Genomic DNA, 72,089 nt, shown 5'->3' on the forward strand with positions numbered 1-72,089 from the left:
GTTAAGTAAATTATATTGAAAAATCTGTGCAAAAAATATGAAAGATTATGTGTGAAATTGTGTGAAAAAAATTCAAAATTGCATGTAAAATGAATAGAAAATGCAGTTTATTTTTAAAAAAATTAATTTTGTAATATAACCAGTAGGATTTTTTTTTATAATTTTCTATATTTTTCCTAGCTATTTATTTTTTTTGGATTTTATTTATTTTTTAATTTAAAATGGTTTGTTTAATTTATTAAAAGTTAATAAAAGCTAGATTTTTCGGCCGTTCATTTTCACGTGCTAGAAAATATCAACAGCGTTTGGCCGTCCAAATTTGTTAAAAAATAAACAATAAAAATTAGATGGACACTTCACCGTGCGGGACCAGCCTAAACCCTCGGTTATTGGAGGTCAAAGATACCCTTTTAAGCCATTATACACACAGTATTCCTTGTTTATTATGAATTTGGAGTTGGTTACAACTCCGTATTGGCATTACATGTTATATAAAATGATGCTACAAACATGAAAATCATATGATAATGCAATTATTGTGTAAATATGTCCACATTTGATATAACGTCAAGAACTTGCTCAAGAAACCTTAAAATATTTGAACAACCTATAAAAATCCTTTCAAGAATTGGCAGCTTCCTCCTCAGAGCAAATGCTGAAATCATCGAGCATACTAAATTCTCCGACCAAGAAACCATTTTTATCAAGTACTTGAACCCCATTAAAATACCCAAATTCAGCTTCTTGATCCACGGCAGATAAAGCGACACCAGTTTCATTCGACAGATCCGAGGTCTCAATTTCAAGAAGCGAAGAAACATAATCTGGGGCCAATGATTTCTCGGAAGCAACTCTTCCAAAACCTTGTTTGGCCCTCAGCTCGTCCTCAAACTCAGCCTCCTTGGCAAGATAAGCCCTGGATGCCTCTTCTTCTGTGGCAAAACTACCAATCCAAACACGTCTTTTGGTGATTGGGTTTGTTATTTCCGCACAAAATTTACCCGAGTGTCTCCTACGAACCCCAGAGATTCTCGTTCTTGCACCTTCATGAAACGAGGGGACAGAATTTTGGATCGTCGACTTATCAGAAGCAACCAGATCAATTCTCCGTTTGGCTCTCAACTGCTCGGCCGCAAACTGAGCTTTCTCGGAAAGATAAGCCCTGGATGCCTGCTCGGTGGTCCCAAAAGTGCCAAGCCAGACACGTCTTTTGGTAATTGGATTTCTTATTTCCTCACAAAAGTTACCCAAGTTTCTCCTCCGAAACCCAGAGATTCTTATTCTTGCCCCTTCCTGAAAAGAGGTCAAGTCCGAGGTATCGTTGTCGACGACCGAAGACACATAATCTTGAAACGTTGACTTATCAGAAGCAATCCGTTCTATTCTCCGTTTGGGTTTCGACTTCTTGGCCGCAAACTGAGCTTTCTTGCCAAGATAAGCCCTGGATGCCTCCTCGGCTGTGGTAAATGAGCCAAGCCAAACTTTTTTCTTCTTGAATGGATCTTTTATTGATGCGCCAAAGCTACCCCTTTTTGTCATCTGAACCCCTACCATTTCCTTCCCTGCACCAGTCGGATTGGGGTCATCACTATTAAGAACGGATGGCACTGAATCTTGGAATGGTGAATTCTCAGAAGCCCACTCAAGTCGCTGTTTGGCTCTCAATTTCACCGCAGCAAACTTAGATTCCTTGGCAAGATAAGCCCTGGATGCGGCTTCAGCGGTGCCAAAAGTGCCAAGCCAAACCAATCTCTTGTTGGATGGGTCTTGTATTTCTGCACCAAATTTACCCGTTTTCATCATCCGAACCCCAATGATTTTATCTCCATCACTGGTAGGGTTTGGTTTCTTGAAACCCCTTTCCTCTTCAAAATTTCCGGAATCTGAACGAGGACTCTGATTCTTTGGGACAAATTCGACCTCGATTTCATGGACTTTTCTCTTGGAATTCTCGTGGGACTTGTCTGATTCTTCATCTGATGATGAATCGGTGGCATCTGGATCGCAGTACGAAACTCTGATCGTTTTTTTCCTGGGAGCGAGGTTTTCCATATCCATGCCACAAAAAAATTTATTAAAAGAGGAATGAATTGGGGAAAGCGGAGCCAACTAGGTTACCGAATGGCTCACCTCCCATTTTCTATTCTAGGAATAAGATGAAAAGTGAGAGCGTAAAAAATATCAATGTAAAGTAAATTACAAATATAAATAACAATGTTGTCCATGTTTTTCTATATTTACTAACACTCTTAAATTATAATTTAATTTTTTTGAGCAGTGATGAGATCAGGTGAATTGGATGTTAGATATGTGAGCAATTTCACCGGATCGAGTTAAATTCTTTCAGGAGAAGGTTTCCCCTGATTCTGGAAATATCTGCACACTTAAAACAACGGAGATCGTTAGTGGGACGTCAGATAATTTTCCGACGTAACCACTTCGATGCTCAAGTAAATATTTTATGAAGAGAGTGAGTATTTCGTTTGCAAGGGAATATATGTATCTAAATGAATTAATATTGTGGAGACCCGAGCTCTAACTCCATTCTTTTCGGGATTAATTGGATCTTTATTCAAAATGTGGGTCAAATTTTCGCTTTTTAACATTAATTTAAATGTAAATATTAAGCATAATATCTTTCTTTATTTAATTACAACACATATAACATACATGTCATGTTCTACTACAAACACATCACTAGTGTTTAATACAAACCATAAACTACAAGTAGTATAAATCTAGTACAACATCACTAGTGGTCTTCTGCACCCGTAGTCACCACGCTATCTTGATCTCACCTCTGACGTGACCCAGATCCTGCCCCACCTGTTGTTATGCACACATACAGACATAACAACAACCGGAAACTTCGGTGAGAACAAATCCCAGTATAAAACATGTATGCATGCTAATGCATAATCATAAATCATGCGTGAAAGTAATAACAATGGCTCCATAGTCTATGAAACCGATCTATCTAAACATGCAATTCAAATCAAATCATGTCTTGACTCGAATCGACTCTACTCTAGGGATCCCGGTGTGAATAAGAAGACGTCAATAGCTGTCACCTACCCTCCCAATCGGGGTGACTGTACGTCTTATTCCTAGACTTCGGTCATATCTGTATCGAATGTCTACAATCGGATTGAATATGGTCCGAAGCGTCGATACCACCGAACATCTAGTTTGGCAAGTCTGCCAATGACTCTCCTATCTCAAAGGCTTGAATATAAATCTATAAACAAGACATCATCATATCACGAGATTTGAATATAAATCTATAAACAAATCAAATTCATATCAAAAGATAAACAACAATTCTAGTATGTGATTTGGTTGGGAAACTCGAATTAGATCTCATTTGAGTTGTGTCTTCCCCAAACAAAACATGAATTATACCTTTCGTCGCACAATGTCTGTCGATGTCGAAGTCTCGATGACGAATCTGTCACTATCAAATCTGAAATGGAAATGTTGATACATATTCTATCAATCTCTAATCTCAATCAACACATATCCAATTCAATACTTGACCTCGGTACCATTTGACGGCATAACAACGTAATTTCTCAATACCGATCAATTCAAATCTCAACACAAATCCATATCAATTCTCAACAATGAATAATCAACATCATATATACATCATACTCTCAAAATATGCATATTCTCCATCAAGATATGCTAAAATTCATAACAAATGCATACGGTACTATTGCTTCGATCCGGTTGCGAATATACGACATCTATAATCTCAAGAATCTCTAATAGTAACCATATCATAATTTCTCCAACACATAAAATCTGAATCATGTTGGAATTGAACAATATTTACCTCTTCTTGTAGCCTTGGTTGAGAAGATCACAAATCTGAACTCTAATTAAAATTCTGATGAAGATATCTTATACAATCAATTTCTAAAAGAAATAGAGCATGAAGGAATTCTTGAAGTCTCTCTCTCTCGTTCCATCTGCTGAAAATGAGGAAGAAATGAATGACAAATCATATATATATATCTTGCATGTTGAGGGTCAAGTGTCATATTTTTCAAGTAACACGTATGACCGCGGGTGCGGTAGTTCATGAACCGCGGCTGCGCTCAAGCTTCGGCGGTCCATCCATATTTGCATAAACGTCGACCGCGGGTGCGGTCAGTTCTGCACCGCGGGTGCGGTGTCATTTCTGTAAATAATCTCCAACTCTCTGTCCATCAACCGCGGGTGCACTCTTTCTTGGACCGCGGGTGCGGTGACCCTACTGTAAAATTGGCCAACTTTCTGACCATGCACCGCGGGTGCGGTGCTTCTCTAGGCGCGAGGGCGGTCTCCCTTCAAGCAACATTTCATCTTTGCATTTTAAATATGACCATCTAGGGCATTACATTTCTCCCCCTCTTAGATATTAGTTCGTCCTCGAACGTGAAATCAATTAATCAAAGTATGTACAAACAGCAGTAAAATCAAAAGCTGAATAAATACTCACATCATGAGAATAACTCGGGATATCTCTGTCTCATATCTGTTTCTGTCTCCCAAGTCGCTTCCTCGGTGCCATGACGACTCCACTGGACTTTCACTAGTGTAATAGTCTCCGTTCTGAGCTGTTTTTCTTTCCGATCAAGAATCTGTATCGGTTGTTCAACATAACTCAACGTCTGATCCAGCTCAGCTTCGTCAGGCCGAATGACATGAGAATAATCTGGCATGTATCTTCGCAACATTGATACATGAAAAACGTCATGTATCCCGGATAGAGAAGGAGGAAGAGCCAGTCGATATGTATCTAGGAGACAACTTCCCGCGTTTGCCAAATCTGACAACGCCTCTGAAAGGAGAAATCTTCAAAAACACTCTGTATCCCTGCTCAAATACTAACAGTCTACGTCTGATATTGGCGTACTTCGCTTGTCTATCTTGTGCCGTCTTCATTCTCTTCTGAATTATCTTTACTTTCTCAGTCATTTCCCGAATCATATCAGGCCCAAGTTCTGGTACCTCAGATATATCATCCCAGTACAACGGAGATCTGCACTTCTTGCCATATAATGCTTCAAACGGTGCCATCTCTATGCTCGTTTGATAGCTGTTGTTGTACGAGAATTCACACAACGGTAGTGAATCTTGCCAACTAGTGCCAAAGTCTAGCACTACAGCTCTCAACATGTCCTCTAAAGTCTGGATAGTCCGCTCTGACTGTCCATCTGTCTGTGGATGATAAGCAGTACTCAGGTGCAATGTCGTACCTAAAGCCTGCTACAGACTGTGCCAAAAGTGTGAAGTGAATCGTGGATCACGATCTGATACGATAGACTTCGGCACACCATGCAATCTGACTACCTCTCGGACATATATCTCTGCCATCTGATCATGCCGATACGTCATTCTGTACGGAATAAAACATGCAGATTTGGTCAATCTGTCAATAATGATCCAAATCGCATCACAGCCTCGGGATGATCGAGGTAACTTCGTCACGAAATCCATGGAAATGTGATCCCATTTCCATTCAGGAATGGCTAAACTCTGAAGTAACCCTCCGGGCTTCTTTCTCTCAGCCTTCACTTGTTGGCAATTCAAGCATTTAGACACAAATTCTATAATATCTGACTTCATCTGTTTCCACCAGAATTGTGTCTTCAGATCGTTGTACATCTTCCTGCCACCAGGATGAATACTGAACCGACTACAGTGCGCTTCTGACATAATCTGTTGTTTCAATTCTGATACATCTGGCACTACAAGACGGTCATTCACATATAGAACAAAATCATGTACCTGATATTCTGACTGATGTCCTGATCTGACCATTTGAATCGACTTCTGAATATTCTGATCAGTTCTCTGCGCTTCTTTGATTCGCATAATCAAATCTGGTTCAATTTGAATCGAAGCAAGTCGTAGAGGTCTACTAGTTGTATCAAATGTTAAACCCGACAAGCAACAATCTTCAATTATATTTGAAACACCTATCGTCGATAATGATAAGGAACATACCTTTCGGCTCAAGGCGTCCGCTGCTGCATTTGACTTTCCAGGATAGTACTTAATCTCGCAATCGAAATCTTTCAGTAGATCAAGCCATCTACGCTGCCTCATGTTCAACTCTGACTGAGAAAACAAATACTTCAGGATTTTATGGTCAGAGTAAATCTCAAATTTCTCACCATAAATATAATGACGCCAAATCTTTAATGCAAATACGATAGCCGCCAATTCAAGATCATGAATGGGGTATCGAATCTCGTGTGGCTTCAGCTGTCTAGAGGCATATGCGATCACATGACCCCGCTGCATAAGAACACATCCCAGTCCTCTATGAGATGCATCACAATATACAACGAAATCGCCAGTACCTGAAGGAATCATCAAGACAGGTGCACTGGTCAGCCTCTTCTTCAACTCTAGGAAGCTAGACTCGCAATCCTCCGACCACACAAATGGTGTATTCTTTTGCGTCAACTGGGTAATCGGCTTCGCAATGCTGGAGAAATCTTTGATGAATCGTCTATAGTACCCTGCTAGACCCATGAAACTGCGTATCTCAGGCGGCGAAGTCGGTCTCGGCCAACTGATCACAGCTTCCACTTTACTCGGATTCAAAGAAATACCATCTCCAGATATGATATGACCCAAGAAGACAACCTGTCTCAGCCAAAACTCACACTTTGACAGTTTCGCATATAATCTTTCATTTCTTAGTGTTTGCAACACAATTCTCAAATGATTGGCATGCTCATTCAGATTTTTAGAGTACGCCAAAATATCATCAATAAAAACAATCACAAATTCATCTAAATACCTCTGAAAGACACGGTTCATTAGTCCCATGAACACCGTTGGAGCATTCGTTAAACCAAAAGGCATGACAATAAATTCGTAATGTCCATACCTGGTTCGGAATGCTGTCTTTGGTATATCAATATCTCGTACTCGCAGCTAGTGATATCCAGATCTCAGATCGATCTTGGAATAGATAGATGATCCCTGCAACTTATCAAATAAGTCGTCGATACGAGGCAAAGGATATTTGTTCTTTATCGTTGCCTTGTTCAGTTGCCTGTAATCTATACACAATCTCATAGAACCGTCTTTCTTTTGCAAAAATAGCACTGGTGCGCCCCAAGGAGATACACTGGGTCTGATATATCCCTTGGCTAGAAGATCTTCTAGTTGTGCTTTCAATTCTTTCAGTTCTATCGGCGCCATCCTATACGGAGCTCTCGAAATAGGAACGGTACCTGGAATAAGATCAATACTAAAATCTACCTCTCGAGCTGGAGGTAACCCTGGAATCTCGTCAGAAAATACATCTGCAAACTCCTGTACTACTGGCAAATCTGCCAATGCCGGGCTCGATTTCAGTAAATCTATTGAATAAATAAGGAACCCTTCTTCTCCTTGTTGCAATAATCTACTCATAGTCAGAGCAGATACTAAGGGAATCCGAGATCTGGAACCCTTACTGTAGAATTTCCACTCCTCTGTCATTTCAGGTCTGAATCTGACAATCTTGTGAAAACAGTCTACAGTGGCTCTGTACTTAGTCAACATGTCAATCCCAACAATACAATCAAAATCAGATAAGCCAAGTACAACACAGTCTAAATCAATCTCATGCCCTTCAAACTGTAGTAAGCAATGTCTAACTGAAGTCACAGATATCAGACCACTTTCCAACGGAGAAAAAATAGACACTACAGTAGACAATGACTCTACAGGCAATACATGTGTCAATGCAAAACGTTCTGATATGAATGTATGTGATGCACCTGTATCTATCAATACATATGCAGGATAACCGCAAAGAAAACAATTACCTGCAATCACATCGTCTGGCGCATCCTGGGCTTGCTCCTCCGTCAATGCAAACACCTGAGCCTGTTGTCTGGGAGGTTGGCTCACTGTCTGGCCACCTCTGGCTCTAGGTTGGGACTGTGTAGGCATGGGTTGGAAGGAATGGACAGACGAAGCTTGCCTCTCAGGCTGAGTCACTGATGCTGATGACCCTGCACTCTGAAATCTCTGGGCACCTCTCTAGGGACAGACTCTGGCGAAATGTCCCTGTTGCTTACATATGTTACATCTGCCCATCACTCCCTGACACTGCTCTGTGGCATGTCGGCCTCCACAAGTAGTGCAATACACACCTGTCACATCTGTACTCTGGCTAGGACCTCTCTGTCGTGACCCGTTGGAGCTCGATGAACTGCTCCCTGCTCTCTTGAACTGCTTACCCTTAGCTTTCAAAGAATCTCTCTTGCCACTACTACTGCTTCCACTATCAAATCGAGGAGGAGGTGGTGGAAACTGGACGGCGGCCTGTGGCGGTCTCTGACTCTGAGCACTATAGGAAGCTCCTCGCTGCCTGATCAAGCCAGCCTCTGCTCCTTTTGCTCTGTTCAGTGCATCAGAAAAGGTATTGGGTCGTGCCGTGTTCACCAAAGTAAAAATATCAGGGTTTAAACCATTGATGAACTGGTCCGTGACCGCTTCGTCATTTCCTGCCACGTGTGGCGCAAATCGGAGCAAAGAAGAAAACTTGGCAACATACTCCTCTATGTTCCACTGGCCCTGTCTCAAGTTGGCGAACTCTGCCCCTTTGTCTTTTCGATACGACACTGGAAAGAAACGTTGATAAAATTCATCTTTAAAGACTTTCCAAGTAATATCAATACCTCGATGTTCTAAGGCTCGTTTCGCCGTTAGCCACCAACTCTTGGCCACTTCTTGCAATTGATGCCCGATTAGCTTCACACTACGTTCGTCTGTATAGGCAAGAGATTCAAACAACATCTCTATATTGTCTAGCCAGCTCTCACAATCCACTGCATTTTCTGTGCCCTTCAAGGTAGGTGGATGGAATGATTGAAATCTCTTCAACAAAGTCTCCATCGGTGTCGCAGTCACGTCCATCTGAGTACCCGACGTACTACCATGTTCTGGCACTTGACCTGCAGCTGGTTGTGGTATTCTTCTAGGCGGCATATCTGATTATCAAACAGATTAGGATACAATCTATACAATCTGTCTCAGCCCTCCTCTGATCATATACCTCTGATCCAGAATCGGTTCTGATTCAGTCTTTACAAGTATATGCTGTAAATCAACTCAGATACAATACAACATATAACAGGGAAATCATTAAATCATGCTAGCACTCTAACATTATTGTTTTATTTTCCCTTCTTTTTCTGACAGACAATTCAGAGATGAAAGAGGCCTTTCCAAAAGACGGGAATAGGACCCTTTAGACAGGGTGATTGATGGACTGGCTACTACCTTTTCTGTTTTGCTCTTTACCTGTCTTACTTTTGATTTTACGTATAACGCCCCGAAATTTTAAAGGTCCACGCGAATCACATGCATGCAATTATTAAATTCCTTGTGTATTTCAATTAATTATTTTAATTGCATTAAATTAATTATGTTGTGCATATTTGTATGTTTAAAATATATTTTATACATGGTTGCATTAAAATGTATTTTAAAGGTTATTCGAGTTGCGATCGAGGAACGGAGACTAAGGGCTGAAAAATAGAAAATGTTTTTATTGATTAATTGTTTTTAATTATTTAAAATAAGGGTGATGCTTTTTATTATTTTTTTGAAAATAAGGGTTTTGAGGTGATTTTATACGCCGGGACGTAATTTTTATCGGTGTTGGTTTTTAAACAAAAATGCAAATATTTTGGCAACCCGGCTAATAAATTCACAAACTTATTTAAACAACTATTTTTAAAATTATAATTAAGCACTAATGGGCCTAAATTACCTACTTAATGGGCCTAAGCCTAATTAGTGATTAATTAGACTATAAAATATGTTAAACCCCACCCTTAACCGTACATACTCACGGCCACACACCCACAATCAAATTCAAACTCTTTCAAATCATGGTACACGACACACACACAAAATAATTTGAAGAAAATTTGATGAAGCTTCAAGGGTTCCAAGCCAAGGTCCCGTCGTCACCGTTCTTCGCAATCGTCAACGTATATTCGTGCGGAAAATACGTAAAGGCACGCCATATTCTTTCTTTCAAACATCTATCACACCATAGTATTTTATTTAATTGAATTTACATGAAAACAAGTGCATCATGAAACAATTTTCGTTTTTGTGGCATATGTCAATTTTAAAGCCTGTATTTTCATCCAAAATCATGTGTAATATGATATAAAGGGGCTGCCATGATTAGGATAGGGTTGAGGGTTGAATTTACATGTTTTAGAGAGTCCCAATTTACCCCAATATGCTGCAAACGTGAATAAGAACAAGCTGGATGCCATCGGGTAGCATGGGGTTTGAGGGGCACGGGTTATGGACTTGGATGCTTGGCTTGGCTTTGGTGGGGACCAGGGCTTGGCTAGGGTCCTTGAAGGGTTGGGGACAGGGTCCTAGCCATGCTAAGACCCGAGTTAAGAGGGCTGGGAGGAGTCCTAGCAAGCTAGGACTCCACCTGAGAAGCATGGGAGAGATGCGCAGGTACAACAACTTGTGCATGGTGAAGAAGCTCGGTACAGGGGGCCTGGGCTGGGTCAGGTCGAGTCCTTAGGGTCCTAGAAGGGTGATAGAGGGGTTGGTTCAGGGCTTGGTTGGGTTGGCTGGGTCCTATCAACAGAAACGTGAAGTACATGCTAGGTGGGTTTCTCAGCCATTCTTGCTGTTGCTGGTGGAGCTTCGGTTTTGGAGCTTGGTGTTGGTCAGGGCTTGGTCTGGGCGTGGTCCAGGGGAGGTTAGGGTCATGAGGGGTCAAGTGGCTAAGGACTGGAGGTGTCCTAGTTGGCAAGGAGTCCTAAGATAGGCTAGAAGGCACTCACGCACACATGCAGAATATTGGGTCAAGTTTCAGCAGGTTTTGGAGCGGGCCAGGGCTGGTTTTTCGGGTGTGTTCGATAAAGGGTCAAAAACAAAAATTAAAGAATTAAAATTGAATCCATGGGTCCACGGGTGTGGCTCATAACTTGGAAGGGTAGAATAAATCATAAAAATGTTATGTTTAAAATTTGGGATCAAAATAATGAGTTTTGGATTTATTCGAGATTTAATCGCCGCACAAAACGCTAATTAACGAATTAACTAAAAGCCTAGTTTTAAGCTTAATAAAATTATGGAAAATTGTATTTAAGCTTAAATAATTATTATAAGTCTAAGTTTTTAAATTTGGGAATTTTATATTAAGGTTTGGTTTAATTCGAGATTAAAACGAATTAATACGTCACATTTAAAAGATTAATTTAAAAGTCCTCGATTTAAGCTAAATAAAATGTGACAAAATTCAAGTAGGTTTAAATAATTATTTGGGACATGTTAGAGTCAATGGAATTAAGAAAAAAGTCAAAAACGATAAAAGTCACGTTCAGGGGTAAAACGATCATTTTACACCTAGAAATTAATAAACGTCATGACAGTGTACTGAATGCTGTTTTATATGCTAATATGATTATTTGGAATGTTTATGAATTTTTATATGTTAAAATGTTATTTCAAATATTCATGGATATGTATATGTTAAAATGTTATTTTAAAAATTTTTTTTTATGGATTTTATGGTTTAAATTGGACATTTAAAAGATATGTTGCATGTCTGGTTTCAAAATAAAATGATATTATATGCATGTTTTTATTAAGTGATGGAAATACGACATGTTGAAGGATGTGAAGGGATTGTGACTACTACATGTTGGAAATATCGTGAGGGTTATGGTCCCAGTGGGAGCACGACGATCGTGTTTTCTTGGATACGGATACGAATTCGAATACGTGATACGAATACGAATATGTTAATACGTTGGCCAAGGCCCAGTTGACGGGTGAGAGTGTCGTTGATGTCCTCGCTGCCCAGTACTGTGGTTTTCTCTAGATGGATCCATCGCCCAATGCGATCAAGAATACGAGTCACAATCACGATTTGAATTAAACAAACACGAACATGAATATGAATATGAATATGTTGATATGAATATGTTGATGAAATAGTTTATGAAAAATGATCATGAAAATGTTTTTAAAGTTTATGCATAATGAAAATGTTTACGAAAATGTTATGTTTTAATTTTATGCATCTTGATGAAAATGATATTTTAAGTACAAGTATTTTTCACTGTTATATGTTAATTGTATTATGTATTACTTGTTTTCAAGGATATGATGTGTTGAGACTTTAGACTCATTAGGTGTGATTGATGCAGGTTATTATAATAATGTGAATGGAGGTCTTGATGGTTGACCTGACTGGACTGAAGGTGCACATAACCCGAGGACCAACGCTAGTTTTCCGCACTAGTTATTATTTATGATTTTAAGTTACGTTGGGAATATTTTTACGACGTTTTATTTATGAGTGGTTTTTGAGAGGTTAAAGTATACTTTTCAAATGTTAGTTGGTTGATTTATTTTAAAATGATGTCAAAAATATTTTATGCTTGTGTATGCAATTCGGCCGATGCTAAGTGAAGTTTAAAAAAAATTCTAGTACTTTTTAAGAAAACGAATAAGCAGACGTTTCAGTTGGTATCAGAGCAAAGGTCCTGTAAAGGGTTGTGCCACCATCAGTAACGGGAAGCTCAGTCGTCAAGCCTCAAACTTGTAAGTTTAAATGCTTTATATGACTTTATGATGTTACCTGCATAATTATATGAGTTATATGTTCACGTCACATGTTTAATAGCTTTATGATGATAAGTATTTTATATGCTCTAGAATTTTTATACTTGATATGATATGAAATAAGAAACTATTTGGTTTCAACGCATGTTGGCTTTGTGGTGGAATTAGACTATATTGATTTTTGGGTTTTAGTATTGACATTATACTTTTGGGCCATAAGTTAATCATTAATTTTATGAATGCTTTTGGGACACGTAGATTTTTCTAAGAAAATACTGATGACTCGTGGTTACTAGTTGAATTAATTTTTGGGAATTACTCATAAGTAATAATGATTCGAATATTGCGATTATCTTGGGAATTAAGAAAATGTATAAATTGGGATTTTAAGTTTGATGAAAGGTAAGATTGGTTATAGGAATTGATTTTTGGGTAAATAAGTTTAAATTATCGAAATTTATGTTATGGGAAGCCCGTAGAGGAGAATTAAGAATGCCAAGAAATTATGGGTTAATTGTAGATTTTTTGAAATTAAGGACCAATTAGATTAATTTTTGGGAAATTAAGAATTTATTTTGCAATTGTTAAGGAATTTGGGAACTAGTCTAACACTAAGTGAAAATTGAATGAGTTAAATGATAAGAATTTTCGATGATTTAGACTTTTAAGAATATTTATAACCTTGGGATATATTGATTATAATGTTATAAGGAATGTTAATCAATGGTTTTTAAGAATGAATCGATATTAGGCTTGAAAATCTAAGCATTAGCGGATTCGTTTGGGAATTTAAGGTTGAAATTTGATAAGTTGAATATTTTGGGTATAAAATAAGGAAAGTGATTTACAATAAGTGGTCATCCATCTTTTGATATTGGGAATTGTAAAAAAAATTGAAATTCGAGGTTATAATAGTAATAGCACTAAGTCGTTATGGGTCTTTTTAAGTTGCGATTTGCAAATAAGGATTTAGTAGGTAAAATTTAATTTGGATCAAGAAGACGTAAGGACCTTCTAGAATTTAAGTTTGATCAGAGTAGCGCAGCAGAAGCGTGGATTTTTGGGATACTAGGACTGAATCTAAACTTTGGGTTATTAAGGGTAAGCGAATTTCGAGGGTGAAATTCAATTTAAGGGGGGAAGATTGTAACACCCCGAAATTTTAAAAGTTCACGCGAATCACATGCATGCAATTATTAAATTCTTTGTGTATTTCAATTAATTGTTTTAATTGTATTAAATTAATTATGTTGTGCATATTTGTATGTTTAAATTATATTTTATACATGGTTGCATTAAAATGTATTTTAAAGGTTATTCGTGTTGCGATCGAGGAACGGAGACCGAGGGCTGAAAAATAGAAAATGTTTTTATTCGTTAATTGTTTTTAATTATTTAAAATAAGGGTGATGCTTTTTATTATTTTTTTTGAAAATAAGGGTTTTGAGGTGATTTTATACGCCGGGACGTAATTTTTATCGGTGTTGGTTTTTAAACAAAAATGCAAATATTTTGGCAACCCGGCTAATAAATTCACAAACTTATTTAAACAACTATTTTTAAAATTATAATTAAGCACTAATTGGCCTAAATTACCTACTTAATGGGCCTAAGCCTAATTAGTGATTAATTAGACTATAAAATATGTTAAACCCCACCCTTAACACTACATACTCACGGCCACACACCCACAATCAAATTCAAACTCTTTCAAATCATGGTACACGACACACACACAAAATAATTTGAAGAAAATTCGATGAAGCTTCAAGGGTTCCAAGCCAAGGTCCCGTCTTCATCGTTCTTCGCAATCGTCAACGTATATTCGTGCGTAAAATACGTAAAGGCACGCCATATTCTTTCTTTCAAACATCTATCACACCATAGTATTTTATTTAATTGAATTTACATGAAAAACAAGTGCATCATGAAATAATTTTCGTTTTTGTGGCATATGTCAATTTTAAAGCCTGTATTTTCATCCAAAATCAAGTGTAATATGATATAAAAGGGCTGACATGATTAGGATAGGGTTGAGGGTTGAATTTACATGTTTTAGAGAGTCCCAATTTACCCCAATATGCTGCAAACGTGAATAAGAACAAGCTGGATGCCATCGTGTAGCATGGGGTTTGAAGGGCACGGGTTATGGACTTGAATGCTTGGCTTGGCTTTGGTGGGGACTAGGGCTTGGCTAGGGTCCTTGAAGGGTCGGGGGCAGGGTCCTAGCCATGCTAAGACCCGAGTTAAGAGGGCTAGGAGGAGTCCTAGCAAGCTAGGACTCCACCCGAGAAGCATGGGAGAGATGCGCAGGTACAGCAACTTGTGCATGGTGAAGAAGCTCGGTACAGGGGGCCTGGGCTGGGTCAGGTCGAGTCCTTAGGGTCCTAGAAGGGTGATAGATGGGTTGGTTCAGGGCTTGGTTGGGTTGGCTGGGTCCTATCAACAGAAACGTGAAGTACATGCTAGGTGGGTTTCTCAGCCATTCTTGCTGCTGCTGGTGGAGCTTCGGTTTTGGAGCTTGGGGTTGGTCTGGGCTCAGTCTGGGCGTGGTCTAGTGGAGGTTAGGGTCATGAGGGGTCAAGTGGCTAAGGGCTGGAGGTGTCCTAGTTGGCAAGGAGTCCTATGATAGGCTAGAAGGCACTCATGCACACATGCAGAATATTGGGTCAAGTTTCAGCAGGTTTTGGAGCAGGCCAGGGCTGGTTTTTCGGGCTGGACTTGGTTAGAAGGGTCCCTAGGTAGGTTGGCTAGGTTTTGGCACGAGGTGGCTCGGGCTTGGCTCGAGTAAATTAGGAGATGGCTCGGTGTGTTCGATAAAGGGTCAAAACGAAAATTAAAGAAGTAAAATTGAATCCATGGGTCCACGGGTGTGGATCATGACTTGGAAGGGTAGAATAAATCATAAAAATGTTATGTTTAAAATTTGGGATCAAAATAATGAGTTTTTGATTTATTCGGGATTTAATCGCCGCACAAAACGCTAATTAATGAATTAATTAGAAAGCCTAGTTTTAAGCTTCATAAAATTATGGAAAATTGTATTTAAGCTTAAATAGTTACTATAAGTCTAATTTTTTAATTTGGAAATTTTATATTAAGGTTTGGTTTAATTCGAGATTAAAACGCATTAATACGTCACATTTAAAAGATTAATTTAAAAGTTCTTGATTTTAGCTAAATAAAAATGTGATTAAATTCACGTAGGTTTAAATAATTATTTGGGACATGTTAGAGTCAATGGAATTAATAAAAAAGTCAAAAATGATAAAAGTCACGTTCAGGGGTAAAACGGTCATTTTACACCTAGAAATTAGTTAACGTCATGGCAGTGTCCTGAATGCTGTTTTATATGCTAATATGATTATTTGGAATGTTTATGAATTTTTATATGTTAAAATGTTATTTCAAATGTTAATGGATATGTATATGTTAAAATGTTATTTAAAAAAAAAGTTTATGGATTTTATGGTTTAAATTGGACATTTAAAAGATATGTTGTTGCATGCTTGGTTTTAAAATAAAATGATATTATATGCATGTTTTTATTAAGTGATGGAAATACGATATGTTGAAGGATGTGAAGGGATTGTGACTACTACATGTTGGAAATATCGTGAGGGTTATGGTCCCAGTGGGAGTCCGACGATCCTGTTTCCTTGGATACGGATATGAATACGAATACGTGATACGAATACGAATATTTTAATACATTGGCCAAGGCCCAGTTGACGGGTGAGAGTGTCGCTAGTGTCCCCGCCGCCCAGTACTGTGGTTTTCTCTAGATGGATCCATCGCCCAATACGATCAAGAATACGAGACACAATCACGATCTGAATTCAACAAACACGAACATGAGTATGAATATGAATATGAATATGTTAATATGAATATGTTTATGAAAATGTTTATGAAAAATGATCATGAAAATGTTTTTAAAGTTTATGCATCATGAAAATGTTTACGAAAATGTTATGTTTTAAGTTTATGCATCTTCATGAAAATGATATTTTAAGTACAAGTATTTTTCATTGTTATATGTTAACTGTATTACGTATTACTTGTTATCAAGGATATGATGTGGTGAGTCTTTAGACTCACTAGATGTGATTGATGCAGGTTATTATAATAATGTGAATGGAGGACTTGATGGTTGAGCTGACATGACTGAAGGTGCACATAACCCGAGAACCGACGCTAGTTTTCCGCACTAGTTATTATTTATGATTTTAAGTTACGTTAACAATATTTTTACGACGTTTTATTTATGAGTGGTTTTTGAGAGGTCATGGGCTATACTTTTCAAATGTTAGTTGGTTGATTTATTTTAAAATGATGTCAAAAATATTTTATGCTTGTGTATGCAATTCGGCCGATGCTAAGTGAGGTTTTAAAAAAATTCTAGTACTTTTTAAGAAAACGAATAAGCAGACGTTTCATTACGCTTACTCTAACATTTTTGTTTTATTTTACCTTCTTTTTCTGACAGAAAATTCAGATATGAAAGAGGCCTTTGCCAAAAGACTGGCAGCTGAGGAGAAAAATCGGGCTGCTCAGAAAGATGCCACTGAAAAGAAGGCATTCGCCCAAAAAACAGCCACTAAGGCTCAAACATCTGTGCCAATGAGGTGGCCATGCTAGGAGGTTCTGCTCAAGCAAATAAAAGGAAAAAAGGAGAGATTTCTCACCATGATTCTCAGAATGATTAGGTGGATCACGTCCCTATTATCCGGAGTAAAAGAAAATCTGCTTCAAGCCCACAGCTGATCCTCCTTGATGGTGCTGAGGAAAGAGTCCAAGGCACTTCCCAAATAGTCCAATCCGCTCCTTCCTCCTCTGCTCAAATTCCCACCGGAGCCCTACCACTCCAGCCCGCAATGAGTTCGGGGCAACCTCTTCCTGGATGGGGTTTCTTCCAAGGGGTGAAGCTCGTCAAGAGTTTACTTTCTCCTGCTGACGAGAATCATCTGCAAGAGTTGTCCCCCAATCAAAAATTATTTAAAAGGACTTCTCGAACCCTCTTGGTAAGCTTTTCTTTCTGCTTGTTTTTCTCCTTTTCTTTTTTCTCTTTTTTTTAATATCACTGTTTCTTGTAGGGCCTTCAAATGCTAGTTTCCGACTTCGAAATAGTGTCTTCCCTGGCTAAGAAGGAGGCCAACCCAGCTCGGGTTGCTACTGAGCTTTATCAAAAGATGAGGGGGAGCTAGAGCGAGCCCGGATTTTACATGAAGAGGAAGTAATAGGGCTGAGGACTGTTTCAGAGGTGAACTACCAGCAAGAGGAGGCCCTGGGGAATCTTCAAAGGGCCCAAGCAGAGGCTCAGAAGCCCAAGCCCGGAATAACATGGTAAGGAATCTGCTTTATACCTCCGAGGTGCAGGTTAAGTCTTTGTCGGAAGGGCTAAATGCGGAGAAGGCCCGAGCGGATGAGGCTGAATCCAGCCTGGCTGCCCAACGCCGCTCGGAGGAGGAGTGGCGGGTTTCCTTCCTCCAATCTCCTGAGTTTAGAATGGCGGTTGAAGACAAAGCTTATTGCTTCTTTCGGACAGGGTCCTACAAGTGTGAAGAACAAGTCAAAGAAGCCCTTTTTCTGGAGGATAGGGAAGGCTTCCCTAACATTGACCATGCCATTGCGTCCCTTCACAAGGAAGATGAGAAAACAGGAGAAGAAGGCAATGATGAGCAACCGGACCCGGGCAATATAGAATAGGGATTTTATTTATATTTTTCTTTTCTTGTTGTATTTATATTTCTCTTTTCTTGCTATTGTACATCCAGCCTTTGGGCTTTTATTAATGAAACTAATCTTTCTTGTTTTTTCCTTTACCAATACATCAAAAAACTTATAAAATATCTTGAAAGTTTTTTTAAGAAGCTTCTAAATGTGGCCATTAAAACCTTAAAAAATTTTAAGTCTTGAAAAATTGGTGGGCTGTCTTGCCCTTTGTGCTTAACATATTACCGGTGCCTCATACCTCCCAGGTTTAAATAAATTATCGAGGTCTCATGCCTCTCGGGTTTAAATAAATTATTGGGGCCTCATGCCTCTAGGGATTAAATAAATTACCGGGGCCTTATGCCTCCCGGTTTTAACTATAGTACCAGGGCCTCATGCCTCCCGAGTATAAATTGATTAACTGCCTCCCAGGTTTAAATATAGTACTGGGGCTTCATGACTCCTGGGTTTAAATATAGTATCAGGGCCTCATGCATCTTGAGTTTAAGTAGATTACCGGGACCTCATGCCTCCCGGGTTTAAATAAATTACCGAGGCCTTATGCCTTCCGAGTTTAAGTAGATTACCCGAGCTAAATATCGGAGCCTCATGCCTCTCGGGTTTAACTACATTATTGGGGCCTCATGCCTTCCAGGTTCAAGTAGATTACCGGGTCTAATGCCTCCCGGGTTTAAATAATATTCTCCGTACATCTTTGAGAAAAATTTCCATTAATACATCAAATAATAAGTACACTTTTAAGCATAGTATTTCTTCAAATGAAAAGCATTCCAGGGTCTTTTCGAAGACCGGCTCTAGCTCTCTTCTAAATACAATGCTCCTGAACTGATTCTTTTTATTACTTTTTAAGGTCCTTCTGTTGCGACTTTGTTTGTTGCACTTCCAAGAGCAGCTTGTCCACAAGTCGTATAATTCGGTGAATTCGAATATCGTATCCACAGGGAATCTAAGGTAATTAGAAGTCCACTACAATATCTTTTTGTTTTTTTTTCTTTTAATGGTTTGAATATTTAATTGGTAATTTTTAATTGTTCAAATTTTAATTTAAGTAGTTGAGATTAAAGGATTCACTCTTGGTATTTTAATAAAGTTATCATTAATGAACATTATTGAAATCCACTTAATAAAATGGTTCAAATATATATTAAATAATCATTTATATTATGTTATATATTATTATCTTATAAGTATATAATATATACCAAAACTTGTAAATGTTGTCAAGTATTTATTGTGCTATATATGTATTTGTAAACACTAAATCAAGGTTCCCACTTTAAATGGTTGGTAAAACCAAACAAACATTTAAATGGTACCAAGAAATTAATATTATGATATTAATATATAATAAATCAAGGCATCCACTTTAAATGGTTGGTAAAACCAAACAAACATTTAAATGGTACCAAGAAATTAATATTATGATATATTCATATATAATAAATCAAGGCATCCACTTTAAATGGTTGGTAATACCAAACTAACATTTAAATGATTACAAGAAATTAATATTATGATATAATCATATATAATAAATCAAGGCATCCACTTTAAATGGTTGGTAATACCAAACTAAAATTTAAATGGTTCCAAGAATTTAGTGTAACATATAGCAATAATAAATCAAAACTCTCACTTATAAGTAGGGTATAATAATACTTAAAGAAATAAAAATAACATAAACAATAAATAATGATTAAATAATATAAAACATAGATTCTTACCTTTTAATAATCTTATTATCATGCCAAGAATTTCACCTTTTCATCTCAACTTTGGGAAGTTAGCTACTCATTATTCAAAGTGTAAAACTTTGAATATGAATTTAACATGCTAATTATATTTAAATGAAGAAATAAAGGAAAAACAAAGAGATAAATATTATGAACTCAGAGATTTGTTCATAAAATGAGGAATATCTCAATACATTATAATGCACCCCTATTTATAGCAAAATTTGGGGAGACAACCACAAATAAATTATTATTTTTTAAACATAAGTCTTCATTGGTGTTTCAAGAAATTAATATTTTAATACACATCATTTTTGAAAATCTTCCCATCCGAATTTTCTTCTCCACATAAAACAAAACATGGAGATATCTGAGTTGTTTGAATTGTTGTATTTTTTTAAATCATTTGACCAAGTAATTTGAGAGATACGGTCAAAATGCTAGAGCATGGTAAAACTGTCACTTCTTTGGTAACTTTATTTGTTGCTTAATTTGATCCCACTTGTGATAAGATTTTTATCTCATGCTTGCCACCAATATTGTAGATATTAACATCAACTTTCTACAGGTCCAAGAATCATCTTAATCCTTTTTGCAACGCCAAGGTTATTCTTGTTTTATCGAACATGTAAAAAATAGTAAAAATTTAAAATTACACAACAGTTTATATTTTATACAATTTATTATAAAACATATAATATTTAAACATTTAATAAAACAAAAAATATATATTTATATTATAAAACATTTAATTAATATACAATTTTTTATCTTTATCACACTCCCCAACCAGCTTATTGCTAGTCCCTAGCAATTTAAGCGTTAATAGCAACACAAAACATATTGATTAATTCAAATAGAAATGTAATCAGAACTATTCTAGTGTTTAAATTAAATTTGAAAACTGTCAAAGTTATATCAAGATCATTATAATTATAATTTATTAAATAATCTGAACTGATCAATTCAAAGCTTATTTTCATGTAGTTAAATGTACATGGCCTTCAGAAATTCCTAGTAAGAGTCTCAACTCCATATTCTCACAGGTTAATAAGTGTTTCAATTTATGAGAATGATTTCTCTCATGGAGTTGGAATACAGATAAAGGCTCAGGAAAATGGTTTACAAAATGCAGACAGACAAACGAGCCAAACTAATCAAAAGATAGGAAATCCATTGATTCAAAATCCAGTTGTTCTTATTATATATTTTTTCCTGATCTTTTTTTACATCATGGAATCAGACTAAATTTATGCTTCTTAACCATATATTTATTTAATTTGTACAATGTATTTCTCTCTTTCTTTCTTTTTTTTTCTTTTTTTATTTATATTTTTATGAGAGATAAATGGGTTGTAGCATATAACTTAAAAATTACATAGATCTTCAACATATTTCTTTTTTTTACTTTTTTCTTTTTTTTTTCAGGAAATATCAAATTTTTTTTCAAAATAAGAACTCAAGATCTAAACAATAGATAGCTTTTCTGATGATCAATAAAGGCTCGCAAGCTGTTTTCTCAATCATCTCCACTCACTCACAAAATATGCGTGAGTTTAAAAATTTTAGGCACTCTTATCAGGTATATCTTGGGCCATATACTTTAATAACTGATTTTATCACAATGGTTAATCATTCAAAAAGAGTTCATAAATCATATTTTTATAGTGATCAAAATATTAAAATTGACTTTTTTTTTTCAAATAAAAATTTAAACATCCTTAGATAGATTATTATAATTTCTAATCTAAACCTTTCAAACATGCAATGTATGATATTTTTGCAAAAATTACTAAGATACAAAAAATAAACATGTTTTTATTTTAAAATAATTTTTTTAAATTTTTTTTTTAAAATTTTTAAGTTTGTTCTCCCCCAATCAGAATATGACATTGTCCCTAATGTCAAAATAACTATTAATAAAGAGTACATAATGAAAGAGATATCACCTGGAATTTTATTGAAGATAACAAACTGAAACAAACGCAAACCAATCCACGATTTTTGAATCAATGATCCAATTAACTTTCTTTTCTTACTGCTTGATTGCGACCAATTGATATTTGTTATCATCGGATCAGGCTTATGAACAAAAGCTTCCAAATCATCAATTAATTGGTCAGCAGCCGAAGCACAGATGAGCATCCGTCGTGAATTTTCTGAAATGAAATTATGTTCCACAGCTTTATCAAGAAATGTCAACAAACTGTCATAATAATTATTGATATTCAACAAGCTCACAGGTTTATTATGGATATCAAGTTGTGCCCAAGAAACAGTGTGAAAAATTTCTTCTAATGTACCAAAACCACCTGGTAGTGCGATAAAAGCATCAGAATTTTCAATCATTTTAGTAATTCTTTCATACATAGAAGAAACTTTTAATTTCTCCCCAATCGTAACACCTGTAATATTTCCTTCAGCTAAAGCTGTAGGAATAATACCCAAAACATGACTACCTCCAAGATGAGCAGATGTTTAAACAAATCCCATTAACCCAATATTACCTCCCCCATATACCAAGTGAATTTTTGTAAGGCCCGAGATTTTATTACCGTAATCCGAGATTAATTTGAAATGAATTATTGATTAATTGAGATGATTATAGACAAAAAAGATCAGACCGGGAGAGCCGAAAGAAGATTTGACATTTTGTGCAAGAAGAGTTCGGCGCATATGCGCGACGTGTATGGGCGCACATGCGCGAGGAAGACAGAACCATGCGCGCATATGCGCGGAGGAATGCGCGCACATGCGCGGAACGTCCAGAGAGTTCGGCGCACATGCGCGGCGGAAGGCGCACATATGCGCGAGCCATGTGAGAAGCCGAGGGAGAACTCCAGATAGTTCGGCGCATATACGCGACGTGGATGGGCGCATATGCGCGAGGTAGGCAGAACATTGCGCGCACATGCGCGGGGTGTCCAGAACGTTGGGCGCATATGTGCCGAGATAGTACGCGCATATGCGCGAGGGCCATTGTGAAGACACGCGCGGAGACTTAGTGTCTCGCGCATATGCGCCGATGGTATTCGCGCATATGCGCGAGACGTGTTTCTTAAAGGAACGAGCCACGTTTCCTCGAGCATGCATGGGATATATATATAAGTAGTACTTCGATTTCCTTCATAATTTGGCAAGAAAACTGAGAAAAGGGTCAGGGGAAAGTGATAGAAAATCCTTACGCCTTTTGTGAGAAATTCGTCCGTCCGATTTTAAATCCGACTTCAATACTGTGTTCCTATCGACGTAGGCTACAACTGGACGTAAGTTTTGTTACGTTTTGACATGTTCTGAAATTATGATGTTGTTGGAATTGAATACACGTCATATATGATGTTTTTGACATGTTGGACATCGTATAATCGAAGTCAGATTAAAGAACGGACTGGTTATGTAATTGTTACGATTTTTGGAATTGATTAATTGAGATTCGATATCAGATTTGTATTGTTATTAAAATTATGAGTTGCACCGATATTGATTATGAGTTCTGGTATTATATCCGTGGTGTTGGAATTTACGGGGTTATCGAGACTGTATTGTTATGCCGTCGAAACATCCGTAAATTGATATTGATCAGATTCGGTATTGGTTGAGATTGTATTGTGGTATCATATGTCGATTGGCATTGATCCGATTATGTTTTGATTTGAGTATTGATCAGAACAGGTTTTGAACTGAGTTATGTACTGATATTGTATCTATTCGATTGTCATTATCAGATTGGGTATGGACAGAGTTGAATTCGGGACTTCGTCTTCGTCGGACCGAGAAGATAGAGGTATAAATTAATGTTGAGTTGGGATTGCACAACTCGAGTGAGGTTTTGGCTCGAGTTTCCCTAAATCACATACTTTACCTTATTGTATTGATTTGATTGATATACTTGTTCTCTTGATTTATAGACAGCATGTATTAGACGAGTAATCTTGTGACAGAAGTGCCTGATAGTGGTGGGATCGCCACGGGCACATTGCACGATGTCAGAAGATAGTGTATTGGCGATAGTGCCAAAGTCTGTCACCGGATGTTTGGCTATCGATGTGGATAGAAATGTGGCTTCTTCTATTACTGGTGATCGGTACCGTATCGATGTGGATAGAATTATAACTTCTTCTATTACTGATGATCGATATTATATCGATGTGGATAGAATCGGAGTTTCTTCTATTACTGGTGATCGATACTACATCGATGTGGATAGAATCCGAGCTTCTTCTATTACTGGTGATCGATACCCTATATACATGGATAGAACTGGAGTCTTTTCTATTACTGTTGGTCGATATGGGAATGGCAAATTCTGGAAACCGGGATCCCTAGACTAGGATTGAGTCTAGTCTTAAATGTGGAGTTATGAGTCTAATTGACAGTTTATATTGAGTTATGATGAGTTATGTTCCTGATGATGGTACATGTTTAGCATAGGATTTATTTTTGATATGGATTTATGTTCTGATTTGAATACATGTTAGACATATTTGTTATATGCTTTTATATTGTTTTTATGATTGCATGTATACATGATTTATACTGAGAATGTAATTCTCATCGGAGTTATCCGGCTGTTGTCTTGTTTGTATGTGTGCATGGCAACAGGTGGTATAGGATCAAGGTCAAGAAGAGAACGAGGCTGGACTAGATAGCGTGGAGATCCGGGTTCTGAGGCAACTTAGGATTCAGCACTAATATATAGTTGAACCTAGTTGAATTCTTGTAGATAATACAAGATTTGTATGTTTATGTTTAATATGTAATTTGAATTGAATTACATTACGTTTTCGCTTTGTATTTAAAAAAAAAAAATTTTAGACCCTATTTATTATAATTGTTTGAATTATTCCTAAAGACGATTAAGGAATGAATTAGCGTCCGGGTCTCCACAATTTTTCTCTCAGCCAATATCTTTCCAAAATTATTCGCTGCTTCTACAAATACTTCACTTTTTCCAGAACTCGACCCACAAAATACACAAATATTTTTCAATGTTTGTGCAAAGGATCCAACCATGTTTTTACTTTCTTTTTTGTCTGCAAAAATAGAGAGAAAGATGAGAGATTTTATGGGGGTAATATGTTATCATGACAAAACTATGGGTCATAGCTGTAAGCAGAATAAACAGTAAAAATAATAATGACACATGCATAAAAACAGTAGTGTGATTGTGGCTCACAATTTTCCTCTGGTTTTACGTCCAGAAACGGCTTCAACGTCTTCTATCAGTCGAGGATATGCTTCCCATCCAATTTTCTTATAAATTGGCAAACATGGTCTTTTTTAGTCGGATTCCCAAGACTATGACGCTCATCTTGAAATTGTTTCCATAAACGGAGAAGTTCAATTTGCACATGTCCACTAGAATGCGTCTCAAGAGTCAATAAGATGTTATCTAAAGACTCCTTACTCAGCCCATTCTTAATGAAATCAATTTTATCTTCTCTGTTATTGGAAACACATCCCAAAGATCTTCATCGTTTGTCACAAGTCCATCTTGCACACTTATGACAAACTCCTAACCTCTTGACCCTTCGTTTTTTTGCATAAGTGCTTTTTCTTAATCCAGACAAATAACGAATGAGCAATGATTGTGGAACTTCTCCTCCTAATCGGACCTTAGCTTCTATTATAAGACGAATATCTTCTGGAATTCTTTTTTCATTAGCAATCTCAATCTTTCACACCTACCTGCATAAATTTTCTTAGAACATTTTCAGAAACAGAGGGAAAATATTTACAAAATTTTGAGAGATTTTCATCCATTTTGAAAAGAAAAAAAATGATTTTTTTTTAATTTTTGTATCAGCAATTGTGGGAAACTGATTTAACCGACTATGAGAGTCACGGAGTACCGTTATCCGCCATTTAACCGGGAAGATAAAAAGATTAAGGAAACCTGAAATAAAAACAAACAAAATTAAATGCAACATAAAAATTTAGGGATCAGAAGGGAAATAAACTCTTCTTGAAAGATTTCATTTTCTAAAAATGGTTTAAGCCTTTGTCCATTTACTTTAAAAACATCACCATTTTTAGGATTTTCAATATCCACAGCTCTATAAGGATACACATGCTTTACAACATATGGGCCTATCCATCTTGATCGTAATTTTCCTGGGAATATTTGAAGTCGAGAATTATAAAGCAAAACTTTTTTACCAATCTCAAAATATTTTCTAAGAATTGTTTTATCATGAAATGATTTGATTTTTGCTTTATAAATCCTTGAATTCTCATACGCATCATTTCTAAGTTCATCAAGTTCATTAAGTTGCAATTTGCACAATTTGTTGCAATCATCCATGCTTGAATTAAAAGTTTTGATCGCCCAATAAGCTTTATGTTCCAATTCCACAGGCAAATGACAATGTTTTCCATAAACCAACCTATAGGGAGACATATTCAATGATGCTTTAAAAGTTGTTCGATATGCCCAAAGTGCATCATTAAGTCGCAGAGACCACTCTTTTCTATTTGAGTTAACAGTTTTTTCCAAAATTTTCTTTATCTCCCCATTAGCTAATTCAACTTGTCCATTTGTTTTAGGATGATAAGTAGTAGTTACTTTGTGAGTAATACCATATTTTTTCATTAATGAAGCAAATGGTTTATTAACGAAGTGAGTTCCCCCATCACTTATCATGGCTGGAGGAATTCCAAATCTACTAAAAATATTTTCTTTCAAAAATTTGATGACGATTTTATGATCATTTGTTCGACATGGAATTGCCTCTATCCATTTGGAAACATAATCAATTGCAACTAAAATATACAAGTATCCAAACGATGGTGGAAAAAATCCCATAAAATCAATTCCCCAACAGTCAAAGATTTCAATTTCAATGATAGGATTCAAAGGCATCATGTTTCTTTTTGAAATCGCACCCAATTTTTGACAATTTTCACAGATCTTGCAGATTTCGTAGGTGTCTTTAAACAAAGTGGGCCAATAAAATCCACACTGCAAAATTTTTGCAGCCGTTTTCTTTGAAGAAAAATGTCCTCTGCATGACTCTGAATGAAAAAATTTAATGACACTACTTACCTCATTGTCGGGTATGCAACGTCGAAAAATTTGATTTGGACAATACTTGAACAGATACGGATCATCCCAATAAAAGTTTTTTACCTCATTCAAAAATTTTCTTTTATCTTGGGAACTCCATTGCGGTGGCATTTTTCCTGTCACAAGAAAATTTATTATGTTAGCAAACCAAGATGTAGTAGTAACTGAAAATAGATGTTCAACAGAAAAATTATCGTTAATTGGTATCATTTCACAAGATGATTGTAGAACTCGTAAATCAGTAGACGTATAAGCCATGCATAATTCTAGATTTTTAAATTTAATTGACTTCATTGCATAATTATTTTAAATGCATATGTTTGAAGTTAATTATTTATTATTTCAGTTCAGTAGTTTGATTTTAGCGTTTCAGTTATTTCAGTGAGGCCGGACCGGAGTTGGAGTTTTGAGATAGAATTTAAGATCCAGAAAATATTTCCAGAAGTTGTTTTAGCTAGCAAGTAAGTTCATTTAAGTTAGTAAGGGAGGTTTGAGGATTTAATTTAATTATTTGAGGTGATTAAGAAATGAACTCATTTAAGTTATTTAATTAAGGGGTTAGCTCACTAAATTATTTAAGGGATTAGTGAGGCTTTTAAGAGTTATTAATTTAGTAAATAAACAACATTTTCCCTTTATTTTATCATGCATTTTCGGCCACCCTTAGTTGCTAGAAGACTCATTTTCCAACTCATCAACTTTGACCAATTCTTTGCATGTAATTAGTAGGATAATTCTAGGATTTTTGGGAGCACAATTTAATTAAATAAATGGACATATACTAGACTAGAAAATAAGCAATAATCGGCCATCACCATTCTAGAAACACCCAACATAGATTTGATATCAAACCATAATTCAAAATTCAAAATGAGAAGACTTGGTCTTGATTCTTTCCTTATATCTTGCACCCACTTCCCTCACCCTCCTAACCATTTTTCCCCCCCTCTCCTTTTCGAAAATTCAGAGTGAAATCAGACCCCTTTTCAGTAGAAAAATCGTGAGCCATAGCTAGGGAGAAAGGCAAGAAAAATCGAGAGTAAAGAAAACAAGAGAAGCGCTCCATCTCCTCCGTGCCGCGTCGTCGTCGTTTCGTTCGTTTTCTTTCGAAACGAAACAAGGCATGTCTAGATTCTTTCTAAACCTCAATCAAGTCATATTATCATTTATTTTTCAGTACATGATCATGTTTATTCAAGTAAAAATCGAGATCCATGTCAAAACATTTTGAAACAACACATGCAGAGATTTCGATTTTCCTTGGAAAGCTTCACGGTTTCTTTTGGTTTGTGAGTTTCAGGTATTGGATCGACTCCAGGCTCCCAAGGCGACTTATATACATGTAATAGGATGCATTAGGACCACATTTGTCCATCGATTTCAGCCCATGCTCGCTGGAAAGCAAGAGATGACAGCAACACCATTTGTGTCCCTTTTTGAGTTCGAAAATTTCAGTTTTTATGTCAAGGGGTTTGGATCTGATCTTGGCTGCCCTAAGGGCTCTTAGCCATGGTTGGATCACTTCCCTAGCATGTCTAAGACGTGACTAAGTCGCCCTTTTGGTGTCTTGGTCCATGGTTCATCGGTTTTTAATAAAAACATCACAACAGCCCCTATACCCCTTCGGCTACTTCGGTTGGACAGCTTTCGGTTCGTTTCTTTTGGTTGCTTGGTATGGATCTTGGTTGGCCTATGGCCCTTAGCCACGGTTCATATCATGCTCCTAGATGTCTAGATCGTTCCATGGTCAATCAAATGGCCTCTGGAACGACGCAAGACATCGATCTAAGCAAAACACTACACACGCATTCAAGATGCTCTCGGTTGGACCCTTCGGTTGAGTTATGGTGTGATGCGGATTGTGGCTGGCCTAGGGCCCTCAGCCATGGATCAAATCATTCCTTGGGATGTTGGTAAGAGTCTCTGGTCGGTGGTTCACGCCTCCAATGGCCGGTAGACTCGAAAACAACACAAGTTAAACAATTGTACAGTTGCTGGAATTTTACAGCAAGTTGCTGTGTCGGTTCGGAGGCTCGTTCAAGTTCTCGGTTGGCTTTTAGCCCATGGCCTTGGACTGGACAGTGCCTCATTGAGTTAGGAAGGTCATGTTTTTGACCGTTCGTCATTCGGATCATTTTTGAGGTCGTACGAGAATTTACGGTGCGATGTGCCAAATTGACTCTCGAAAGAGCGTTTCGTGTTTTGGCCTCCATTTCACCTAGATTTCGACCCTATCATTTTAGGAGCATTATTTTATGATTTTTCAGCGTATTTTAATCATGACTATACGTGGGTTCGGTGTCGGTTCAGGTTGACTCGGAGTCATGATTAAATGCGAAGTCATTAGGCATCATAGTCGCATCTTTTGAACGTAAATTGCGTAGTTGGTCATGTTTAAGCTATTGCATATTTTTCATAGCACAGTTAGGTTGCAGCGAGCCTGGGGACGATCCAATCCAATCCAGTTGGTAAAATTACGGGACATTTTCATTATGCCAGTTAATTATTTTACGTGCATTAAATAGAAAATGATTATTTTTTTTGAGATTTATGCGATATGGCTTTTGGTTCATTCACTATGTGGGAGTGTTATTTTATACGGTCGCCAGTGACCGATCAGTTCAGTATGGTACCACCCGGTCGCCAGTGACCGGCCAGCTCAGTTCAGTTTCAGCCTCCCCGGTAGCCAGTTACCGATCAGTTCAGCTTAGTGCAGTGGCCACAGGCGTAAAACATAATCTCAACAGAAAATTTTACCAGATATTTCAGTACAGTCTCCAAGGAGCAAATATTTTTACAGTGATTTTCAGTTCAGTTGTGCACGTATTATAATTGCTCAGTACAGATTATTTTCAGCATGCCTCATGACATGATATTTTATCCCATGCATATTTTAATTCAGATTTTACTCGTTACTTGCGATATATGCATGCTGAGTCTTTAGGCTCACTAGACTTGATTGTTGTAGGTACTGATGAGGCCAGGGCCGAGGGCGGGGACCAATGAGCCAGCTTGGGTCGGCAGTAGTGGCACCCGAGGACCTCAGAGCAGCAGTTGTTATTTTTTTCGCAAACATTCTATCAGTCGTTGGATAACTTTTAAATTGTTATTATTGGCAAAACTTTATTTTCTTCCGCTGCTATTATTTTAAACATTGAACTTGATTCATCAGTCGATTTTATGAATGAGGCCATTTAAGTTCTTTTAAAAAGAAAATTTTTTTTATTTTCCGCAAATTTTCAAGCAAGGAGTTTAGGGCCTTTTACAATGATCCTGTTACTAGTCTCGATAAATGATCGGCTACCACATTCTCAGTTCCTTTTTTATCTTTGATCACAATGTCAAATTCTTGGAGCAACAAAATCCATTGTATCAGTCGTGGCTTTGCATCCTGTTTGGTCAAGAAATATCTAATAGCAGAATGATCAGTAAACACAATAGTCGTTGATCCAATCAAACAAGAATGAAATTTATCTAATGCTAATATTACAGCAAGTAGTTCTTTTTCAGTTGTGGAGTAATTCATTTGAGCATTGTTTAAAGTTCTACTTGCATAATATATCACGTAAGGCTTACCCTTTTTCTTTGACCCAGTACTGCACCGACTGCATAATCACTCGCATCGCACATGATTTCAAATGGTAAAGACCAATCAAGAGGTTTCATGATAGGAGCTGATGTTAAATGTCGAACGATTTTATCAAAAGCATTTTGACATTCTTGAGTCCACTCAAATGTAGCGTCTTTTGTTAAGAAGTTACAAATGGGTTTAGAGATTGAACTAAAGTCCTTTATAAACCTCCTATAAGATCCAGCATGTCCCAAAAATGAGCGAATTTCTTTAATGGTTTTTGGAGGGGGTAAATTGACAAATACATCAACTTTGGCTTTATCAACTTCAATTCCATGAGATGACACGACATGTCCCAAAACAATCCCAGAAGTAATCATGTAATGACATTTTTCTCAATTTAAAATAAGACCTTTTTCCTCGCATCTTTTTAAAACTTTTTCCAAATTTTCAAGACAATTATCAAATGTATTCCAAAAAACAGTTAAATCATCCATTAAAATCTCCAAACAGTTTTCAACCATGTCGCTAAAAATGCTTAGCATACATCTTTGAAATGTTGCTGGGGCATTGCATAATCCAAATGACATCCTTCTAAATGCAAATGTTCCAAAAGGACATGTGAATGTAGTTTTATCTTGATCTTCGAGTGCAATGGGAATTTGATAATAACCTGAATATCCATCAAGAAAACAGTAGTATGGATGACCTGCTACTCTTTCTAAAATTTGATCCAAAAATGGTAATGGAAAATGATCTTTTCTAGTGGCGTCATTTAATTTTCTATAATCAATACACATCCGCCAACTAGATGGGACTCGACTTGTTAACAATTCATCTTTTTCATTTTTTATCATTGTGATGCAAGATTTTTTTAAGACTACTTGTGTTGGGCTTACCCACTTACTATCAGAAATGGGGTAGATAATCCCAACATCAAGTAGTTTGAGAACTTCAGTTTTCACAACATCTTTCATGTGTGGATTTAATCTCCTTTGTGGTTGTTGAGATGTTTTTGCATTTTATTCTAAGTGAATTTTGTGAGTGAAAATTAGTGGATTAATGCCCTTGAGATCTTTTATTGTTCAACCAATTGCATTTTTATGTCTTTTAAGCATATCAACTAATTTACCTTCTTGATCACTTGCTAGTTTGGAAGAAATTATCACCGGATATGTTTCATCTTCTCCAAGAAATGCATACTTCAATTCTTCTGGAAAGTGTATTAACTCCAATATGGGTGGTTCGTCTTTGTTCTCATATTTTGCCTCAAATTCTTTCTCTGATCCTTGTAACGAGTGATACCTGATAAAATCATCAAGATCAATTTCAATATTTTTTTTAACAGTTTCAATTGATCAAATATCTAATTGATCACGAGTACTCCCTTCTTGAATGTTTTCTTCCACAAGAGTTTCAATAAGATTTTCATCTTTACTTTCATCTACTTTGTCATGTGGTTGCTTACAAAGATTACAAACATTAAGCTCCAAGGTCATGTTACAAAATGACAACTTCATTATTCAATTCCTGCAATTTATAAGAGCATTAGAAGTTGCTAAAAATGGACGACCCAGAATTACAGGAATTGCATTACAAGCTCCGATAGGTTGTGTATCTAAAACTATGAAATCGACAGGATATAAAAAGTTATCAACTTGGACCAACACGTCTTCTACCATACCTATTGGCACTTTAACTAGATCTATCGGCAAGTAAAAGTGTTACCGAAGTAGATTTTAACTCGCCTAGATTGAGTTCTTGATAAACTGAATATGGAAGTAAATTCACAGTAGCTCCAAGATCAAGCAAGACTTTCTTAATCTTCCGTTCTCCAATAATACATGAAATAGTAGGACAACCAGGGTCTTTTTATTTCAAAGTATTATTATTTTGAATGATTTCACTTACTTGTTCGGCTAAAAATGCTTTCTTTTTCACATTCAATTTTCTTTTCACAGTGCACAAGTCTTTCAAAAATTTGGCATATGATGGTACCTGTTTTAATGCATCTATTAAAGGAATATTAACTTTTACTTGTTTAAAAATATCATATATATCATAATTCAAATTTGATTTTTTTGTATTTTTCAATGCATGAAGGAATGGTGGTGACACTGTCTGTTGAACCTCCTCTTCAAAAGTTATGGGTTCCATTTCCTTACCCTTTGGAGTTGATTTATCATCATCTTCACAAGGTTCAAGAATGGATTTTTCCACAACCTTACCACTTCGAAGGGTAATAACATATTTTACCATATCCATCGGTTGAGTTCGAGAAGTTCCAGTTTGTGAATGATGATCCTTGGGATTAGGCTGTGGTTGTGAAGGAAATTTACCTTTTTCATGAACATTAAGTGCAGATGCAAATTTAGCAATAGTATCTTTCAAATCTGTCATGGTTTGAGCAGTTTGAGTATTGATAGACTCTTGCTTTGCAATGAAAGAATTCAATAGATCTTCCAAGTTCCTTTTAGGTGGAGGAACATAGTGTGCATAATTTAGAAAATTTTGTTGATTTTGGAAATATGGTTGTGAAAATTGTGCAGCATTATCATTCCTCCAACTAAAATTTGGATGATTTCGCCAACCTGGATTGTAATTTTGAGAAAATGGTTCAAAATTTGGCATTTTGAAATTGTTCAAAACATTGAATTGTTCATGGAGACATTCTTTAAAAGAGGGCAAAGTTGGACAATCTTTTGTAAAATGATCACTTGTATCACAGATGTGACACGCAATTTCTTGAACATATTTTAATTGACCATTCTTTTTCAATTCAAGTGCATCAACTTTTCTTGCCAAAGAGGTAAATCTAGCTTGGAGATCATGTTCATCTTTGAGGGTGTACATACCTCCACCAGATATGGGAGATTGAATCTTGTTTGATGGTTCGATTGTACCTATAGTGTCCAATTTTGAGCATTTTCAGCTAATGAATCGAGATACTCAATTGCATCGTTTGGATCTTTATCTTCAAATGTTCTATTACACATAAATTCAACCATTTGTCTATCTTTAGGTGTTAAGCCTTCATAAAATTGAGAAACAACTATCCAAATTTCAAAACCATGATGTGGACAAAGATTAAGCAATTCTTTGTATCTATCCCAACACTGATAAAAAGTTTCTCCTTGTTTTTGAGTGAAAGTGATTATTTGCCTTTTGAAAGAATTTGTTCTATGAGATGGAAAAAACTTTTTCAAAAATTGCTGTTGCAATTCATCCGAAGTTCGAATGGATCCCGATCTAAGATTTTGTAGCCAAGTTTTAGCTTTATCTTTTAAAGAAAAAGGAAAAAGCTTAAGTCGAATGGTGTTCATGCTACAATTTAGATCATTATATGTGTTGCACACTTCTTCAAACTCTCGTAAATGCATGTATGGATTTTCAAAATTTAAGCCATGAAAATTGGGTAAAAGTTGGATAATACCAGGCTTAAAATTGAAATGAATTGCATCAGGGGGGAAACTAGACATGAAGGTGCACTAGTACGTGTAGGATTCATGTGATCTCTAAGTGTTCTTCATCTATCATGATCATGTTAAGATTGAATTTCATCTTCATTTTCTAGGATGGGTTCTTCCGCCATGTTTTGTAAAAATAAAGGGTTATTTCAAATGAGTCGACCACTAAGTCTACGTGACCAAATGCTCATGCAAATGCAAAAGAATAAAAACACACAAAAGCAATAAAACTTCAAATCAAGAAAAATAAACTATAAACAAAATTAAATAGACTTGAAATTAAATTATACTTCCCCGGCAACGGCGCCAAAAACTTGTTGCGACTTTGATTATTGCACTCCCAAGAGCAGGTTGTCCACAAGTAGTATAATTCGGTGAGTCCGAATATCGTATCCAAAGGGAAGTTAAGGTAATTACAAGTCCACTACAATATCTTTTTGTTTTTTTTCTTTTAATGGTTTGAATCTTTAATTGGTAATTTTTAATTGTTCAAATTTTAATTTAAGCATTTGAGATTAAATGATCCACTCTTGGTATTTTAATAAAGTTATCATTAATGAACATTATTGAAATCCACTTAATAAAATGGTTCCAATATATATTAAATAATCATATTTATATTGTGTTATATATTATTATCTTATAAATATATAATATATATCAAAACTTGTAAATGTTGTCAAGTATTTATTGTGCTATATATGTATTTGTAAACACTAAATCAAGGTTTTCACTTTAAATGGTTGGTAAAACCAAACAAACATTTAAATGGTACCAAGAAATTAATATTATGATATTAATATATAATATATCAAGGCATCCACTTTAAATGGTTGGTAAAACCAAACTAACATTTAAATGGTACCAAGAAATTAATATTATGATATATTCATATATAATAAATCAAGGCATCCACTTTAAATGGTTGGTAATATCAAACTAACATTTAAATGATTCCAAGAAATTAATATTATGATATAATCATATATAATACATCAAGGCATCCAATTTAAATGGTTGGTAATACCAAACTAACATTTAAATGGTCCAAGAATTTAGTGTAACATATAGCAAAAATAAATCAAAACTCTCACTTATAAGTAGGGTATAATAATACTTAATGAAATAAAAATAACATAAACAATAAATAATGATTAAATAATATAAAACATAGATTTTTATCTTTTAATAACCTTATTATCATGCCAAGAGTTTCACATTTTCATCTCAACTTTGGGAAGTTAGCTACTAATTATTCAAAGTGTAAAACTTTGAATATGAATTGAACATGCTAATTATATTTAAATGAAGAAATAAAAGAAAAACAAAGAGAGAAATATTATGAACTCAAAGATTTGTTCATAAAATGAGGGATATCTCAATACATTACAATGCACCCCTATTTATAGCCAAATTTGGGGAGACAACCACAAATAAATTATTATTTTTTACACATAAGTTTTCATTGGTTTTCCAAGAAATTAATATTTGAATACAAATCATTTTTGAAAATCTTCCCATCCGAATTTTCTTCTCCACATAAAACAAAACATGTAGATATGTGAGTTGTTTGAATTGTGGTATTTTTTTTAACTATTTGACTAAGTAATTTGAGAGATATGGTCAAAATGCTAGAGCATGGTAAAACTGCCACTTCTTTGATAACTTTATTTGTTGCTTAATTTGATCCCACTTGTGATAAGATTTTTATCTCATGCTTGCCACCAATATTGTAGATATTAACATCAACTTTCTACAGGTCCAAGAATCATCTTAATCCCATTTGGAACGCCAAGGTTATTCTTGTTTAATCGAACCTGTAAAAAATAGTAAAAACTTATAATTACACAACAACTTATATTTTATACAATTTATTATAAAACATATAATATTTAAACATTTAATAAAACAAAAACTAGATATTTATATTATAAAACATTTAATTAATATACAATTTTTTATCTTTATCACCTTCCCACCAGGCCTTTAAGTTTCCTACCTCTCCGGCCGGGTTAGCTTTCTTGAGAACCAGATCACCAACTTGAAATTCTCGGGGTCGCACTTTTTGATTATAACCTCGTTTAACTCGTCTTCTATAAGCTTCCATTTGAATGACTACTCTTTCTCTTTTTCCTTCGATAAAAGCCAATTCTTGCCCAATCTCTACTGGCAGCACTGTTTCAGATCCATAAACCAGGCTGTAAGGAGTTTCTTTAGTAGCAGTCCAGTGAATGGTCCGATAGGCCCAGAGAACACTGGGTATCTCTTCTACCCAATCTTTGCATACACCTTGAAATCTGGCCTTCAAACTTTGCACAATTACCCGGTTAGTGACATATGTCTGTCCATTGGCTTGTGGGTAAGAAACTGAGGTGAATGACTGAGTAATCTTCATTTCTTTGCACTAGGCCATGATTCTTCGCCCTTGGAATTGTCCGCCATTGTCTGATATCAGCTTCCTTGGTAGCCCGAATCTGCATACTATGTTATTTCATAAGAATTTTAGCACCTCTTCTTCTGGCCAAAGGCTTAGCTTCCAACCATTTAAAGAAGTTGTTCACGGATACTAACAAGAATTTTTCTAAGCTTGGGCTACTAAGAAAGGCCCCACAATATCTAGGCATCATTGATCAAAAGGGCATGATGCTCTAACTGGCTGCAATGGTGAAGCTGGGATGTGGCAGAAATTACCATGGTGTTGGAATCCTTCGCAAGACCTCACCACTTCTCGGGCATCTGTATTCATAGTATGCCACCAGAATCTAGAAAGTAGTGCTTTATGGGTAAGTGTTGTAGCCCCGAGATGATCTCCACAACATCCTTCGTGAATTTCTTTCAACACATACTTAGTTTCTTCCCCGGACAAACATTTGAGCAAAGGGCCGTGGAACGATCTTCTGTACAACTCCCCGTTTAGGATACTTAATCGAGAACGATGCCTCTTTATGTTCTGGGCTTGTTGAACATCTCCTGGCAATTGGCCTTTTGATATGAACTCGAGCAATGGTGTTTTCCACGAACTTTCCTGGGAAGTTATTGGGCTGGTAACTATGGTCGATACCAGCTTGGTATGATGAATGACTTCCCTGTCGCCTTCTCCTATCAAGGATGATGCCATTTTTGCCATTGCATCAGCTTCAATTTTTCTTCTCTCGGGATTTTCAATGCAGTCCAATCAGTAAAATTTTCTAACAATTCTTGAATGGTTTTTAAATATTCCTTCAATCTTCATTCTCGGGCATCATAAGAGCCTTTGACCTGCTGAATAACTAGTTGAGAATCTGATATAGGATGATTTGATAGGCTCAAGCTCCCTAGACGGCTGTCATCCCGATTACTATTGATTCAGATTCAGGGTCATTATTTGAAGCCTGGAAATCCAATCTTACGGCCATCTTTATTTTTTCTCTCGTGGGGGAAACTAAAACGACTCATACACCACTTCCTTCTTTACTAGTAGCCCCATCAACAAATACTCTCTAGATTTCTTCCTGCCCTGGCTGTACTATTTCAATTAGAAAAATCTGACAAGGCCTGAGCTTTTATGGCGGTCCTTCACTTACTCTCCGAGCTCCATCCTCCACTTACCAGTCTTTTCGAGATGTCTGGGTTGGTCATGATTTTTCCCAGTGAGCTGTCGGTAAGGACGTCGATAGAATGAGACAGAAGATAGGGTCTCAGATTTCTCGCGGTGATGACCAATGCCAAGGCTATTTTCTCCAATTCTGTGTATCCCAACTCGAGACCCCTGAGGGCATGACTTACATAATACACCTGCTTCTGATCGATGCCCTCTTCGTGAATGAGAACCGAACTAACAGCGCAGTCAGTAGTAGAAAAATATATCAGCAACTTTTCTCCCGGTCCTGGCTTAATCAAGATAGGTAGCGCAACTAGATTTGTTTTTAGATCTTGAAAGGCTTTCTCTGTTTGATCATCCCATCCGAATCTCTTTGCTTTCCGAAGTATCTGGAAGAAAGTATATCTTCGATGTGCCGACCTTGATATGAAGCGGGACAGAACTGCATTCCGACCTGTCAGCTTTTGAATATCCCTGATGGTTCTAGAGGAAACCATATCTAAAATAGCCCTTACATTCTTGGGATTAACTTCAATTCCCCTCTCTGTTACTATGAAACCCAGGAACTTGCCACTTATGACTCCAAAATTTCATTTTAGCGGATTTAACTTGACCCCATACTTTCTAAGGGTGGAGAATTTTTCTTCCGAGTTTGATATGAAGTCTGAATTCTCCTTAGATTTTATCAGAATGTCATCCACATAGACTTCAATATTCTTCCCCACTTGATTTTCCAAAATATTATCAATTAATCGTTGGTAAGTGGCCCCTGAATTCTTCAGACCAAAAGGCATTACTGTATAACAAAATATTCCACCAGAGGTTATGAAACTAACCTTGTCTTGATCTTCTTGAGCTAGGGTTATCTGGTGTATCCCTGGTAAGCAACCATGAAACACATCAGTTCAAACCCGGATGTGGAATCAACCAACTGATCAATCCGAGGCAAATGATAACAGTCTTCGACGAAAGCTTTGTTCATGATGGATCGGTTCGGGCACCTTTGAGGGTGCTTCAGACACAATATTATCAATGAGCTGCAACAGCTCGTGTTCTAAGAATGTATACATTGATGAATTAGATCGAGTTTGGTTTCAAACCAAGCAGAAAACACTCGAAATAATCATTCGTTAAGAAAAATCGATAGATTTTAAAATCTAACAACTTGTGTAAATCGATCGACTGAAATACGAAGAATCAGTTCTGGTTTCTATCAGTTCAGCTTTGGAGTTAACTGAACTGATATTAGCTGAACTGATCAAATCAATTTAAAACACAGCTAAACAGTTAATACACAAGATATGTTTATGGATGTTTGGAGACTTCAATTGTTCCTACGTCACCCCTTCTACCACCTCGGGTAGGATCCACTAGAAGACTTTGATTTATACAACATCTTGTACAAACCCACTCAGATTAGGACTTACCCACTGCATAACTGAACTCTTAGATTATACTGAAGGCATCACCTTCCAGCCAACATTTTTTAACGTCTGTGTGTCAAAGACTACATGTAAAGCCCAAAATCAGTACAGGTAAAACCAATGCATTTATTTAGTTGTTAAATTATTTAATTAAGTTTAAAATGAATTTTTTTAGCGACGCATGATTTATGAATTTGCATTATTTTAAATTATTTATGTTTATGTGATGCACGTTAAAATGTTTTTTTAGTTTCATGTTTCAGGCGAATATTCGAGGCAAGATCGGGGAAAAGAGATCGACGACGATTTTGGGCTATTTTAAAATGTGGTATTTTATTTTAAGTCAAGAAAGTGACATTTTAAATGATTTAATTAGTTTTAGCATTTTAATAGCATAATGTAATTATTAAGTGATTTTTAAGATTTTAAAACTTTTAAAATTTAACATTTGTGAATTTTATTTCAAATTAAGAGTTTTAGAATAGTTAGAAGGGGTTAGTATTTTAATTAGCTTGTTAAATATTAACTAAGCAATTTCATTCCCTTAATTTAAAACAAACACACGCACACGCACACACATACACGACACAAACACACACAATTTTCTTGGCTTTCATTTCATTTTTTTAAAGAAACTTAGGGTTCTAAGAGCCTTCAGCAGCCGCCCCCTCCCTTCAAAATTTCAGCAAGCACTCCTCGATTTTTATCAGCAGAAAATCGTGTCTCGAGTTGTCCCGGTTCAACCCTCGCATCGCTCCGCTTCGGTGTCGTCGTTTCGTGAGTTAAATCGTATAAGGCATGTATATTCTATTGTTTCTCCATCGATCTCGTCATATTATGTGTTGTGATGTTTATTATGCGTGAAAATCCACGTATGTTGTGAAAAAGTTGGACCAAAAATGTTTGAAATGAGTTTTAGATCCAAATTTTTAGATCTAAAAATGTGTCTGCTGTCATTTTGATTATTGCAAAAATTTGGTCGATTTAGATTTCATAATATAAAACATAGTACTTTTGGATACCTTCGATTTGACAGTAAATTAGTAATTTTTGGACAAGAAATGAGTGAGATATGATCGTTTTCGTGGGACTGCTCAAATTGCGATTTTCTGAAAAAGTGTTCTTGACGTGTTAATGAAGTTTATTTGTTGCATGCATCGTTGGGAACCCTTAGGTTATCGCTGTTGCATTTAGGTATATTGAGTATGAGGTTGGGATGATTTTTGGAGATCCGTTTCGTGTCGATAGGCACTTGGTTGCATTAGAAGTCGTAGGAAACTTGTTGGTGTCAAAATATCGTGTTCACCGGTTGTGTTGCATTGTTTGTTCTGCGTCGTTGTTTTTGGGCGTTGTGTGAGTTTTGAACATTGCCACAGCGTCCTAGGTTGAGTTTCGTTGCATCGGTTCGGGTTGTTTGGGCGTGACTTTTAAATTGCATCAAAATATGTTCTTTTGGTTGGTTGTGCGCAGGGTTAGCGCCCGCTCGATCTACGCAAGTATAGCGCCGCGGCGCTGCCCTTGTGGCGCCGCAACGCCAGACCTGCGGCATTGCTAGCGCCTAGGCGTTAGGCAGTGCCGCAGCGCAGCACTGTCCACCGCCTAGGCGCTTGTCCATGACTTTTAAATCAATATTTTAGGTCTATGTCATCCATGTTTGGGGAAAAGTTCACACTTCATATAAAGAATTGTTCCGGGGTTCGATGTCATGGTTCAGTACGAGGATTAAATGAAGTTATGTCCCGAGGGAGTTATAACGTCATAAGTGAATTATTACTTCGGGTGGTGAGCACGACTATTACGTCTAAGTTATGAAAAAATTAAGTGCATGTAATCATGTTAGTAAATGCAGCAATGGCCCCAAGCGAGATCCAACGAATCCCTCAACGCCATGTAAATATGTTCGACACGCAAAGAAAAATATTTTATGTTTTTGAGGTATGCTAAATGTCTTGTGACCAATTATGAATGGGTTTGGAAGTCGGTGAACGTGGCCAAGGACCTTTCCACCCCGATAAAGCATGACCGGGTTTAGATCATGATTGAAAAGCGGTAAAGCATGACCAGGGATCAAACCACCTGGTAAAGCATGATCGGGTTTCTCATGTATGCGGTAGTGGACATCCCTACCAACCCAATACTGTGGTTTAGTCTGACATGGGTCACTTGCTTTGAAACATATCTCTACGCAAAATGATGAAGTTTATGCATGTTCAAGTATGTATGATGCAAGTATGTTTATGAAAAGTTTCATTACGATGACACGTCTATGTTTATGTTATTACGTTAAAGTTTAAGTATGTACGTTCTACTTTAAAGATACATGTGGTTTTATTACGTATTACTTGTTATTCCCAGTTTATATGTGTCGAGTCTTTAGACTCACTAGACTTGATCGATGCAGGTGAGGACGAGTATGAAAAGACGGGGCGTGGGGACTAATGAGCCGGCTCGGTCTGTGCAGGAGGCAAAACCCGAGGACCGCCTATCTTTTTAGAATTATGCATGTTAATTCAAATACTTTGATCTTCTATGAGATTGGTTACGATGGTTAAATGTTTACCTTTTTGTAAACTTTGTTGGTAATTGTTTTATTTCGAATATTTTTAGACGAGAAGTTTATTTATATCACAATTTGAAATATTATTATTTATTTAAGAAAATTTTTATTTTTCCACAAATTTCAATTTGTTTAAAGGTACGGTACGTTACACTACATACACAAGTTTTACATCTTTGTGCAAGATTGTATTTGAGTGGTGGTGTGTATGTGTCTGAGAACTGATCTCTGAAAACAACCCGAAAGATGTTTTCACACACTAAGTGAAATAAGCTTCTACACTAAATTGATATAACTTGAAGTGTTCCCTCGACTGGGCTGATTGCTTCTTTGTAAGCTGATATGCAATAAGTGTGCCCTTTCTTTTCTTTCTTGTTTTTCCACACCTATTGTTGTTGATGGTCTTGATCTGTATTTATAGTAGCAATGCGACCTTACATCAAGACTCATCACATGTGATCGTTGTAGTTTGAATGGGTTCCTTGAAACTTGTGTCTCGACTTTTTTCGACAGCCATTCTGGAACATTTTGTCTTTAAGCTTTGCTGCAACGTCCATTATTATACTGTTAATAGTAAAATTGCTTTCCTTAATGTGTGCAGCTGGATTCCACCTTTGATAAGCTTGTCGTGTTCTGCAAACTGATTGATTCCAATCTGATGCCCTGACTGGTCAGTTGAACTGGTTTTCAGTTGATCTAGTGAAATCAATTGACTCCTCAGTTGAACTTATTTCACTCTTTTAGTTGAACTAGTCAGTTGGGCTCTTGATCATCTGGCCAAGCTTCTGAAGGTATTCTGCTAAACCACCTATCAGCTGGACAATCAGTTGAACTAGTTTACGATATATCAGTTGAACTGATTCAGTTTCGTAAAATCAGTTGGCTTTTCAGTTTACGTCTTTGATAGCTTAAGTTTAGGCCTTAGTAACTGATCAGTTTCAGCTTCCTACACACTTAGGTAAATCATTAGTAACAAAATAGCAAGTTTTGTTAACAACAAAATCAAGATTGCGAACATGAAATGTTCCAACAATCTCTCCTTTTTGATGATCATAAAACTAAATCAGTTAAAACGATTTTAAATTTTAAAATTTAAAACTGATTATCCCCTTTTGTGAGAATAAAAAACATTTAAAACTAAAATAAAATTTTTAGTTCGAGGGAAACAAAGCACTCCTTCACTAATTGAATTAAAAACGAGTTTTAAAAACATTTTTTAGTTCGAGGAAAAGAAAGCTCCTCCCCACTAACTGAATTAAAACACTCTTTAAAAATAATTATCAACACCAAAATTTAGTAGCTTTAATCATTCAAGCAGTTTAGACAAGAAGTCTGGAGGTATCAGTTCAATCACATAGAAATATAATTGGATAAACATGATGTTTATTTAATCAAATATATCTCCCCTTATTATATATTTAAGTACACCATCAGTTATAAGGGAAAATTGCTAGCATATTTTAAACAACATCAAATATCAATCAGTTTATGCAAGATAGAACTGAATATACCAACAACTGGTTGCCTTGAACTCCTGAAGAGCTGTAACGATCTTGAATCTCTTTGCTAGACAAACAACTAGCTGCCTTGGACATGATCTTTGTGTTGCCAAACTGGTCGGGCTGACACAAACTCGACTCAGCTGATGTTGAACCGCGTTGATCATCGACTTGATCTGATATGGCAATTAAGCGGCTGTATAATGCGGATAATTAAGCTCCACTTTAATCATACAACATCTTAACATAGCTTGGCTTCATCTATTGATTAGCTTCAACTGGTAGGCTGGCAGTTGAAACCTTGTCTTCCGATCAGTTTTGTTGAATAGCCAATAGGTAGGACTCATACCCCTGCAGGCTGATTAAAGCCCCAAAGCTCTGAGTCGAGTGAAGTTGCTACAATGTCAGTTGCAGAACCAATCTTTTCTACTCTTTGCAATGAGCGTTAGATAAACATTTTCAAATAGTTTTGAAAATAATATAAAGTACCTTTAAATAGCTTTTAAAACTATTTTAAAATAAAATAATTTTAGTCAGATTTCAAATGTCCTTCTTAGAACATCTAGCTCTGATACCAATTGATGGATTGGTTCGGGCACCTTTGACGGTTCTTCAAACACAATATTCACAATAATCTGTAATAGCTCGTATTCTAAGATTATATACACCGATGAATTAGATCGAGTTTTGTTTCAAATCAAGAGGAAAACACTTGAAATAATCATTCGTTATGAAAAACTGATATATTTTAAAATCTAACGACTTGTGTAAACTGATCGAATGAAATACGAATAATCAGTTCTGGCTTCCATCAGTTCAGATATGGACTTAACTGAACTGATATCAGCTGAACTGTCAAATCAGTTTAAAACATAGTCAAATCAGTTAATACACAAGATATGTTTATGGATGTTTGGAGACTTCAACTGCTCCTACGTCACCCCTTATACCACCTCGGTAGGATCCACTAGAAGACTTTCATTTATACAACACCTTGTACAAACCCACCCAGAGTAGGATTTACTCACTGCCTAACTGAACTCCCTAGTCTAGACTGAAGGCATCACCTTCCAGCTAACACTTATTTAACGTCTGTGTGTCAAAGACTACATACACAAGTTTTACGTCTTTGTGCAAGATTGTATTTTAGTGGTGGTGTGCGTGTGTCTGAGAACTGATCTGTGAAAACAACCCGAAAGGTGTTCTCACACACTGAGGGAAATAAGCTTCTACACTAAGCTGATATAACTTGAAGTGTTCCCTCGATTGGGCTGATTGCTTCTTTGTAAGATGATATGCAATAAGCGTGCCCTTTCTTTTCTTTATTTTTTTTCCACACCTATTGTTGTTGATGGTCTTGATTTGTATTTATAGTAGCAATGCGACCGTACATCAAGACTCATCACATGTGATCGTTGCAATTTGAATGTGTTCCTTAAAATTTGTGTCTCGAATTTTCTGACATCCATTCTAGAACATTTTGTCTTTAAGCTTTGTTGCAACGTCCATTATTTTACTATTGATAGTACAATTGCTTTTCCTTAATGTGCACAGCTGGATTCCACCTTTGATAAGCTTGTCGTGTTTTGCAAATTGATTGATTCCAAACTGATGCTCTGGCTGGTCAATTGATCTGGTCTTCAGTTGATCTGGTTAAATCAGTTGACTTGTCAGTTGAACTGATTTCACTCTTTTAGTTGAATTGGTCAGCTGGGCTCTTCATTAGCTGGCCGAGATTCTAAAGGTCTTCTGCTGAACCACCTATCAGCTGGACAATCATTTTAACTAGTTTACGATATATCAGTTGAACTAATTCAGTTTGATGCAATTAGATGGCTTTTAAGTTTACGTCTTTGATAGCTTCAGTTTAGGCCTTAGTAACTGATCAGTTCGAGGCCTGATCAGTTTTAGCTTCATGCGCACTTAGGTAAATCATTAGTAACAAAATAACAAGTTTTGTTAACATCAAAATCAAAATTGCGAACATTAAATGTTCAAACAGTTCAGGTCCCGGAAATTAACACACATCCAGTTTTCTGGACTAGAACCACGTTTGGCAACCAAGTTGGGAATTGGACTTCCCTGACTTGGCTAGCTCTCAGCAACTCTTCCACTTGTTCTGCTATTACCCTGTCCTTCTCTGGTCTAAAGTTTCTCTTCTTCTGTTTTACTGGCCGGGAATTTGGACATGTGTTTAATTTATGCTCCACTACCCGGGTTAATATCCATGTTAACTCTGCAGGGGATGAGGAGAATATATCCACATTCTGCTACAAACAAATTATTAATTGAGAACGGTTGGATGACTCTAGATCCAGGGCAATTTTGCTACTTTTCTCGGGTTTCCCAGGTATTAAGGTAAGTTCTTCTTGCTCTTTTTTTACTGCAGTCTGTACTTCTTCTACGGAATGCACTTCTCCTCCACCTCCTTCCTTGTCTCCCTACTCACCCTTTCTTGCCCTCTTTTTCTCCACTCTAACAGTTTCAGCATAACATTTTCTTGAAGAAGTTTGATCCACTCCTGACTTCCTCTATTTTACCCTTTACAAGAAACTTGATTTTTTTACGGTAACTGGAGGCGACAGCTTTAAAATCATTCTTGGCCGACCACCCCGATATGAAATTATATGAGGAGGGTTCACTGACCACTATGAATGTGGCCATCGCTGATTTCCTCAAATTTCGGATCCAACACAGATAAAATTTAGTTTCGGCTTATAAAATCACCTCAAAACCCCTTATTTTCAAAAATAATAAGAAGCATCAATCATATTTTAAATAATTAAAAACAATTATTTAATAAAAACATTTTCCCTTTTTCAGCCATCGGTCTCTGTTTCTCGATCGCAACTCGAATAATCCTTTAAAAATACATTTTAATGCAACCATGAAGAAAAGTACATTTTAAACATGTCAACATGCACAACATAATTAATTAATGCAGTTAAAACAATTAATTGAAATACACAAGGAATTTAATAACTTGTATGCATGTGGTTCGCGTGGACTTTCAAATTTTCGGGACGTTACAATCTTCCCCCCTTCAATCGAATTTCGTGTTCGAAATTCGCTTATCCTTAATAACCAAAAGCTTTGACTTAGTTCTAGTATCCCAAAAATCCACGCTTCCACTGCGCTACTCTGATAAAACTTAAGTTCTAGAATATTCTTATGTCTCCTTGATTCAAATTAATTTTACTTTCTAAATCCTCGTTTGCAATTCACAACCTAAAAAGACCCATGATGACTTAATATTATATTATTATAACCTCGAATTTTAATTTTTCTTACAATTCCCAATATTAAAATTTGGATGACATACTTATCGTACATTACTTTCCTTATTTTATACCCAAAATGTTCATCAACTTATCATATTTCAACGTTAAAATCTCAAACGCTTCCGCTAACGCTTAAATTTTCCAGCCTAATATCGATTTATTCTTAAAAACTCTTGATTAACATTTTCTATAACATTATAACCAAGATATTCCAAGGTTCTAACTATTCCTTCAAGCCTAAATCATCGAAAGTTTTTATCATTTAACCCATTGAATTTTCACTTATTGTTAAACTACTCCCCAAATTCCTTAACAATTGCAAAATAAATTCTTAATTTCCTCAAAAATTATCCCATTTGGTCCTTAATTTCAAATCTTTACAATTAACCCATAAGTTTTTGGCATTCTTAATTTCCTTATACAGGTTTCCCATAACAAAATTTCTCACATTTTAAACTTAATCACCCAAAAATCAATTCTCATGACCAATCTTACATTTTCATCAAAACCTAAAATCCCAATTTATACATTTTCTTACTTCTAAAGTCATTGCAATTCTCAAATAATTATTCCTTATGTGAAATTCCCAAAATTAATTCAGTTAGTACCCACGAGTCCTCAGTATTTTCTTAGAAAAAATCTAGGAGTCCCAAAAACATTCATAATATTCATGATTAACTTATGGCCCAAAAATTAGAACGTTAATACTAAAGCCAAAAAATCAACATAGTCCAATTCCACCACAAAGCCAACATGCGTTGAAATCATATAATTTCTAATTTCATATCGTATCACATATAAAAATTCTAAAGCATATAAAACATATATCCTCATAATACTATTAAACATGTGACATAAACATATTATTCATGTAATCATGCAGGTATCATTATATTAAATCACATAAAGCATGTAAAACTTACAAATTGAGGTTTGACGACTGATCTTCCCAGTGCTGATGGTGGCACAACCCTTTGCAGAACCATTGCTCTGATACAAACTGAAACGTCTGCTATTCGTTTTCTTAAAACGTGCTAGAAATTTTTTTTTTCAACTCAATCTCCATAATTCAGAATATACATATATAGATACTTTAAAATTAACTTGACACCATTTTGAAATTAAAACAACCAACTAACATTGAAAAATCCAAAGGAAAATAGTTCAAATTGTAAAATCGTCAAACGTTTTACCAAACCTCAAAACATTATTTGAAAAATATAGCTCATAATATAACCTCTCAAAAACCGCTCATAACATAAATAAAAAGTCGTAAAAATATATTTAACATAATCTTAAAATCATAAATCATAAACTAGTGCGGAAAACTAGCGTCAGTCCTCGGGTTATGTGCACCATCAGTCCAAAAAAGTCAACCCTCAAGACCTCCATTAACATTATTATCATAATCACCTGCATCAATCACACCTAGTGAGTCTAAAAATTCAACACACCATAATCTTGATGACAAGTAGTACATATACAGATCACATACAACAGTGAAAATACTTTTACTTAAAACATAATTTTCGTGAAGATGCATAACATTAAACATGAACATTTTCGTAAACATTTTCATGATGCATAAACTTTAAACAAAAATACTTTTCATAATGATGTATCGACTTTAAACAAAAACTTTTCTATAAACTTTTCATAAACATTTTCATAAACATTTTCGTAAACATTTTCATATCATTATAAACATATTCATATGAAGATGCATAACTGATAAAGATAAAAAAAATTGGATATTAATTAAATGTTTTATAATATAAATTTATAGTTTTTGTTTTATTAAATGTTTAAATATTATATGTTTTATAATAAATTGTATAAAATATAAGTTGTTGTGTAATTATAAGTTTTTACTATTTTTACAGGTTCGATAAAACAAGAATAACCTTGGCGTTGCAAATGAGATTAAGATGATTCTTGGACCTGTAGAAAGTTGATGTTAATATCTACAATATTGGTGCAAAGCATGAGATAAAAATCTTCTCACAAGTGGGATCAAATTAAGAAACAAATAAAGTTACCAAAGAAGTGGCAGTTTTATCATACTCTAGCATTTTGACCATATCTCTCAAATTACTTGGTCAAATGGTTAAAAAAAAATAACACAATTCAAACAACTCAATTATCTACACGTGTTTTATGTGGAGAAGAAAATTCGGATGGGAAGATTTTCAAAAGTGATGTGTATTAAAATATAATTTCTTGGAACACCAATGAAGACTTTTGTGTAAAAAATAATATTTTATTTGTGGTTGTATCCCCAAATTTGGCTATAAATAGAGGTGCATTGTAATGTATTGAAATATCCCTCATTTTATGAACAAACATTTGAGTTCATAATATTTCTCTCTCTGTTTTTCTTTTATTTCTTCATTTAAATATAATTAGCATATTAATTTTATATTCAAAGTTTTACACTTTGAATAATGAGTAGCTAACTTCCCAAAGTTGAGATGAAAAGGTGAAACTCTTGGTATGATAATAAGGTTATTAAAAGGTAAGAATCTATATTTTATATTATTTAATCATTATTTATTGTTTATGTTATATTTATTTATTTAAGCATTATTATTCCCTACTTTTAAGTGGGAGTTTTGATTTATTGTTGCTATATGCTACACTAAATTCTTAGAACCATTTAAATGTTAGTTTGGTATTACCAACCATTTAAAGTGAATGTCTTGATTTATTATATATGAATATATAATAATATTAATTTCTTGATACCATTTAAATATTAGTTTGGTTTTACCAACCATTTAAAGTGTGAACCTTGATTTAGTGTTTACAAATATATATATTGTAACGACCCATTACAGGCCCAGTGGACCGCCCATACGGCCCACTGTCCCGATCGACCCAAGGCTATCCCGATCTTGGGCTCCCTCAAAGTGGCCTTTTCTCTCACGGGCTTTCCATAGGCGTCGTACGGGTTACTCATAGGATCTCCCCCTCCTTACCAAGGGGTTTCTTTCGCCTCTCCAAGACTTGATCCCATGACCTATAGGATAAGTACATTGATATCAAGAATCCTAGTACCAGTTGAGCAATCCCAACTGGTACCAGGATTGCTGCCAAGACCTATATGTGCAGGAGGTCTTGGGTTCTAATCCTGGGAAGGTAAAAGCTCCAGTGCCTGGGCTGGAGAAGTCATTTGAGTAATGATCGCGGGTGAGTGGTGTCGGGTCATTACAATAAAAGGCGCCTTTTATTGTAACGACCTATTACAGGCCCAATGGACCGCCCATACGGCCCACTGCCCCGATCGACCCAAGGCTATCCCGATCTTGGGCTCCCTCAAAGGGGAGGTGAAAGAAACCCCTTGGTAGGGAGGGGGAGATCCTATGAGTAACCCGTATGACGCCTATGGAAAGCCCGTGAGGGAAAAGGCCCCTTTGAGGGAGCCCAAGATCGGGATAGCCTTGGGTCGATCGGGGCAGTGGGCCGTATGAGCGGTCCACTGGGCCTGTAATGGGTCGTTACATATATAGCACAATAAATACTTGACAACATTTATAAGTTTTGGTATATATACTTATAAGATAATAATATATAACATAATATAAATATGATTATTTAATATATATTAGAACCATTTTATTAAGTGGATTTCAATAATGTTCATTAATGTTAACTTTATTAAATTAGCAAGAATAGATCCTTTAATCTCAACTACTTAAATTAAAATTTCAACAATTAAAAATTACCAATTAAAGACTCAAACAATTAAACTAAAACAAAAACAAAAGACATTGTAGTGGACTTGTAATTAACATAGCTTCCTTGTGGATACGATATTCGGACTCACCGGATTATACTACTTGTGGACGGACCTGCTCTTGGGAGTGCAACAATCAAAGTCGCAACAAGTTTTTGATGCCGTTGCCGGGGAAGTATAATTCAATTTCAAGTATATTTAATTTTTTTATAGTTTATTTTTCTTTATTTGAATTTTTATTGCTTTTGTGTGTTTTTATACTTTTTCTTTTGCATTTGCATGAGCATTTGGTCACGTACACTTAGTGGTCGACTCATTCGAAATAACCCTTTATTTTTACAAAACATGGCGGAAGAACCCATCCAAGAAAATGAAGATGAAATTCAATCTCAACATGATTATGATAGACGAAGAACACTTAGAGATCACATGAATCCTACACGTACTAGTGCACCTTCAAGTCTAGTTTTTTCCCTGATGCATCTCATTTCAATTTTAAGCCTGTTATTATCCAACTTTTACCCAACTTTCATGGCTTAGATTCTGAAAATCCATACATGCATTTACGAGAGTTTGAAGAAGTGTGCAACACATATAATGATCTAAATTGTAGCATTAACACCGTTCGACTTAAGCTTTTTCCTTTTTCTTTAAAAGATAAAGCTAAAACTTGGCTACAAAATCTTAGATCGGGATCCATTCGAACTTCGGATGAATTGCAACAGCAATTTTTGAAAAAGTTTTTTCCATCTCATAGAACAAATTCTTTCAAAAGGCAAATAATCACTTTCACTCAAAAACAAGGAGAAACTTTTTATCGGTGTTGGGATAGATACAAAGAATTGCTTAATCTTTGTCCACATCATGGTTTTGAAATTTGGATAGTTGTTTCTCAATTTTATGAAGGCTTAACACCTAAAGATAGGCAAATGGTTGAATTTATGTGAAATGGAACATTTGAAGATAAAGATCCAAACGATGCAATTGAGTATCTCGATTCATTAGCTGAAAATGCTCAAAATTGGACACTATAGGTACAATCGAACCATCAAACAAGATTCAATCTCCCACATCTGGTGGTGGTATGTACACCCTCAAAGATGAACATGATCTCCAAGCTAGATTTACCTCTTTGGCAAGAAAAGTTGATGCACTTGAATTGAAAAAGAATGGTCAATTAAAATATGTTCAAAAAATTGCGTGTCACATCTGTGATACAAGTGATCATTCTACAAAAGATTGTCCAACTTTGCCCTCTTTTAAAGAATGTCTCCATGAACAAGTCAATGTTTTGAACAATTTCAAAATGCCAAATTTTGAACCATTTTCTCAAAATTATAATCCAGGTTGGCGAAATCATCCAAATTTTAGTTGGAGGAATGATAATGCTGCACAATTTCCACAACCATATTTTCAAAATCAACAAAATTTTCAAAATTATGCACCTTATATTCCTCCACCTAAAAGGAACTTGGAAGATATATTGAATTCTTTCATTGTAAAGCAAGAGTCTATCAATACTCAAATTGCTCAAACCATGACAAATTTGAAAGATACTCTTGCTAAATTTGCATCTGCACTTAATGTTCATGAAAAAGGTAAATTTCCATCACAACCACAGCCTAATCCCAAGGATCATCATTCACAAACTGGAATCTCTGAAATTCAACCAATGTATCCGGTAAAATCTATTATTACCCTTCGCAGTGGTAAGGTGTCACGCCCCAAGTCCGAAGCGTCGGTGACATCCGGCATTGTTTAGCAATTATATTGCAAACAATAAAGCCTCGTATCAAATCAAATCAGTCTTTTTCATAATAAAGTATTGTCTTACAATGACAATGAAATAAAATACATCAGAGTTGCGAAATGCGGAAAACTTAAACAAAAGGGATAACTTGATTCTTGCTCTTGATCATCGATCACCAACCCCAGAAAGCTTCCTGCTCCTCCTCATTTATTTGTTCTTCATTTTTATCTGAAATTGTAAGGGGGTGAGTGTTTTTGGGAAAACACTCAGCAAGTGGGCGATCGATTTCAAAAATACATATAGAACTTAATTCTTTAAAACAGTTCTTTAACAATCTTTCAAATCTTAATACCTTTAACTTATCATATCGAAATGAACAAATATGAGACAGATAATTCAGAACAAATAATATTTTTCAGAACGGATCAGAAACAGATCAGATTATAACCAACAGAACACTGTTACTCATCTCATTTCCATGGTCAAATTGTCCCCAATATGTTACTCCTCTAAGGGGTGAGGCCAGAACTCGGTTTTATACCCACCGGTGGGGGCCAGACAGAATGGTTTTATACCCGCCATTGGGGGCCAAACAGAAATGGTTGTACACCCACCATTGGGGGCCAAACAGAATCACAATTCTCGTCCCATTTCAAATTGACTCGTAACAGTGTAACAAAGAGTTCAGAGGTAACAGACAGAACTTATCAGATTTCTCAGAGTTCAGAATTTTAGACATGTACAGCGGAATTAAAAGAATTCGAAGCATAGCAAGAAAACATAATCGATTGAATTTTTAAACGGAGCAAACCAATATTTTCGAAAAAGATGTACCAACATGCATGTCATGTTATCTATATCAAAGTTTAAAAATAGAAAGAAGCTACATAAAACAAAAGCCCACTTACCAATTTTTTTTGTAGGAAGTTTCTTGTCGAAAATCGGGCAGCACTTCGACGTAACCTTGACAAATGCTGTCTTCGATCCGGCAGCACTTTGATGCAAAGTTTCAGCACTTGATTGCACGAAAATTCCTTCCTCTTTCTTGCTTAGCTTGGCCGAAATTTTGGAGAGGTTTGATGAAGGGGAGTGGGCCGAAATTTTAGTGTTTTGAGGGGAACTTTTGGTGTAAGTTTTGAAGTCTAGTGATATGACTCGTTTTTACGTGTTTTTAGTGTTGGTTTTGAGTCGCGTTCATGCATTATATTAGTTTGTATTATCTGAATTTTGCATTTTTTTAGCATTATTGAGCATTTGACTAATCTCGTGTATTCTGTGATTATTTTGTAGGAATTGAACCAAAAAGTGGGAGAAACTTTGGCATAATATCGAAGAGGTCTCGCTAGGGCGGTCAAAAGTGACCGCCCCAGCGAGCATTGTGGTCTGGCCGAGGATTATTTTGCGCAAGTGTCTCGCTAGGGCGGTCAAAAGTGACCGCCCCAGCGAAACCTGGGACATGCTCGAGGAAGCTTATTCGAGGACCTCTCGCTAGGGCGGTCAAAATATACCGCCCTAGCGAGAAGCGAGATTGAGAAAGATTTGTTTCCAAATTTTGAGGGACTCTATCCTACACCAAGACCTAACACACGAGATCAGCCGTTTTTGACACACTTTATCAGACTTTTCATCATTTTTCTTGGAGAGGAGGCTAGGAGCAAAGGAGATTTCGAAGACCTCGAGATTTCCACGCGTCGTGGCCGTCATCCATCGTCATCTTTAGTATTTTCATTATTCAGTATTTTATTTCTTACATTGATTGTTGGTTTTTATCATAAATTTCAGTAGCTAAACTCTAGATTTGTTGGGATTTGAGGGGATCCTACCCCATACTCGGTGTTTAACATTATTTCTCGACGTTTTTATTAGTGATTTGTTTATGCTATTGTTATTTCTTGTTTCAATCGAAGCCTAGCTAACTTCCTTTGATTATTTCATGTTGTTAATGATTTCGATAGAATAATTAACAATACGATCAAATAGTATAAACCACGAATTCACAATTTGAGTAGATATACGGAATTGGGTACGTGTCGATAGTGATAGTTCACCCGAATGAAAGCTAGTGGATTCCATAGAATGTAATGCAATCTTGAACTGTTAAATATTTGAGGACACTTGAGTACTGCATGTGTTTGATTAGTATTAATATAGCTCGACAGAGTATATTAATTAGTCTAGGGAATTCCGTCGAACGCACGAGTAAAAGTCGAGTGTAATTATTTAAACACGAGTGGTAGGTGAACTGATAATTCCCAACAAATTCATTTCTCATTTGATTTAATCCAAATTAATCATTAAGGTCTTGAGTACGTTTTCTTTGCATTTTAATTATTTTAATTGTTTACTTTACATTAGTTTAATCATCAACTCAATTTATCGTTGCTAAAGAAATTTTACTTGAAAATAAAAATAGTGTAACGCAGTCCTTGTGGAACGATACTCGTATTCACTTAGGTTTATTATAACTTGACTATCGTTCACTTGCGATATTTAAATCGATCTTTCATTTATAAAATAAATTTTGGGATTATTCAATGTGCAAGTTTTGCTCGTAGCATGTAGTATTTATAGGCAAGAAAAACCCTTCCACCTAGCCCCATCATGGCCGAAATCTTGGTCAACAAGAAAGGCTTGATTGCTCATTATTTTGGTTCAAAGATTCATGTATTCCTCAAGCTCTAGGATGATTACCCAAACTCCCATGCATTCTTCAAGTTCTAGGATGATTATCCAAACTCCCATGCAAATTAAGTTTGTCTTAACCCTTAACTTCTTCATTGATTATTTCTTTCATATTTAATTTGTCCAAACCTTAGCTCAACTTATAGCTCCCTTTTTGGCCTTTTTAGGACAAACTTGGTTGAGCTGCTTTGAGCTGAAAGATCGAGTCCTTGAGCTGGGGTTTTACTCCTCCCGTGACAATACTTTGATGGATGTGGTTACTTGTAGCTTGACTTCCAGTTGAGCTAATCCCCGAGCTTTGAATTTGCTTCCTCGAGTTAAGTTTAGTGAAAATCTAAGTAATCATTCAAGTTATTTAGTTAGAACAAACATTTTTGAGCTTAGTTTGAGTTATATTCCATGTTTATATTACTTACTTGATATTATTCGGATCGTAAAATCTTGGGTTCTCACATCCCTCCCTCCTTATTAAAAGTTTCATCCTCGAAACGTGCATTAGCTTGATCTTTCGAACAGATGAGGGTATTGTGATCGCATACTCTCTTCGAGTTCCCAGGTGGCCTCTTTTTCAGTATGATTTGACCACTGTACCTTGACATAAGATATTTTCCGGTGTCTCAACACTTGGTCTTTTGTGTCCACTATTCGGATAGGGACTTCTTCGTATTTAAGTTCTTCGTTGAGTTTTCCTTCAATCATCAGTGGTGTAACCCTGAGTACATGACTCGGGTCTGGGACATACTTCCTCAGCTGTGAGATGTGGAAAACATTATGTATTCTGGACATATCTGGTGGTAATGCTAATCGGTAGGCTAAGATTCCTACCTTCTCCATTATCTCAAACGGTCCTACATATCTCGGATTTAAATTTCCTGATTTACTGAACCGAACTACTCCTTTCATGGGAGAGACCTTGACGTAAGCTTTTTCTCCAATCTCCAACTCGAATGGTCTTCTCTTCAAATCGGCCCAACTCTTTTGCCTATCTTGGGCTGCCTCAAGCCTTTCCTTGATTATGACTACTTTATCAACGGTTAACTGAATAAGTTCTGGTCCGGCAACAGCTTTCTCTCCGACCTCGTCCCAATATAGAGGCGACCTACACTTCCTCCCATACAAAGCCTCATACGGAGCCATCTCGATGCTACTGTTATAGCTGTTGTTATAGACGAATTCGATTAGGGGTAACTGTTCACTCCAATTTCCAGAAAAATCCAGCGCACATGCCCTCAGCATATCCTCAAGGGTTTGAATTGTCCTTTCGGTTTGGCCATCAGTCTGAGAATGATAGGCAGTGTTGAGAGTAATCTTGGTTCCCATAGCCTTTTGGAAACTCTTCCAAAATCTTGATACAAATCTTGGGTCTCTATCAGACAGTATACTTGCCGGAACTCCATGTAGCCTCACTATGTTGTCCATATACAAAGTGGCTAATTTATCCAAATTATAATTCATCCGCACTGGCAAGAAATGGGCAGACTTGGTCAATCTGTCAATGATTACCCAGATCCCATCGTGACGCTGCCTTGATCGTGGTAGTCCCACTACGAAATCAATGGAGATGTTATCCCACTTCCACTCTGGTATCTCCAATGGCTATAACAGTCCTCCAGGCCTTTGATGTTCCGCTTTGACTTGTTGACAGACTAAACACTTTGCAACAAAAACGGCTACGTCTTTCTTCATCCCGTTCCACCAGTAATTATTCTTTAAGACCCTGTACATTTGGTACTCCCTGGATGCACCAAAAATCTTGATTTATGCGCCTCGGCCATTACCTCTTCTCGAATTCCATTGACATTTGGCACATACAATCGTCCTTTCATCCAAAGGATACCATCTTTATCAATTTGAAATTCTGGAACTTTTCCTTCTTGGATCTGTTCTTTAATTTTAAGGATGAAGGCATCATGATTCTGCTTCAGTTTGATGGTCTCTCGGAGGCTTGATTGTACTGATAGTGAAGATAAGCTCGCCTTTCCAGGATTCCTTCGGCTCAAAGCATCCGCCACCTTATTTGCCTTACCCGGATGATAATTGATTGACAGATCATAGTCCTTGAGAAGTTCCATCCACCTTTTTTGCCTCATATTTAATTCCTTTTGAGTGAAAATGTACTTGAGGCTCTGGTGATCAGTAAAAACTTCTCATTTTACTCCATAAAGGTAGTGCCTCTAGATTTTAAGTGCAAATACTACTGCGGCTAACTCCAAGTCATGAGTGGGGTAATTCTGCTCATATGGTTTTAGTTGCCGTGAGGCATAAACAATTACCTGACCCTCTTGCATAAGCACACACCTTAATCCTCCCTTTGAAGCGTCACTGTATACAGTGAAATTCTTACCATCCTCTGGAAGAACTAGTACCTGTGTGGATGCGAGTTTTGTCTTCAGGGTTTCAAAGCTTCTTTCACATTCCTCATTCCAAATAAATTTCGAATTTTTCTGAGTTAGTTTGGTGAGTGGAATGGCTATCGAAGAAAATCCTTCCACAAATTTTCTATAGTAGCCTGCTAAACCCAGAAAACTCCTGACTTCAGTAACTGTCTTTGGTTGTGGCCATTCCTTGATTGCCTCTACCTTCTTAGGGTCTACTGACACTCCTAATTCAGAAATTATATGTCCTAAGAACGCCACACTTTTTAACCAAAATTCACATTTCTTGAATTTGGCGTATAGTTCCTTTTCTCGAAGTGTCTGCAAAGTGAGACGCAGATGCTCTTTGTGTTCTTCTTCACTTCGTGAGTACACAATGATATCATCTATGAAGACAACCACAAACTTGTCGAGATATGGTTTGAATACCCGATTCATCAGGTCCATGAATGCTGCAGGAGCATTTGTTAGGCCAAAAGGCATTACCGTGAATTCGTAATGTCCATATCTTGTCCTAAAAGCAGTTTTAGGGATGTCTTCCGCTTTGACCTTCAACTGATGGTAACCAGATCTCAGATCTAGTTTTGAGAAGACCTTGGCTCCCTTTAACTGATCGAAAAGATAATCTATTCTTGGGAGTGGGTACTTATTCTTTATGGTGATCTTGTTCAACTCCCGTAGTCAATACATAGTCTCATGCTTCCGTTTTTTTTCTTTACAAAAAGCACTGGGCTCCCCATGGGGATGCACTGGGGCGAATCTGCTTCTTATCTAATAATTCCTGCAGTTGCTCCTTTAGCTCCTTTAATTCAGCTGGAGCCATTCGGTATGGTACCTTTGATATTGGTGCAGTACCAGGGACCAAATTGATTTCAAATTCTACTTCCCTATCTGGTATCTCTCCCGGTAGTTCTTCGGGGAAAACGTCTGGAAATTCTTGAACAATTGGAATATCCTCCAACTTTGGGACTTCTTCTTATTTGATTTCATTGATCACTGCCAAGTAAATTTCTTCTCCTTCCTTTATAGCTTTCCAGGCTTGTGAAGCCGATAGTAGATATTTTCTTTCTTTGGATTTTCCGTGATATACGACTTCCCCTTTTGTCGGAGTTTGAAGTCTAATATCTTTCCTTTGACAGTCTACTATGGCATGGTTTTTGGCTAACCAGTCCATTCTAAGGATGATGTCAAACTCAACCATATTGAGTTGAATTAATTCCACTTCAAAAATTTGATTGCTGATACAAATTTTACACTCTCGATATACTTTGTGTGTTTCAATTGTTTTGCTGGCAGGTGTTGTTACTCTTAACGGTTCACTAAGAATATCATGTTCAAGTTTAAGCTTCTTAGCAAATCTTCTAGACACAAATGAATGTGTGGCACCACAATCAAACAAAGTATATGAAGGTATGCCATGGAGTAGTATAGTACCTGCTACCACCTCGTTGGTGTTATCAGCTTCCTCTTGGGTGATTGCTACACCTTAGCATTGGTCTTGTTCTCATTTTGCTTTCTGGGTCCCGCCCCTTTTTCTTTGTTCTCCGGACATTCTTTAATTCGATGACCCACCTGACCACACTTAAAACATGCACCTGACTTTCGATAACATTCCCCGTTATGATACTGTTTACAGGTGTCGCACCACTTCCCTTCCCTGATGCCAGTATTACCAGAACTTCTTTGGGAAGGCCCACCTGAATAATTTGGTTTCTTAAACTTGGGACCGTTCTTAGTAGGTTGATTGACCATTGATCTTTTGTTCTTGTTCTCTTCCTCGCGTCGCTTTATATCAGTTTCTGCGCTCATTGCAGCGCCCATCAAATCCGCAAAGCTGTTTGGCTTGAATACTGCCAATGCCGACTGAATTCGACTGTTGAGTCCCTTCTTGAATCGATGCATTTTTAACGTTTCATCCGACATGATTGTTGGGACATAGGTTCCCAGATCGTTGAACCGTGAAGTGTATTCCATCACTGACATATCCGGAGCCTGTTTGAAGTTTTCGAATTCACCCAACTTCTGTAGTCGAAATTCAGCGGGATAGTATTGTTTCAAAAATTCTCTCTTAAAAATCTGCCATGTGATCTCTTCCACTTCTGCCAAAGATGGCGACACAGTTTCCCACCATTTCCTAGCTCGGTATTCCAAAAACGGTGTTACAACCTCCACTCTCAGTTCTTCAGGTATTTCTAGTAAATGTAGTTGTGTTTCGACGTTCTTGAGCTAGTTGTGGCTGACTTCTGGGTCTGGATTCCCATCGAACGTTGGAACTCGATTCCTTCTGAGAGATTCGTAATGGTACTTAATCTCACGCGGTTGCGGCTCAGGTGGTGGTTGGATGGCGTTAGCCAATGGGTTCACGAATCCTTGTAACGTTGCAACTACGATAGTAGCTATTGCCATCATATCTTCTTGACTGAGATTTACTCTCGGAGGTGGTGGTGGTGGGTTTTCATCTTGGTTGGCGCCACGAGGGTTACGGTTGTTTCGGGGTGGTCTGCCTGCCATTTCCTATAAACATGTATTTTATTAATTTGTTTGCCACAATATTTAATCAAAGGAATAATTTCATTAAATTGTAAAAATTTTCATACAGCCCAATATTTTTCAAAACAAATGATTAATCAAATATTTCTAGATACAATCGAAGCCTATTCTAGAACTCTCTCTCCCTATTCGTCTATAACTTCTCCGTCTCCTACAGCCTCGTTAACTTCTTCTTCCATCGGGTTCTCTTCCAGTTGTTCTATGAGTTCTTCCATATTGACCATCTCATTTTGTAGGTGCTCAATGTAATTCTGCAGTTGTGTGTTGTGGTGATCAAGGTTGTTTACTTGATCCTGTAGTTCTTGTATTGTTGATTGGCTCACTTTTTCATCGATTTCTTGCTCTTCAATCCGCTCCTGAAGATGACGTTGGGTTTTGAGAAGACTATTTTCCCGAATTTCGAGCGTAAAAATCCTATCTTGCGCTTTCTTCAACTTTTGCTTGGTGATCTCGTGCTGACGCTCTGACTCTAGATGATAAGCCGCGTAACGTCTAACGTCTTCGCGTAGTTTCTTCTCTTCCACTCTGGCCTCACGAAGATCCTCCATCATGCACACGTTATTTCCGTCCAACTGATAGTTATCTCTCTCAAGTTTATCATTCTTTTCTTTCAGTGTTTTAATTTCTGACTCTTTTTCCTGAAGTTGTTTCTGAAGTTCATTTATAATGCTTTGAAAGTCCATGTTGGTTTCCTATAAAAACATTTAAATAAGATACTAATCCATTCTTAAATATGCAATAAAATAATAGAAAGTTTTAAAATAGTTTGGTACACATATTATTTTTTTAGTCACAAGTTTATTACAATCCAGATACTTTAATATAATGCTAATCTAATCGAACATCTCTCCGCCGTCGCTGTCGCTGGCACTGTCGTCTCCGGCCACCTCCATCGGTGCTACCTCCTCTTCCTCCATGTTCTCTATCACCAAATGTAGGTAGTTATTCTGATCCTGAAGTCTGTCCATAGCGCTGTGGAGCTTCGAAATGTACCGATCCTGCCTGGCGTTGTACTCCTCCTGGCGCTGACGGGCCTGAGCAGCATGTCCTTGCTCTATCTCTACTTTTTCCAATAAATCCCTGTTAAGTGCAACTAAGCGTGTGATGCGAACGGAATCGGTCGGTATCTGCAACAGCTGGCTCTCCGCCAAGTCCAGATGATGAGTCAATCGTTGTACATCAGTTTCAAGTATGTGTCTAACCTCACTAAGCTCTTGTTTCTCCAATCTTTCCTTGGCTAGTTGCGCTTTCAAAGTCGCGATCTCCCTAGTCTGATTATCAATCGTAAGCTGACGCATGTGAAGGGCAGCCTGAGCGCGAGTACGTGGAGCAGCCATTTCCTAGGATAAAAATCGAAAGTAAAGCATCAGAATTGTATTAAGGATAGAAAGGCACAAATAGTAGAAACAAAGTTGTCGTGGAAAATTTTCGATACTCAGAGTTTGTGGAATGATCGAAGGGATAGATCTTTGAAGTCTATTCGAAATTTAGGAAACAGATGAATGTTAGACTTCAAGAACAAGTGAAAGTTGGACTCAAATTGGGATACACTAGGCTTTTGCAAAAATTTGACTTCGCCAAATTTTGTCTATCAAAATCCCCGCGGGATTATGAACCTGGTGGCTCTGATACTACTTAAATGTCACGCCCCAAGTCCGAAGCGTCGGTGACATCCGGCATTGTTTAAAAATTATATTGCAAACAATAAAGCCTCGTATCAAATCAAACCAGTCTTTTTCATAAATAAAGTATTGTCTTACAATGACAATGAAATAAAATACATCATAGTTGCGAAATGCGGAAAACTTAAACAAAAGGGATAACTTGATTCTTGCTCTTGATCATCGATCACCAACCCCAGAAAGCTTTCTGCTCCTCCTCTTTTTTTTGTTCTTCATTTTTATCTGAAATTGTAAGGGGGTGAGTGTTTTTGGGAAAACACTCAGCAAGTGGGGGTCGATCAATTCAAAAAATACATATAGAACTTAATTCTTTAAAACAGTTCTTTAACAATCTTTCAAATCTTAATACCTTTAACTTATCATATCGAAATGAACAAATATGAGACAGATAATTCAGAACGAATCAGATTTCTCAAAACGGTTCAGAAACAGATCAGATTATAACCAACAGAACATTGTTACTCATCTCATTTCCATGGTCAAATTGTCCCCAATATATTACTCCTCTAAGGGGTGAGGCCAGAACTCGGTTTTATACCCACAGGTGGGGGCCAGACAGAAATGGTTTTATACCCACCATTGGGGGCCAAACAGAAATGGTTTTACACCCACAATTGGGGACCAGACAGAATCAAAATTCTCGTCCCATTTCAAATTGACTCGTAACAGTGTAACAAAGAGTTCAGAGGTAACAGACAGAACTTATCAGATTTCTCAGAGTTCAGACTTTTAGATATGTACAGAGGAATCAAAAGAATTTGAAGCATAGCAAGAAAACATAATCGATCGAATTTTTAAACGGAGCAAACCAATATTTTTGAAAAAGACATACCAACATGCATGTCATGTTATCTATATCAAAGTTTAAAAATAGAAAGAAGCTACATAAAACAAAAGCCCACTTACCGATTTTTTTTTGTAGGAAGTTTCTTGTCAAAAATCGGGCAGCACTTCGACGTAACCTTGACAAATGTTGTCTTCGATCAGGCAACACTTTGACGCAAAGTTTCAGCCCTTGATTGCACGAAAATTCCTTCCTATTCCTTGCTTAGCTTGGCCGAAATTTTGGAGAGGTTTGATCAAGGGGAGTGGGCCGAAATTTTGGTGTTTTGAGGGGAACTTTTGGTGTAAGTTTTGAAGTCTAGCATGTAGTATTTATAGGCAAGAAAAACCCTTCCACCTAGCCCCATCATTGCCGAAATCTTGGTCAACAAGAAAGGCTTGATTGCTCATTATTTTGGTTCAAAGATTCATGTATTCCTCAAGCTCTAGGATGATTACCCAAACTCCCATGCATTCTTAAAGTTCTAGGATGATAATCCAAACTCCCATGCATTCTTCAAGTTCTAGGATGATTATCCAAACTCCCATGCAAATTAAGTTTGTCTTAACCCTTAGCTTCTTCATTGATTATTTCTTGCATATTTAATTTGTCCAAACCTTAGCTCAACTTATAGCTCCCTTTTTGGCCTTTTTAGGACAAACTTGGTTGAGCTGCTTTGAGCTGAAGGATCGAGTCCTTGAGCTGGGGTTTTACTCTTCCCGTGACAATACTTCGATGGATGTGGTTACTTGTAGCTTGAATTCCGGTTGAGCTAATCCCCGAGCTTTGAAGTTGCTTCCTCGAGTTAAGTTTAGTGAAAATCTAAGTAATCATTCAAGTTATTTAGTTAGAACAAACATTTTTGAGCTTAGTTTGAGTTAAATTCCATGTTTATATTACTTACTTGATTTTATTTGGATCGTAAAATCTTGGGTTCTCACATAAGGTTCTGGAAAAATCCATTCTTGAACCTTGTGAAGATGATGATAAATCAATTCCAAAGGGTAAGGAATGGAACCCATAACTTGCGAAGAGGAGGATCAACAGACAATGTAACCACCATTTCCTCATGCATTGAAAAACAAAAAAAATCAAATTTGAATTATGATATATATGATATTTTTAAACAAGTAAAAGTTAATATTCCTTTATTAGATGCAATAAAGCAGGTGCCATCATATGCCAAATTTTTGAAAGACTTGTGCACTGTGAAAAGAAAATTGAATGTGAAAAAGAAAGCATTTTTAGCCGAACAAGTAAGTGCAATCATTCAAAATAATAATACTTTGAAATATAAAGACCCTGGTTGTTCTACTATTTCATGTATTATTGGAGAAAGAAAGATTAAAAAATCCTTGCTTGATCTTGGAGCTAGTGTGAATTTACTTCCATATTCAGTTTATCAAAACTCAATCTAGGCGAGTTAAAACCTACTTCGGTAACACTTTTACTTGCCGATAGATCTGTTAAAGTGCCAAGAGGTATGGTAGAAGACGTGTTGGTCCAAGTTGATAACTTTGTATATCATGTCGATTTCATTGTTTTGGATACACAACCTATCGAAGCTTGTAATGCAATTCCTGTAATTTTGGGTCGTCCATTTTTAGCAACTTCTAATGCTCTTATAAATTGCAGGAATGGAATAATGAAGTTGTCATTTGGTAACATGACCTTGGAGCTTAATGTTTTTAATCTTTGTAAGCAACCACGTGACAAAGGAGATGAAAGTGAAGATGAAAATCTTATTGAAACTCTTGTGGAAGAAAACATTCAAGAAGGGAGTACTCGTGACCAATTAGATATTTTTTCAATTGAAACTGTTAAAGAAAATATTGAAATTGATCTTGATGATTTTATCAGGTATCACTCGTTATAAGGATCAGAGAAAGAATTTGAGGCAAAATATGAGAACAAGGAAGAACCACCCATATTGGAGTTAAAACCCTTGACAGAAGAATTGAAGTATGCATTTCTTGGAGATGATGAAACATATCCGTTGGTAATTTCTTCCAAACTAGCAAGTGATCAAGAAGGTAAATTAGTTTATATGCTTAAAAGACATAAAAATGCAATTGGTTGGACACTAAAAGATCTCAAGGGCATTAATACACTAATTTACACTCACAAAATTCATTTAGAAGAAAATGCAAAAACATCTGAACAACCACAAAGAAGATTAAATCCACACATGAAAGATGTTATGAAAACTGAAGTTCTCAAACTACTTGATGTTGGGATTATGTATCCTATTTCTGATAGTAAGTGGGTAAGCCCAACACAAGTAGTTCCAAAAAAATCTTGGATCACAGTGATAAAAAATGAAAAAGGTGAATTGTTAACAAGTCGAGTCTCATTTAGTTGGCGGATGTGTATTGATTATAGAAAATTAAATGACGCTACTAGAAAAGATCATTTCCCATTACCATTTTTAGATCAAATTTTAGAAAGAGTGGCAGGTCATCCCTACTACTGTTTTCTTGATGGATATTCAGGTTATTATCAAATTCCCATTGCACTCGAAGATCAGGATAAAACTACATTCACATGTTCTTTTGGAACATTTGCATTTAGAAGGATGCCATTTGGATTATGCAATGCCCCAACAACATTTCAAAGATGTATGCTAGGCATTTTTAGCGACATGGTTGAAAATTGTTTGGAGATTTTCGTGGATGATTTAACTGTTTTTGGGAATACATTTTATAATTGACTTGAAAATTTGGAAAAAATTTTAAAAAGATGCGAGGAAAAAAGGTCTTATTTTAAATTGGGAAAAATGTCATTACATGATTACTTCTGGGATTGTTTTGGGACATGTCGTGTCATCTCATGGAATTGAAGTTGATAAAGCCAAAATTGATGTCATTGCAAATTTACCCCCTCCAAAAACCATTAAAGAAATTCGCTCATTTTTGGGACATGCTGGATTTTATAGAAGGTTTATAAAAGACTTTAGTTCAATCTCTAAACCCATTTGTAACCTCTTAACAAAAGACACTGCATTTGAGTGGACTCAAGAATGTCAAAATGCTTTTGATAAAATCGTTCGACATTTAACATCAGCTCTTATCATGCAACCTCCCGATTGGTCTTTACCCTTTGAAATCATGTGCGACGCGAGTGATTATGCAGTCGGTGCAGTACTGGGTCAAAGAAGAAACGGTAAGCCTTACGTGATAAATTATGCAAGTAGAACTTTAAACAATGCTCAAATGAATTACTCCACAACTGAAAAAGAACTACTTGTTGTAATATTTACATTAGATAAATTTTTGTTCTTATTTGATTGGATCAACGACTATTGTGTTTACTGATCATTCTGCTATTAGATATTTGTTGACCAAACAGGATGCAAAGCCACGACTGATACGATGGATTTTGTTGCTCCAAGAATTTGACATTGTGATCAGAGATAAGAAAGAAACCGAGAATGTCATAGCCGATCATTTATCGAGACTAGTAACATGATCATCTTTTGAAATGACACCAATTAAAGATAATTTTCCTGATGAACATCTATTTTCAGTTACTACTACACCTTGGTTTACTAACATAGTAAGTTTTCTTGTGACGGGAAAAATGCCACCGCAATGGAGTTCCCAAGATAAAATAAAATTTATGAATGAGGTAAAAAACTTTTATTAGGATGATCCGTATCTGTTCTAGTATTGTCCAGATCAAATTTTTCGACGTTGCATACCCGACAATGAGGTAAGTAGTGTCATTAAATTTTGTCATTCAGAAGCATGCGGAGGACATTTTTCTTCAAAGAAAGTGGCTGCAAAAATCTTGCAGTGTGGATTTCATTGGCCCACTTTGTTTAAAGACACCCATGAAATCTGCAAGATATGTGAAAATTGTCAAAAATTGGGTGCGATTTCAAAAAGAAACATGATGCCTTTGAATCCTATCATTAAAATTGAAATCTTTGACTGTTGGAGAATTGATTTTATGGGACCTTTTCCACCGTCGTTTGAATACTTGTATATTCTAGTTGCAGTTGATTATGTTTCCAAATGGATAGAGGCAATTCCATGTCGAACAAATGATCATAAAATCGTCATCAAATTTTTGAAAGAAAATATTTTTAGTAGATTTGGAATTCCTCGAGCCATGATAAGTGATGGGGGAAATCACTTTGTTAATATGCTTCATTAATGAAAAAATATGGTATTACTCACAAAGTAACTACTCCTTATCATCCTCAAACAAATGGACAAGTTGAATTAGCTAATAGGGAGATAAAGTAAATTTTGGAAAAAAACTGTTAACTCAAATAGAAAAGATTGGTCTCTGCAACTTAATGATGCACTTTGGGCATATCGAACAGCTTTTAAAACATCATTGAATATGTCTCTCTATAGGTTGGTTTATAGAAAACATTTTCATTTGCCTGTGGAATTGGAACATAAAGCTTATTGGCGATCAAAACTTTTAATTCAAGCATAGATGATTGCAACAAATTGCGCAAATTGCAACTTAATGAACTTGATGAACTTAGAAATGATGCGTATGAGAATTCAAGGATTTATAAAGCAAAAATCAAATCATTTCATGATAAAACAATTCTTAAAAAATCTTTTGAGATTGGTAAAAAAGTTTTGCTTTATAATTCTCGAATTTACATATTTCCAGGAAAATTACGATCAAGATGGACATGCCTATATGTTGTAAAGAACGTGTATCCTTATGGAGCTGTGGATATTGAAAATCCTAAAAATGGTGATTTTTTTAAAATAAATGGACAAAGGCTTAAACCATTTTTAGAAAATGAAATCTTTCAAGAAGAGTTTATTTCTCTTTCCGATCCTTAAATATTTATGTTGCATTTAATTTTGTTTGATTTTATTTCATGTTTACTTAATCTTTTTATTTTTCCGGTTAAATGGCGGATAACGGTACTCCGTGACTCTCATAGTCGGTTAAATCAGTTTCCCACAATTGTTGATACAAAAATTTTTAAAAAAAATCATTTCTTTTCTTTTCAAAATAGATGAAATTCTCTCGAAAATTTGTAAATATTTTCCTTCTGTTTCTGAAAATGTTCTAAGAAAAATTTATGTAGGTAGGTGCGAAAGATTGAGATTGCTAATGCAAAAAGGAATTCAAGAAGGTATTCGTCTTGTAATAGAAGCTAAGGTCCGATTAGGAGGAGAAGTTCCACAATCACTGCTCGTTCGTTATTTGCCTGGATTAGGAAAAAGCACTTATGCGAAAAAACGAAGGGCCAAAAGGTTAGGGATTTGTCATAAGTGTGCAAGATGAACTTGTGACAAACGATGCAGATCTTTGGGATATGTTTCCAATAACAGAGAAGATAAAATTGGTTTCATTAAGAATGGGCTGAGTAAGGAGTCTTTAGATAAAATCTTATTGACTCTTGAGATGCATTCTCGTCGACGCGTGCATATTGAACTTCTCCGTTTATGGAAACAATTCAAAGATGAGCGTCATAGTCTTGGGAATCCGACTAAAAAAACCATGTTTGCCAATTTATAAGAAAATTAGATGGGAAGCATATTCTCGACTCATAGAAGGCGTTGAAGCCGTTTTTGGACGTAAAACCAGAGGAAAATTGTGAGCCACAATCACACTACTGTTTATATGCATGTGTGTCATTATTGTTTTTACTGTTTATTCTGCTTACAGCTGTGACCCATAGTTTTGTCTTGATAACATGCTACCCCTATAAAATCTCTCACATTTCTCTCTATTTTCGCATACCTAAAAGAAAGTAAAAACATGGCTAGATCCTCTGCACAAACATTGAAAAATATTTGTGTATTTTGTGGGTCGAGTTCTGGAAAAAATCAAGTGTTTGTATTAGCAGCGAATAATCTTAGAAAGATATTGGCTGAGAGAAAAATTCACTTGGTATATGGGGGAGGTAATATTGGATTAATGGGATATGTTTCAACATCTGCTCATCTTGGGTGTAGTCAGGTTTTGGGTATTATTCCTACAACTTTAGCTGAAAGAAATATTACAGGTGTTACGATTGGGGAGGAATTAAAAGTTTCTTCTATGTATGAAAGAATCACCAAAATGATTGAAAATTCTGATGCTTTTATCGCACTGCCAGGTGGTTTTGGTACATTAGAAGAAATCATTCACACTGTTTCTTGGGCACAACTTAATATCCATAATAAACATGTGAGCTTGTTGAATATCAATAATTATTGTGACACTTTGTTGACATTTCTTGATAAAGCTGTGGAACAGAATTTCATTTCAGAAAATTCACGAAGGATGCTCATCTCTGCTTCGAATGCTGACCAATTAATTGATGATTTGAAAGCTTTTGTTTATAAGCCTGATCCGATGATAAAAAAGATCAATTGGTCGCAATCAAGCAGTAAAAGAAAGTTGGATCATTGATTCAAAATTCGTGGATTGGTTTGCGTTTGTTTCAGTTTGTTATATTCAATAAAATTCCAGGTGATATCTCTTTCATTATGTACTCTTTACTAATAGTTATTTAGACATTAGGGACAATGTAATATTCTGATTGGGGGGAGAACAAATTTAAAAAAAAAATTAAAAAAATTAAAAATATTATTTTAAAATAAAACTATGTTTATTGTTTGTATCTTAGTAATTTTTGCAAAAATATCATTATATTACATGTTTGAAATGTTTAAATTAGAAAATGTATTAATCTATATAAGGATGTTTAAATTTTTATTTGAAAAAAAGTTAATTTTAATATTCTGATCACTATAAAAATATGATTTATGAAATCTTTTTGAATGATTAACCATTGTTATAAAATCAGTTATTAAAGTATATGGCACAAGATATACCTGATAAGAGTGCTTAAAATTTTTAAACTCAACACATATTTTGTGAGTGAGTGGAGAGGATTGAGAAAACAACTTGCGAGCCTTTATTGATCATCAGAGAGGCTATCTATTGTTTAGATCTTGAGTTCTTATTTTGAAAAAAAATGATATTTCCTGAAAAAAAAGAGAAAAAAAAAAAGAAAGATGTTGAATATCTATGTAATTTTTAAGTTATATGCTACGACCCATTTATCTTTCATAAAAATAAAAAAAAAAAGAAAAAAAAGAGAAATTTATTGTACAAATTAAATAAATATGTGTTCAAGAAGCATAAACTTAGTCTGATTCCAAGAGTTAAAAAAAAGATCAGGAAAAAAATATATAATAAAACAACTAGATTTTGAATCAATGGATTTCTTATCTTTTGATTAGTTTGGCTCGTTTGTCTGTCTGCATTCTATAAACCATTTTCTTGAGAATTTATCTATATTCCAACTCCATGAGAGAAATCGTTCCCATAAATTGAAACATTTATTAACCTGTGAGGATATGGAGTTGAGACTCTTACTAGAAATTTCTGAAGGCCATGTACATTTAACTACCTGAAAATAATTGAATTGATCAGTTCAGATTATTTCATAAATTATAATTATAATGATCTTGATATAACTTTGACAGTTTTCAAATCTAATTTAAACACTTGGATACTTCTGATTACATTTCTATTTAAATTAATCAATATGTTTTGTGTTGCTATTAACGTATAAATTGCTAGGGACTAGCAATAAGCTGGTTCGGGAGTGTGATAAAGATAAAAAATTGTATATTAATTAAATGTTTTATAATATAAATTTATAGTTTTTGTTTTATTAAATGTTTAAATATTATATGTTTCATAATAAATTGTATAAAATATAAGTTGTTGTGTAGTTATAAGTTTTTACTATTTTTATAGGTTCGATAAAACAAGAATAACCTTGGCGTTGTAAATGGGATTAAGATGATTCCTGGACATGTAGAAATTTGATGTTAATATCTACAATATTGGTGGCAAGCATGAGATAAAAATCTTCTCACAAGTGGGATCACATTAAGTAACAAATAAACTTACCAAAGAAGTGACAGTTTTACCATGCTCTAGTATTTTGACCATATCTCTCAAATTACTTGGTCAAATGGTTAAAAAAAAATAGCACAATTCAAACAACTCAATTATCTACATGTTTTGTTTTATGTGGAGAAGAAAATTCGGATAGAAAGATTTTCAAAAGTGATGTGTATTAAAATATAATTTCTTGGAATACCAATGAAGACTTTTGTGTAAAAAAATAATACGGGTGCAATGTAATGTATTGAGATATCCCTCATTTTATGAACAAACCTTTGAATTCATAATATTTCTCTCTTTGTTTTTCTTTTATTTCTTCATTTAAATATAATTAGCATATTAATTTTATATTCAAAATTTTACACTTTGAATAATGAGTAGCTAACTTTCCAAAGTTAAGATAAAAATGTGAAACTCTTGGCATGATAATAAAGTTATTAAAAGGTAAGAATCTATATTTTATATTATTTAATCATTATTTATTGTTTATGTTATATTTATTTCTTTAAGCCTTATTATACCCTACTTTTAAGTGGTAGTTTTGATTTATTGTTGCTATATGTTACACTAAATTCTTGGAACCATTTAAATATTAGTTTGGTATTACCAAGAATTTAAAGTGGATGCTTTGATTTATTATATATGAATATATCATAATATTAATTTTTTGGTACTATTTAAATGTTAGTTTGGTTTTACCAACCATTTAAAATGGGAACCTTGATTTAGTGTTTACAAATATATATATAGCACAATAAATACTTGACAACATATATAAGTTTTGGTATATATACTTATAAGATAATAATATATAACATAATATAAATATGATTATTTAATATATATTGGAACCATTTTATTAAGTGGATTTCAATAATGTTCATTAATGATACTTTTATTAAATTACCAAGAGTGGATCTATTAATCTCAACTACTTAAATTAAAATTTCAACAATTAAAAATTACCAATTAAAGACTCAAACAATTAAACAAAAACAAAACAAAAAGACATTGTAGTGGACTTGTAATTACCTTAGCTTCCTTGTGGATACGATATTCGGACTCACCGAATTATACTACTTGTAGACAACCTGCTCTTGGGAGTGCAACAATCAAAGTCGCAACAATAACTTAAACATCAACATTTTCCTTTTTATCCTTTCATCATGAGCATTTACATTTTTCCTTTTATTGAATTCAGATAATTAATTGTAACTTTTCTCATCCTCAAAAATTCGATGGCTCCATCTACATGTAACCATAGTACTGGGAGGCGGGGACATCAGCGACACTTTCACCCTTCAACTGAGCCTTCGCCTATCCTCATCGAATGGAAATACGATCGTCGTGCTCTCTCTGGGGCCTTTTACCATAAATGGGCTCCCTCTGGGGCCTTTTCTCTCACGATATCCCCATTCATATCCTCAATAGTCACAATTACTGCACCTCCTCCAATATTTTACATTTTCATCACTCTATAAAAATCATTCATTTAATATCATTTTCTTTTAAAAACAAGCATCCAACATATCTTTTAACTTTATCGTTTCATCATAAAAATCCATAAACGTTTGAAATAACATTTTAATATCATAAAAATTCATAAACATTTAAAATAATCATATTAGCATATAAAACAGCATTCAGAGCACTGCCATGACGTTTACTAATTTTTGGTTGTAAAATTACCGTTTTACCCCTAGACGTAAAATTTCACGTTTTTGACTTTTCTTAATTTCCTTGACTCTAACATGTTCTAAATAATTATTTAAGCTTAAATTAAAATTTTCATAATTTTATTTAGCTTAAATACTAGACTTTTTAATTATTATCTAATTAATCGTTTTTAATGCGTTTTAACCCCGAATAATTTCAAACTTAAAAATAAAATTCCTTAATTTAAAACTTAGGCTTTTAATAATTATTTGTCCCTCATGAAATATGACTCGACCCCCCTGAACCATGTTTCGATTTATTTTCTAAAACAAAACCCAAGGTTCGAACATGCTTGTTAACCCTTGAGCCAACTTGAGATTCCATCGAGCCTAGCTTGAACAATCACGAGCCAACCC

The 72,089-nt window shown here is 35.8% G+C and overlaps 3 protein-coding genes across 3 annotated transcripts; all 3 read right to left on the reverse strand.

The window, feature by feature from the left end:
- Window positions 1–18,415: 18,415 nt before the first annotated feature.
- Window positions 18,416–36,583, reverse strand: LOC142523782 (uncharacterized). The gene is made up of 2 exons (XM_075627513.1): window positions 36,160–36,583; window positions 18,416–18,435 (listed from the first exon to the last, which is right to left on the reverse strand). Exons 1-2 carry the CDS (start codon window positions 36,581–36,583, stop codon window positions 18,416–18,418), a joined length of 444 nt encoding a protein of 147 aa, XP_075483628.1.
- A 228-nt stretch (window positions 36,584–36,811) lies between these two features.
- Window positions 36,812–37,306, reverse strand: LOC142523783 (uncharacterized). Its single transcript, XM_075627514.1, has one exon. The coding sequence runs from the start codon at window positions 37,304–37,306 to the stop codon at window positions 36,812–36,814; it is 495 nt and encodes a 164-aa protein (XP_075483629.1).
- Window positions 37,307–37,609: 303 nt separating this feature from the next.
- On the reverse strand, window positions 37,610–38,265 carry LOC142523785 (uncharacterized). The gene is made up of 2 exons (XM_075627515.1): window positions 37,777–38,265; window positions 37,610–37,693 (listed from the first exon to the last, which is right to left on the reverse strand). The coding sequence occupies exons 1-2, from the start codon at window positions 38,263–38,265 to the stop codon at window positions 37,610–37,612; spliced, it is 573 nt and encodes a 190-aa protein (XP_075483630.1).
- Window positions 38,266–72,089: the final 33,824 nt, after the last annotated feature.

The sequence above is a fragment of the Primulina tabacum genome, chromosome 14 (assembly GCF_025594145.1).
Source record: "Primulina tabacum isolate GXHZ01 chromosome 14, ASM2559414v2, whole genome shotgun sequence".
Lineage (NCBI taxonomy): Eukaryota > Viridiplantae > Streptophyta > Magnoliopsida > Lamiales > Gesneriaceae > Primulina > Primulina tabacum.

Excerpts from the sequence above, each read along its gene's own strand:
- LOC142523783 (XM_075627514.1), bottom strand. The coding sequence starts at position 37,306 with ATGGCATCATCCTTGATAGGAGAAGGCGACAGGGAAGTCATTCATCAT.
- LOC142523782 (XM_075627513.1), bottom strand. The coding sequence starts at position 36,583 with ATGAAGATTACTCAGTCATTCACCTCAGTTTCTTACCCACAAGCCAAT. Across the intron at positions 18,436-36,159 it reads CTTAAAGGCCTGGTGGGAAG|GAAAAAACAAGAAAGATTAG; the intron begins GTGATAAAGATA and ends GTATTGGTAAAG.
- LOC142523785 (XM_075627515.1), bottom strand. The coding sequence starts at position 38,265 with ATGGTTTCCTCTAGAACCATCAGGGATATTCAAAAGCTGACAGGTCGG. Across the intron at positions 37,694-37,776 it reads CAGACATCTCGAAAAGACTG|TACAGCCAGGGCAGGAAGAA; the intron begins GTAAGTGGAGGA and ends TAATTGAAATAG.